Below are 72,089 nucleotides of genomic sequence, written 5' to 3' on the forward strand. Positions count from 1 at the left end.
CCTCATCTAGAATATTTTCTGAAGCTTACTGAAGATATATAGTAAATAAGGTGGACGCAAGGAGCTATGTTGTTTCTATACACATGCTTGAAGAATTTAATTCTCTAAAACAGTGGTGGGTTGCCCCCGGTTCAGACCGGTTCTATAGAACCAGTAGTAAAACCGGCAGGAGGCTCCTCCCACTGACCCTGACATCATCAGAAGCGATCTGCGCATGCACGATCCCATTGCTAACCGGTAGTAAAGGTAAGTAGAACCCACCCCTGCTCTAAAAGGGCTATTTATGATAATCCACAATGCATCACCACTATTTAGTGGCCAATTTCTATCATAAGCCATTCATTCATATACTGGGATTTTGCTTCATAGGAGAACATCTAAGAAAATCCCACTATATCAGAGTGATCCAAGCAAAGAGAAATTACACCTCAGAAAACAATGTGGTGACAGAAATAACAGATCAAGCAGAAAATGGAAAAAAGGCCCCATTTCCTTCTCAGTTGATTGGGCAGAAATGGGAAATTATCTAGAATTGTGTGAAAATATCAGCTGAATAATTACTCAAGGAGATATGTCCTGTTGCTCTTTGGATCCAGAACATTAATGGACTAAATTATTCCATTTTCTGGATTCCTTATCTGTAATCTTGTTAACAAACAAGAGGATTTCATAATCCAAAAGGTGTTTCAAGTATTGGATTGCTGGGCAGTTCAAAGAAGTTTGAATCTGTTTTGCAATGCCTTCATTTAAGGATAAGCACCACCCACACCATAAGAGAGCGAATGGTAAACAATCAATTATAAATCAAATTCCTAAGGAGGAGATAGAAAACCAAGGCAAGGTTGGAAGTGATTTAGCATAAGGGGCAGTCTGATGATTCAGTAGAAACACTAGCTGAGTTTCTGCTTAGTGCAATAGTTTGAATGTTTATATTATTTCAGTTTGCAGATTTCATTATAATTGTTACTGAAAACTGCTTCTGAAAGGAAATGGCTTGGATTGGACTTGTTTTATTATTATTATTACTATTCATTCTTACAGTTTTATTCCTTTTCAAAATGAGTAGTTCCCAGAATAACAGCTCCCAAAAGTTGCCACCTGGACCCAGGACAATACCCATTTTGGGAAATCTGCACATAATGGATTTCAAGAGGCCTTTTAAGACAATGATAAAGGTAAACCTGATGATTAACAACTATGAATGTTCTTTGCCAAAGTGTACTGATGTTGATATAAAAGTTTAGCAATTTATCAGGTTATCCAGTTAACTGGAAGAGATTGATATGCTCCCTGTTGGTTTTATGGAGTCTATGGAAATGTATAAAAATGACATTAACTTGGTGTTTGCATTTGTTTATATATGCTGCAAGGATTATACAAACAAAAATATTTGTTTATACGATTTTTTTAATTGTTTATCTGAAACTTGAAAGGGTGATTGAAATTGCCTATGACTATGTAGAGGAAGGAAAATGTAAAAATCTTACATTGGTATCTGTATTAATATAATAATCTGTAGGTTAACATATTTTAATAAGATATATTCTTAGTGAAATGCCCATTGTTCAAAAATTTTGGCTGTTATTTCCTGTTCCAGAGAACTTTTCCAAATCAGCTGAGTGAAAAACATACTTTTGAATCTTATTCACAGGTTTTTAATTCCAGCTTAAATATGACAAGGTTCAAAGAATTAAAGGTTTGGAAATATCTTCCCTCCCCCCACCAAGAATTTGCAGCCTGCTTTAAAATTTTGAAGATTTTACAAAGGTGTATCAAATATGTGGAAAAAAAATAATAACTGTCAGTATTTTTAAAATAATTACATGGGTTTTTGCACTAGATTTCTTTAAATTCTGATATATTATATTTAAAATAAATTCAAAGTGTTGCAGTTATATAGAAGGAGATGAGATTGTTGCTCTTATGCATATTAATCTATCACATGTCAGATAGATTACATGGTAAAATGAGAGAATATGTGATAAATGGTGTCATTACAGACTGCATTAAAAAAAATCCTTCGTCCATTGATAATATCAGTTCATTGCTGAACATGTGAGGTAGTTTAAAGTTCCCATTTCTACAGCATAAATGGAGACATTTGTAAACAGGATTATTGGGAAGGAATGAGTGGTAGACATAATGTTTCAAGACAGAAGCAAATATATTGATAAAGTACTCCACGTCATTTTTAAGCGAATCCCTGTTTTTGTTGTAAGTAGCTAATTCTTCCAAGCCATTTGGATTGGAAGACCGCTATCAGCTCTGTCTTGTCCTTTAGAATTAAACAGATATGCTAGCAACCTTCAGTAACAATGAAAGACAGTAGAGAGGGTTCTGCAGCAGCTGAGGAAAATAACATACCACATCAAGTCCAACATAAATGAATAATAACGTAATGAATATGTGGTACTTGAAGAACAACTCTGTAGCTTGGAAGTCAGACTTTCCCTGCTTTAGGAGGCGATGGTATCAGTCTCTTCCTATCACTTTAGGAAAGATTACAAAGCACCAGAAGTTTCCTGATTTAGACAAGGATGGATCTGGGAATAACTGCTGGCATTTTATTTTATAGGCATTTCTTAAAACTGTTTCATTTTCTTGAGGTGTTAGCGCTTATGCACAGCTGAGCAGTCAATGTGCCATGTTGTGTGCAGTGGATCAAGAATGGTGTTGCATGGAGGGATAGAAATTAATATATCAGAAATTGTTATTATTGAAAATGTTCCTCCTGCATAGCTAACTTCTTTAAAATTTCCAAAACGTGACCAAATTCTGTCATGAGTATCCAATGGACAATACTATTTGTATGCTTGTTTTTTTAAAAAAAAAACAGTATAATAACTTAAAACACAAAAGAAAGGAAGAAATACTTCAATCTCGGATTTGTGAGACATGACTTGTAACAGAATTTTCCTTATGTGAGACTAATTGTGGATCAGAACTGCCTCTCATTTTTCATCTGCTGAATTCCAGTTGTCAAAAGAATATGGTTCCGTTTTCCGTCTTCAAATGGGATGCCAGGAAATGGTGGTGCTGACTGGCTATGAGACGGTCAAAGAGGCTTTGGTGAACCAGGCAGAGGCATTTGCAGAGAGAGCTATTGTCCCCATTTTTGAGGACTATACAAAGGGTTTTGGTAAGTTGTTTATAACCACTCCAATGATGCCCTTGATGTGATGTCCCGCTGCCTGGAGGCCGTGCGGGTCTGGATGGGGAGAAATAGGCTCAAGCTCAACCATTCCAAGACTGAGTGGCTGTGACTCCCAGCATCCTGGTATAGTCAGCTGGTGCCATCGCTGAATATTGCTGAATATTGTATATTTATATTTTAATTCTGGCTGTACACCGCCCCAAGTCCTTCGGGAGAAGGGCGGTATATATATAATATTATTATTATTATTATTATTATTATTATTATTATTATTATTATTATTATTATTATTATTATTCTAGATTGCAGGTGATGCTCCTTGCAAAACTCTAGTCAATATTATGTACAACTCACTCAGAAATACGATGAAAATATGATGGTAATAAATGGTAGTAAACAGTATTAAAAAAGAACATTTTTCAACCAATGCATGCGCTTACACCCAAACTTCTTGCACCAAACTAAGAGTAATGCTGGTGTTGCTGCCCAAGAGAACTTTATCTAAAGGAGATTTATTTTATTTTATTTTATTATTTTATTTTATTTTATTTTATTTTATTTTATTTTATTTTATTTTATTTTATTTTATTATTTTATTATTTTATTTTATTTTATTTTATTTTATTTTATTTTATTTTATTTTATTTTATTTTATTTTATTTTATTTTATTTTATTTTATTTTATTTTATTTTATTTTTATACCGCCCTTCTCCTACTGGACTCAGGGCGGTGAACAGCCAAAAATAAAAACATTCACATACAAAATTTAAGATTATTTTTAAAAGAATTAAAAAAGTTTTGGCCTGATATAAACTTTAAAACACCCCAACTAAAATCAATTTATAAATTAAAAATATCTAAAAATATCTAAAGGAGGAGGGTGGTCAAGCTAGCCCAGCTTGATGAAATAAAAATGTTTTAAGGGCACGGCGAAAAGCACAGAGATCTGGGATCCTATGTATCTCCGGGGCAGGTTGTTCCAAAGGACAGGTGCTGCCACAGAGAAGGCCCTCCCCCTGGGGGTTGCCAGCCGACATTGCCTGGCCAACGGCACCTTGAGGAGTCCCTCTCTGTGGGAGCGTACTGGCCATGGGAGGCTATCTGTGGCAGAAGGCGGTCCCGTAAGTACCCAGGCCCTAAGCCATGGAGCTCTTTAAAGGTGGTAACCAACACCTTGAAGCGCACCCAGAAGACCACCGGGAGCCAATGCAGATGGCAGCAACCAGTATCTTTGCAGCTCTTCTTTCTCTCCCCCCTCCCTCTGTCACTCCCTGTGTGTCTCATGGTTTGTTTAGCAACCATGCCACATAGCAACCTTTTCCCCAGAACTATTTACAGTTGATAAACAAGGATTACATATAGAATGTTTAAGGTGACCAGACGTCCCGCTTTTGGCGGGACAGTCCCGCTTTTGAGCAATTTGTCCCGCGTCCCGCGGCGTTTTAAAAAAGTCCCGATTTTTCATTCTGCCTCCTGGTTCCCGGCTGCCTCCTGAATCCCCGCTGATGGCTAGAGGGAAAAAACCTGTTTAAACTCTTGCCCCGGGGCTTCAAAGGGCCGCCCTACGTTAATTAGCTCGGCTTCCCCCTCTCAGCTGATTTGCACAGGGCTCTGTTCTTGCTAAATTGCTCAGTTTTTTTTTCCTCTTTGTGCAAACCAAGCTCAAAACGAAAGTGAAAGTAAAACAGGCTGTTGGCTTTGCGGTTTGCTTGCAACGTTGGAAAATTAGGCAGCAGATTTATTTTCCTTTTCCTCACCAAAAAAGGTAAGTGCAAACAATGGAAAATTATTTAGGGCAAAAGAGGAGAGTTCAAGATTTTAAAACACAAAAGAAAAAAAAGCTCTTTTTAACTAGGGAATTGTAATAATTGAGATATTATTAATTGTATACTGTGTTGAAAGCAGATATGGTTAAGTTGTGGTTGGAGGAATATATGGGGGAAATTATTTGGTTTATTATTATTGGTAAGTATAATTAATTGATTTGTAAGAAATTGGATTGCATGGAAATAATTGGAATATTCATGTTCATATTGATTAATATACAAAAAAGATAGTTATATAACTAATTGATTTATATTAAAATGTTGAATTTGTATTAAACAACTGTATTACATAATTACATAATTAACCAATGTGAGGATGGATATAAAAATAGATGACAATGGGAAGGGGTATAAAATAGAATAGAAGGGAAAAATTGAATTTGATTAAGATTAGAGATGAGGATGAAGGGTAATATTGTTTTTTTAAAAAAATAGATGAGGAATAAATATGGCAAAAAGTAAATATAGAAATTGTAAATTTAATTGAAATGACTAAACACTGTTTAAATTTGTGAACCAGCCAAATATTCTGTTCAAAGAAAATACATTGTATGTATGTGTGTTTCTAATTATTGCTATTTATTCATATTTGTTCTCTTTTATTCTTTAAAGTTTAACAATTCATTCTTTATCTTAATATCTTTATATTTGTTTGGGGTTGGCTTTCTTCCCTTTCATCTTTTTTATTGTACAGCAATCTTTCTCCTCAAACCTACCACCTCTCTTTTCTTTCCTTCTTACTTTCTCTTCCCCCCCTCTTCTTCTCCTCCCTACTTCCTCTTCCTTTCTCCTTCTCCTCCTCTCTTCCTCCCTCTCTTAACCGTCACTCCTACTCTAATTTTCCTTCCCTTCCTTCATCCCTCTCAATTACTGTATCCTTTTATGCATATGGACTACTCAGAGGGCTGAAAAAGTTATTTTTGACTGGTCCTCGCACTTTTGACCAGTCCTCGAACTTACGACTGTCCTCACATTTTACGTTTCTTGCCCTATCTTATCACCATGGTGAAAAGAAGCAGTTGTGAAATGAGTGACATGGTTGTTAAGAATGCTGCACGGGCATAAATGTGAGGATGGTCATAAGTGTGAGGACCAGTCAAAAGTGCGAGGACCTGTCAGAAATGACTTTTTTCAGCCCTCTGGTTAGTCCTTTTGTGCATATGGACTACTCAGAGGGCTGAAAAAGTTATTTTTGACTGGTCCTCGCATTTTTGACCAGTCCTCGAACTTACGACTGTCCTCACATTTTACGTTTTTGCCCTATCTTGTCACCATGGTGAAGAGAAGCAGTTGTGAAATGAGTGACATGGTTGTTAAGAATGCTGCACGGGCATAAATGTGAGGATGGTCATAAGTGTGAGGACCAGTCAAAAGTGTGAGGACCTGTCAGAAATGACTTTCCAGCCCTCTGAGTAGTCCCTATACACATAGCCATGGCCACCCGGTCACATGACCAGCTAGCCACGCCCACCCAGTCACATGGCCTCCAAGCCACGCCCACACAATAAGCCACGCCCACAATGGTGTCCCTCTTACCAATGTTAAAATCTGTTCACCTTACCCTATACACATAGCCATGGCCACCCGGTCACATGACCAGCTAGCCACGCCCACAAAATAAGCCACGCCCACAATGTCCCTCTTTACCAATGTTAAAATCTGGTCACCTTAAGAATGTTTCCTCTGAAGTTTTCATAGAAGAGAATTTGGACAGCTTCTGGAAAGCACAACAGATTGATTTGACTTAATCCCTCAGTGCCAACAGACAGAGGCATCCAGAGAACAAAAGATATAGCAATTTTTTATTTATTAAATTTAATGCCCACCCATCTTACTACAGGATAACTCTGTAAGGAATAATTGTACTAACAGTAAGAATCCAATCCTTGAACATGTTTGTTTTACTTGTTTGCAAATTTGGGGTGCAGGAAACCCCAGTATCATGCATGCATTGTTCTTCATTTGCCCCAAATTATGCTACCTGAGAATTTGCACAGCCAAGTCAGTAGTAAATGTTGAAATGAGCTGGTCCACTGTCTAAGGAAGGAAGGGTGGGGTGTTCTCCCAGAGTTCAGTTTGGATTATCTCCTATTATTTCTCCTTGCAAGAGACACCAGGGGTATTTTTACATGCTGAACTGTAATCCTTACTTATCATAGGCAGCTTAAACTTTAAACTTCACACTTAAGTAACCACCTGATGAGATCATGAACACTGCATTTGCTATGCTAATAAATAGTAATAGTAAATAAATGCTTTCCATGCCCTTCAATTTTTATACTCTTCAGACAAATGCATTATAATGATGGAATTTTCCTGGTTCAAACTTATCTTCGATTTGAACTCTTATTTCTAATTTGACCTCTTATTTACCTCTCCAGGTATTATTTTTGCTCATGGTGAGAATTGGAGAAAGATGCGGCAGTTTTCAATATCTGCATTACAGGATTATGGAATGGGCAAGAGGATTGTTGAAGACAAAATCAGTGAAGAGTGCAGTGTCTTGATAAAAACATATGAGACATATGAAGGTGAGTTGGTATCCTGTCCTACAGAGTTACCAGTTATCTTTCAAGACAATCTATGTATAGAAGATCTAGAGGAACCTTTTCAGAAAAATATGCCAATAACTGTTATTTATGAGGAACTGTTATACTAAATTAGCTATTGAAGTTTACAGAAGGATAAATTGTTTCCAATATGAGCACTGCTGTTGTGTATGAAAAGGTGTTAGGAATTGGACTTACTTGTTCCTCCAGGCTTTGAATCAGTGATACTCATGTTATCCAATTAAGTAGAATAAGTTAAAAACCTAAGCACTAATCCAACACCATTCACCACAATTCTTGGCTCTACAAGTGATCCACTTTCCTGTGCCCTCTCATTCATTCCCACCCAGGCATTCTTGTCCTTTAACACTCTCCCTATCACCACAAGATCACATTGAGATTATTGCACAATTTCCTCTTAAATTCATGGCTCAGAATTCTATTATCTTCATTCCGTGGAACATAATATGCAACTATCACCAATATATAAACTCCTATTTTGATCCCACATGTCAGGCATACTAAATTTTGAAAGAATGAGGCATGAATATTGCTAATAAAAATTATCAACATCTTTCTCTGTATTTAATGAAATTATTATGGTAGCTTCCACCTTAATATTAATACTGCATTAAGAAAGAGTGACAAAATAGTGTCTGCAAAATCTTCTGAGAAATATTATTATTTATTATTATTTATTTATTTGTCAAGCATATATAAGATAACAGGTAAAAGTATAAACATAATTTGAATACAAGAAAAGAGTAAGAGTAAAAAAAATATTAGGACAGGTACAGTAGGCACGCTGGTGCACTTATGCACGCCCCTTACAGGCCTCTTAGGAATGGGGTGAGGTCAACAGTAGACAGTTTAAGGTTAAAGTTTTGGGGGTTTGGGGAAGAAACTACAGAGTCAGGTAGTGCACTCCAGGCATTGACCACTCTGTTATTGAAGTCATATTTTCTGCAATCGAGTTTGAAGTGGTTTACTTTGAGTTTGTATCTATTATTTGCTCATGTATTGTTGTGCTTGAAGCTGAAGTAGTCATTGACAGGTAAGACATTGTGGTAGATAATTTTATGTACTTAGGTCAGACTGAAGTCTGCGTAATTCTAAGTTGTATAAGCCCCAAATCTGAAGTCTGGTGGCATAAGGTATTTTATTGCGGGTAGAGGAATGGAGGACTCTTCTCGTAAAATATCAATTATATTTATGTCCAATATGCAATGCGGGTTCCAGACAGATGAGCCGTATTTGAGATTTGGTCTAGCAAATGTTTTTTATGCTCTAGTTAGTAATAAATATTACCAGAGAAGAAGTTACACAAGATTAGGTTAACAACTCTTAATGCCTTTTTGGCAATGTTGTTACAATGGGCTTTGGCACTTAGATCTTTAGAAATGAGTACTCCAAGGTCCTTGACAGAGTGAGGATCATCTATAAGGTCATGTGCATCTAATTTGTATTTTATGTTTTGATTTTTTTTTTTTTTGCCAATGTGCAAGACAGAGCATTTGTTGGTTGAGATTTGAAGTTGCCACTTGTTAGACCAATCTGACACATAGTCAAGGTGTTTTTGAAGGGTAGTTGCATTGTCGGTGGTGTTGAATAGTTTAACATCATCAGTGAGGAGAACACAGTTGCTTTTAATATGATCACAAAGGTCAATTATGTAAAGTATGAAGAGTGTTGGACCTAAAACAGTGCCTTGGGGAACACCACTATTAACAGGTACAGGATTTGATAGAGCACTTCCTGTTTTGACCACTTGTTGTCTATTTGACAGGAAGGCAGCTATCCATGTATGTAGGAGTCCAGAAATGCCATAGGATTTTAGTTTTAGAAATAATTTGTCATGTACCACTGAATCAAAACCTTTACAGACGTCTGTGTAAACTGTGTCTATTGCTTTGCTCTGATCGAGATGTGTAGTCCAAATGTTTTTGCAATGTAGTAATTGTAGATTACAGGATAATTTTTTTCTGAAACCAAATTGTTTGTTAGAAAGTAGGTTGTTTGTCTCTAGGGGTAGGGTAATAGATTGGTTAATGATTGATTCCATGACTTTGCAGGTGACGCAACATAAGGAGATTGGTCTGTAATTTTCAACTAGGCTAGGGTCTCCCTTTTTGAAGATAGGGATGACCTTGGCTTGTGACCATTAGTAGGGCAAGGTGCTGGTACTGAAATATTTTTCAAAAGTTATGCTTAGAAGTTCTGCAATTGCAGTGGAAAGCTTTTTTAAGAAGTATGCACATAGTCCATCAGGTCCAATAGATAAAGATGGTTTTAGATTGCGCAGTGCCTTTTCAACATTGTCTTCTGTAAAATCAATATGAATTAAATCACCATAATCCTTGTAATTGTCTGTAGTACGACTGGGAAATATTGGGTATGTGTTGTTGCTGTTTACAAAGACTGAGCCAAAGAACATGTTAAAGAGATTGGCTTTAACGGTTTCATCAATACAATCTTCATCATTTGGTCCTTTTAGGGGTGGGATGGATCTAGAGTCTTTAAGTTTGTTGTTTACAAAATTATAGAAGGTGCTTGTGGATTTTATGTGAAGAAGGTTTTCCTCTTGCTTGATGTGATTAAAGCTTTGTTAAAAGCTTTGATGTTACTCATTTTATTTTTCATGCTGCCAGCAACGTGGTCTATCTTTAGCTGTTCTTCCATTTCCACACTGAACACAAGGACTAGAATGCTGCTGCTCGATTTTAACTGTCATCAGAAATGTAATTGCTTCTCACTCCAAATGATGCATGTCTCTAGGACTACATTAATGTGTAATTACTTCTGGTTTTAAAAGGATGGGTTAAATTTTAGCTCATATATCTATGTTCTCTTGCTAACTTCTATGCAGAGTACAAACTAGCTTCTATGATAAATGCTATATATAAGTAATCTAAAGGTGACAAAGAGCAGGTTTAATTCTGGGATTCTTTCACAATTCTGTTTTAATTTATTGCTCATGACCAGGAAAGCCATTTGACCCAGCAACAATTCTGAAAGCTGCAGCCGCCAATATCATAGTTTCTTTTTTACTTGGCAAGAGATTTGAATATGACGATGCTACACTTCTAAGACTACTCAAGTTAATTGAAGAAAATTTACACCTTGTAGGAACCCCTTCTGTGTTGGTAATGTAATCTTTCATATGAAGAAAAATGTCATCCCTAGGGTTTATTAAGGTTTAATTTGTGAGATTTGGATCTTAATTAATTAATAAACTTGATTTATCATATCTTTAGCACCCACGTATTTCATATTTGATGATAATGATGCTGATTTTGGAGACTATGGAACAAACCTATTTGGATAAAAATGCTTTGATATGTCTATCAGAAAATATATTCATAGTATTCAGCTCTGTTAATTTGCTACTTCTCTTATTCTATCCTGTTTCAGGTGTATAATGTGTTTCCCAAGTTGGGATTCCTTTTGGATGCTCGTAAAAAAATAATGAATAACCGAAAAGAGTTCCATGAATTCATACAGGCCACTTTCCTTGAAAATCTCAAAGAGTTTGATGAAAATAATCAGAGGACTTTTATTGATGCATTTCTTGTTCGGCAGAAAAAGGTAATAAAGCATTTTAAGTATGCAAGGAATTGTAACTGATGTTTTTTCTTTCACACGTTTAAAAAATATTCTGCCTAGTGCCAGAATTCATGCAGCTGGAGAAAATCATTGCTTTAGAAATGTCCAAGAAAACAATTTCCTGGAGCGAAAGCAAGGAGTGAATATGTGAGTATAGTTTGGAATTTGTGTAATCTCATTCTCAGGTTCTGTGGGGATATAAACCTGAAACAAAAATAATAAAAATTAATAACCTCCACCAGCAAGGACACTATTAAACAGCCAAGGCTGATTAAAACAATGATCATGTTTAAAACTTTATGAAACAACATTCAAGAGGGGCTGTAGGCACCTCCAGGGTATGAGCTTTCCCATTATTTGGCAGCTCCGCATCTTCCTGAATTCCCGAGACGTGGCTCTCAGCAAGTCTTCGTGCGGCATCCTTGATGGCCAACAGATTCACTGTCCGTGTGAGGTCTTTATTCCTTGTGTACCTATTAAAGCTACTACAATGCTTGTATACCTCTAACTGGAAATTTTCCTTGTAAAAAGCAACACTGGTTTTTTGTAGCAGTTGAGTGAAGCAGCCACATGGGGGGTCTCGGTTAACAACCATTTTTCTCAATGTCCAATTGTGGTCATAAATTGAGGATTACCTGTAGTACCACTTCTATTGTCTCTCATGGAGGGATAATTCTAGTAGGGAGATGGGTCAGGTGGGCCCTTGGGAAGCAACCCTTTTATCTTTATTTATAAACATAGGGATATTAATTATTGTGATATGGGTTGGGATATGTGGTCCAGAAACTGATCAGTGCAGGAGAAGAGGAAAGCCATTCTCCCTTTCTTAGACATTGCAGTCTATGAATGAAATCCATGGAAAAGTGAAGGTGAGCTCTGAAACCGGAAGTCTTTCTTCTTCATGTGAGTTAAAATTAAATCACTCTTCATGAAAGAAAGCGTTGAGCTGGCATGTATTGAGAAGAACTGGCGGAGAGAAATGGGGGATGTTAATCACAATTTTTCTCCAAACTCATTCCTGGTTCTTCCATTGTCACCATTCACTGGAACATAATGTGCAACAGCCACTCGGCATATGCATTTCCCTACACAGCCACAGCAAAAGGATGTCCTGAGTTAATGTATCCTGACATTACATTTCTGCCGTAATTGATTCTAATTTTAATTCCCCTGCATACATTGATATATGCCAATCTACAAGATGAAGCTGTCTTCATTTAGATCAAGTTCCTTTTCCATTTTCTCTTAAATTTCAAAACAGGAAACATTTTTTTTTATTTCAATTTGTTCAGTAATTCATGGTCTTTACCATATGTTTCTCATTATCACAAGTTACAATCTTCTTTAGCCCTGGCCATAAACAGATGCACCCATAAACTCTAGTATCCATCAGCTTTTTGGTCAATCAAGACCTTGACATAATTCTTTGTGGCAGGATACAAGTCTTAGGGCTCCCTGCTAATCATAGAACACAAAACCCGCCACTTTGGGCACATTTTAACCAGCATGCCACAAACACAACCAAAGGTCAGTTTTGCTACATATAAGATCTAAAAATATCTACTTTGCAAGCCACTCTATTACTGTCTGCAACTCAATACAGATAATCCTTGAACTATGACAGCAATTCAGCCTGGAATTTCTGTTACTGAGCGATGGTTGTGAAGCATAACTGAATTGCTTAGTGATGGGAATCCCTGCATTTCCAACTGCCATTGTTAAGTCAACTGAAGTGGTTGTTAGACAAGGACTTCCTCACAACTTCCAATGGCTTCCCACAACCAAAGCCAGGGAAGAAGCCAACAGGAAGTTGCCCATCCCAGGAGGCTTCCAATCAGCCAGCAGGTTGGCAAATAGCTGCTGCCATGTGTGGGATGACATGCAGGGGTATGTAAGTGGCTGGAGCAGCACAGTGCAAGCAGAGAAGGGGCATTGGTCCTACCTGAGATGCACCTTCTCATTGGATGGAGACCGCAGCAGACAAGATGGGTTGTACTTGTCTGTTCAGATTGATGGACTGAGTCTGTCAAAGTTGTTAAGTCCCGCCCTTGTTGCTAGGTGCTTCCAGCTTTTGGTGAAGACGGAAAACAGACTTGATGTGTGGGAGAAAAGGAAAAGTTAGTGACCGAAACCAGACTGAGAAAAGGGTGGGGCTGGCTGCTGTCTCCACCCAACAAGAAGGTGCATCTCAGGTAGGACCAACGCTCTTCTCCATTGTGGGTGGAGATAGCAGCCAGGCCTGGGACATACCAAAGTTCACTGTTCCTAGGTACGGGCAGGCCCAGTCTGGTTTGAAGACTCCCCTTCTGTATGAACCTCTTGTAACACTCTCCACCCAAAGGCAGCTTCTGCTGAAGTGAACTTATCCAATTTGTAGTGTTGAATAAAAGGGAAAGGGGAAGTCCAGGTAGCAGCCCTGCAGATCTCCAGCAAAGAAGCTTGCGTGGCCCAAGCCACTGACTTCGCCGCTCTGCGAGTAGAATGCGCAGTCAAATTAGAAGGCCTGGGCAAAGATCGCAGTTCATATGCCTTGGCGATCGTCTGCCGGATCCACCGTCCGATGGTCAAAGAAGTCACTCTGCCACCTAAGGAGAGAGGGAGAAAGGACACAAACAAAGACTGTCTTGTGGAAACCAGCAGTTCTCTTGAGGTATATCCGGAGTGCCCTCCGGACATCCAACTTGTGCCACTGCCGTTCCAGTGGATGAGCAGGGCGAGGACAGAAATCAGGAAGTACAAGTTCCTGCAAACGGTAAAATGGTATGTTAATTTTTGGAACGAAGGAAGGGTCAAGCCGCAGGACTACACGATCAGCGTGGAACAGACATAAGTCACCTCTCACAGAGAGGGCAGCAATTTCCGAAATCCTCCTTGCAGATGTAACCGCCACTAAAAAGGAGACTTTATACAATAGAAGCCGAAGGCTGGTTGACCAAAGGGGTTTGTACGGTGCACCCATAAGTGAATTAAGAACTAGAGATAGGTCCCAGGTAGGATACCTGTGCAACACAGGAGTGCATAAGTTAGTGGCTCCCTTAAGGAACCTAAGTATCAGAGGATAGTATGACAAAGATGGAAAAAACCCATATACCAGGACCGTGGAAATAGCGGCCATCTGACGCCAAAGCGTATTTGGCGAAAGCCCCCTGTAGAAAAACCAAAACATCCACCACTGAAGCCTGAAGCAGAGAAACTCCTGCACGTTCACACCAAGCACAGAATGCCTGCCATGTGGCAGAATAAATATGTCTGTGGACGGCCTTCGTGATGCCATCGGAATGGTCCGAATCACAGAGGAGCAAATGTTGTCTCTCCTCAAAGAACCCTGCTCAATCTTAACCGAAGCCACTTGGGGTCTGGGTGGACCACCACCCCCTGGCTGAATGAGGCCATGCCTGGGGGACATTTCTATGGAGATACCACCGACAGAGATATGAGGTCTGCGAACCAACTCCTCCATGGCCAATGAGGGGCCAGGAAAATGACTTCTGCCCATTCTAACAGGATCTTGCGTATGACTTTTGGGATAAGTGGGGTTGGCAGAAAAGCCTAACCCTAACCCTAACCCTTGTCCGATCTGATCAACGGGCACCTGTTGAATAGCCAGAATCCATAAGGAGGTGTCTGATTCTATCCTTAGAAAGAGGACAGGAAATAAAGAACTGCAGAGGAGTGGAGAAGCCCGATTTAATAGTACTGAGGACCCATTGATCAGATGTAGTTATCTCCCAAAGGTTGGCAAAGAGAGCCAATCTGCCACCAATGGGGAGTCCCAAACTGCAGTTAACAACGGCGCTGGATAGAACAATCTCCTCCCCCATGAAAGGGCCGTTTACTTAGAAATGGTCTATCTCTCGAAGTCCTGTCCTGAAGTCCCCGGTGTTTGGGGTTGAAGGACCCTGTGAAACGGGAAGAACTAGCTCCCCCATCAGATCCACGAAACTGGGACCACTGGGAATAAGGCAGAAAATGGGTCTCCCCCCGACGGTGAGTGGTAGATAAAACTTTTCATTTGTCCTTGGTTTCAATTAGAAAGGGCTCCAAAGACTCCCCAAATAATTTGGATCCCATAAAGGGGACAGACGCTAGATGCCATTTGTGTCTAGCATGTGCCTGCCAATGACGGAGCCAGACTAAACAACGAGCTGCTACAGAAGAGGCCAGGGACTTAGCAACAAAACGAGCAGCATTGAGGGTGGCATCTGCAGAGAATTGGACCGCCACAATGACTTTGTTCAAATCCTGCCTGAGTCTTGTTACCTCTGGTGACAACTTTTCTTGCAATTGGCCTAACCAGAGCAAAGTTGTCCAGTTAAAAAATGAAGCAGTTGTTACTGAACGAATCATCCAGGCCAACCCTTGATCTGCATGCTGAAGAACCTGGTCCAAGCAATGCTTTTCTGGATGAAGACCTTCCTCCGGATCCCCCGGAATAGCAGCGTTAGGCAGAAGCGCAGCAACAGGGCCATCCACGTATGGCACTTGAAGAAGGGTCACCAAGTCTGGAGCCACGTTGAAATACTTGCGGTCAGTTGTGGAAGGCACCGGGGCAGAATCAGGTGAAGACCATTGCTTCCTGACTACTTCCAAGGAACTGGAACACAATCCACCGGCCTGGTGGGTTCAGCGAACATGGGATTTAGACTCCCTTGTGACAGTGTCGAACCCGACTCTGCTGGATTAGAACCAAGTTTGGTTTTAAACAGCCTTAAACAATAACAATTTGAAAAGAGCCAGAGGGAATAAACCTGTGAAGGCAGGTTGTTCTGGGGGAAGGCCCTCATCATCAGAAAGTCCAGATTCTTGGGAATCAACCTTCACCAGCATCGATGGGTGACTGTCGAGGGAGGTGGTCAGAGAACCAGGATCCTCTGCAAAAAACACTTCTTCTGGTAGTCTCTGTCCGGTGAGGCAGAGGCGAAAGAGCGGACCGAAGTGCCCCTGCGGGAGGAAAGGAGCCCCACCGATAACGACTGCTGAATTGCAGAATTAATCATTTGCTGTAACTGCTCAGACAACAGATGTTGATGGCATACCTGGCCTTGCGAAACTGCGACCTCCCTAGCCGCAGGTGCAGAAGATGTATGCGGGCAGGTACTAACATTAGCAACAACAGGGCCTACCTCTCTAGGTGCTAATTCTGCGGGCAAGACGGGTCCCCACAGGTCAATTGTCGGGATGGTTACAGGACAGTCCTGAAGTGACATTTGGTCTGGGGTCACTGCTGGGATCAGCTCCAGCGGGAGCTCCGGTCTCCTGAAAGGAGAAGCCCCTTCCTTAGCTCGAGAAGAGGAAGCAATATTACTGCTGGCTTTATCACAAAGCTTCTGCAGTGTCTTGTGCCTGCGCTTCTCATCCTTGGAAGTCAAGGACTGCTTGCAAGGTCTATGATGAGAACCAGATAACTGGCCACTGGTGCCTGAATGCTTGGTACCAACCTTCTGGGCCAGGTCAGAAGAGGATGCCTGACCATGAGAAGTACCAAGAAGTACCGAGAAGTACCGAGATTGTCTGTCCCGGCCTTTCGGCCATGCTTCGATTTAATTAATGCCTTAGGCATAATTAATCAGGCTGGCACAAAAATATTACACTCTGGTATTTACAAAGCAGCCACAAGACACGGTGTATATGGGTTTCCCCCAGCAACGTGACTAGTCCTGATGGTCACCTATGGCAACACAGTCGCAATTGCCGGAGATTCGCAGTGACAGGAGAATCAACCACCAAGTAATTCAAAGCATGATTTTGTTAAAGGAAATAATACAAATCTGGCATAGGCAGAAGCCTGGAGGCAAATCAATATGTCGCCTACCCTGAGGAGACGTCAAATGGCAAACAACTGAGGCACAGACTGAAGCCTGGAGGCCAATTGATAAGCCGATCTGTCTGAGGTGGCTTTGGGCAGCAAATAAAATGGCGGCTGCAAAGGCATCGTAACGGGAGCGTGAAGCTCCTCTGAATGGCCGCCAACTGCTAGACGAAATTGCAGGCTGGAGTGCGAAGCTTCCAAACCTGATAACAGCAAACCGGGGAGGAGAGTAAAAGTGGCGGCGCTGCCAAAGCAATTCCAATCCACACTTGATAGAGCACAAAGCTCTTCTGTCAAAACCAGTTGGGCGGTGGCTGTCAGATCACACAAAATGGCCGCCCGACCAACTCTTTGGGGAGCGCGAAGCTCCACATGAACTCCACTGAATGCCAAATCAGCTCTTTGAGGGAGCGCAAAGCTCTACAATGCCCCGGAAAGCTGTTCTATCAACAGGGCAATTCAGTCACAAACAGTAAATATAGCTGAAAAAACGATTCCCCCCGCAGCAGACCAGCGAAAGCCAGTCGCTGAGGAAAGACAATCCACAACAAGTTGAAATATGAAGAACTCACAATCCGAAGTCCAAGAAACAGTCCAATAACAGTCCAGGGTCAAAGTCCAATATCAATCCGTAGGAATAGAAAAAGGGAAAAAGGGATAATTGAGAAGTAGAAAGGCAATTAAGCCAGAGACACAATCCCACACCACTGTCCAATCTGACGGACTGAGTCAAAAGCTGGAAGCCTCTAGCAACAAGGGCGGGACTTAACAACTTTGACAGACTCAGTCCATCAATCTGAACAGATGAGTACAACCCAGGCCTGGCTATTATCTCCACCCACAATGGAGAATGACTTGGAATGATTGCTTCCAGATGGGGAGAGACTGAAGGTGTGCTGCTTCCAGATGGGGATTGCTTCCAGATGGGGAGAGACTGAGGGATTGTAGGTTGATCAAGGGTGCAAGGGAGGGGGAGTTAAGGCTTGGGAAGGAGTGTGGTGTTGTGCAGAGGGGCAAGTGGAGAGATTTACCCCAGAAAATCCCTGCTGGCTTCCCATTTTCTTTATGGAGGAAAAAGCAAGGAAGATCGCAAAAGGCAAGCACGTAATCACAGTCACTGAACTATATTAAGTGCTAGCTAGATCATGGTTGCCAAGCACCTAAAGCAGGATCATGTAACTGTGGGACTGCTCAGATGGTTGGAACTAAAAGAACTGGTTACAACCACCATTTGTTTACTATCATTTTAACTTGAAATGCTCCTGGAATGAATGGTCACAAGTTAAAGACTATGTCTAGGAGGTTCATACGTGACATATTCAGGATGCTTATATTTTGCTTTAGTTTGTTTAATAAGGCTTTATATAAGCAGAAATCTCGAGTCTAGATTTAATCATGCTCATAATCACTGTAACTATATTGATAGCCTTTCCCCCCATTATAAATAATAACCCTAAAATTTATTACAGATAAGCAACACACTGTCCTCCAGTTTTTGTGGAGAACAACTCTCACAATCTCCTGACACTGGAAATTTGGAGGCCACTGTAACATCTGTCCATGTATGTAGATTATAAACATACATTAAATGTCCTTGATATCTTTTCTTTATACTCTTCAGGAGAATAAGAAGTCAATAGATAGCTATTTCCATAATGATAACCTTATAGGTCTTGTGGATAACCTATTTATTGCTGGCATGGATACAACTTCAAACACTTTGTACTGGGCCTTACTCCTAATGATGAAGTATCCAGACGTTCAAAGTAAGCAGTTTTTATTTGACTGATTTTCAATAAAAGTATATAATTACCTGCCAAAATAACATGGGGATGGGTTAGGGTTAGGGTTAGGGGGCCATGCAGGGGGACATGTGCATGTGCCCATGGGGGGGTGCATGGGGGCAGGATGGGGGGGTGCAGGGGGTGCAGGGGGAGCATGTGCACATGCGTGTGGGGGCGGGCATGTGGGAACAGGGTGCATGCAGACATTGCATTTTGATGGTTTGGCGCACGCCCGTGAGTTTTCAGCACTCCATCCGAAAAAGGTTACCCATCACTGGATTATAAGATCTCACCATATGAAGGGTTTATACACTTACTTTCAGAGATTTCTGAAAGATGTACCAGTCACAGAATGTGTGTTATGCACCTATCACCTCTCATTACTGCTGAATATGAGCTAAAACTGAAATGAGTTTTCTGCTAAGAATTATATATTCCAAGCACAATACTCCCTTAATTGATTTCTTATATCTCACTAATCATTTCATAATGTCTATACATTAAAATAGAAATAATCTGTGATTAATCAACCTTTTTCTGCATGGGCATAATCATAGAATAATATATATGGTGAATAAAAGGGGGAAAAGTACCAAGAGAAAAATTACAAGCTAGATCAGAAATGATTATCTTCAGATCTGTACTATAAATGTACTTCAGAATTTTTGCATAAACTTCAATTTAAAGCAAAATTGAAATTATGGAATCATCATCTTGATGTGATTCTATTTTCTTAGGGAAAGTCCAAGAAGAAATTGCAAAAGAGGTTGGGGTTCGTCAGCCAAGGACAGAAGACCGATTCAAAATGCCTTACACCAATGCAGTAATTCATGAAATTCAAAGGTTTGCTGATATTGTTCCAACCAATTTGCCCCATGCAACCACGAAGGACATAACTTTCAAAGGCTTCTTCATTCCCAAGGTGATTGCTGTGAAATAATCCCATTGTTAATGTTCCAATCTTACTTTGTACAGTATAAACAATTTATGACCATAATTGAGCCCACAATTTTAATCCTAGATCATGATGGATATAAAGTGCACCATTTATGACCTTTTTTGTGGCACTCATTAAGCAAACATTGGGGTCATATAGTGAATGCTGTGGTCATTAAGTGGGCCCAGTATTCACTGAAAGTAAATGCCAGTTTCTTGCAAAAACATAAATTGTAGTCATACGATCATGGGAGGCTTCAAACAATCATAAATGTGATCTGGTTGCCAAGTACCCAAAATATGGCTACATGACCATACTGGGTAAGAAGCCCAGGACATTGGAACTTCTAATTATTGTTTTTCAGGGTCTGTTGTAAGTGCAACCAGTTGCTAACTGATCAGTAGTAAGTTGAGCATTCCCTGTAAGTTAAATGCAGTTTTAAATCCTGTTGAACCCTGAATGTAGCTGTTTGCTTCTTTTTTCCTTAAAGTTTTTTGAACTAGTATGTTTCTCCATGCATAGTATTTATCATACTATTAATACTATAGTATATTTAAGTATATAATACTATAGCATCATGTTTTCCCAAAAATAAGACCGGGTCTTTTGACACCCCCCCCCCCCACCAATGGCTAGGGTTTCTTTTCGGGGGTGTCTTAATTTTTTAAATATTTTTTTATAAAAAGTTTTTTATTTTTCAATTACAAAGACAAAGATTCCATCTTTCCTTATGCAGTGCGTCGGGTACAAACATCTCTGTGCAACATCGTTCCTCATTTGCCACATCTTTCACATTCACATTCACATTATTTCTCTAAACTTAATATTATGATATATTAAGGTGACCAGATTTTAACATTGGTAAAGAGGGACATTGTGGGCGTGACTTATTTTGTGGGCATGGCTAGCTGGTCATGTGACTGGGTGGGCGTGGCTAGCTGGTCATGTGACTGGGTGGGCGTGGCTAGCTGGTCATGTGACCGGGTGGCCATGGCTATGTGTATAGGGTAAGGTGAACAGATTTTAACATTGGTAAGAAGGACACCATTGTGGGCGTGACTTATTGTGTGGGCGTGGCTTGGAGGCCATGTGACTGGGTGGGCGTGGCTAGCTGGTCATGTGACCGGGTGGCCATGGCTATGTGTATAGGGACTACTCAGAAGGCTGAAAAGTCATTTCTGACAGGTCCTCACACTTTTGACTGGTCCTCACACTTATGACCATCCTCACATTTATGCCCGGGCAAAAACGTAAAATGTGAGGACAGTCGTAAGTTCGAGGACTGGTCAAAAGTGTGAGGACCAGTCAGAAATAACTTTTTCAGCCCTCTGAGTAGTCCATATGCACAAAAGGACTAACCAGAGGGCTGAAAAAAGTCATTTCTTCCGGTTGGTGAATCCCAGCGAAATGGCGCTGTGACAGCGATCGCTGCTTGCAGTGCCACTTTTTTGTTGCGTTTTGGGGTCCCTTCGAGGCATGGGAGCTTGGAGAGCTCCGCGGACGATAGCGGGGTGTCAGCAGGCAGAGCGGTGAGGAGCAAGCACTCTCTGCTGGACCGACTACCGCTGTCAAACTAACGCGGCGCGTCTGCTTTAAATGGCAGACTTGAAGCTGTGATAGCCAACAAAAGACAGGAAGCAAGAAGATTTCGGTGAAGTTGGTGCCTATGATCATTCGTACTACTCTCCCTTAAACATGCTCGGAGTGAGTTCAATTGGATTGTGCTGGCTGCGTCTGATAAGAAGGATCCTGGAAGGAATTGGCGGCGATTGTGAGGTTGGAGGAGATTGGTGGGAGATGAAATCGCAGACGTGCTGGTGAGACTGAGGATACTTTTAGAAAGGGAGACGGAGCCTTCAGTGGATTGGATTGATACTTTGTTTCGAGCAAACAAACTTTGGAAAGTTAAGAGTGTGGAATAGACTAATTGAATAAAGGAACTGGATTTTGGAAGTGCGGTAGCTGTCAGGACTAACAATAAGATTGTCTCGAGCTGAGAGACTGAGGAGCACTTGGGGAAGATAACGTGGCTGATGAAATCTGAATGACAATGCAAATGGAGAGTGATTGAACTTAAGAGCAACGCGAAGCAGATCATACAGCAAAGCGTGCCTGCTGCATCATTGTAAAAGAATTTTTTTATATTTTTTGGTTGCTTTTCCCTTCTGCTCTTTTATGACTGAGAGAAGTTATTGAGCAATTAATCAACTAATCAATTAATTAATCAACGAGTTGGGCAAATAACAACAACAAGAAAAAAAACATTAGAAAATTTATATATCTATAAGTATATATCTATATTAATATTATATATATTACATATTCCATTTTAGATAATCTAAATTAATTGTGAACTTATTTAAAATTTATTAAGTACTTTTTAGATTTTTTATTAAGGAATTTATATACGCTATAATCTTTTATATTCTATAATTGGATTTTTCCCTTTCTTCTCCTTTCTTCTTTCAATTATTGATTCTTAATTTTGATTAGCTTTTTATAACTTAAAATATTGAATATTGAGATTGCATAATTAATTATTTATATGTGTACTTAGATTGCTCAAGATATATTAGAAAGTCATCAGTGCTTAAGTGTTAAATAAGAGTAGGTAAAGATAATTTGCTTAAGTAGTGGTAGCAGGTAAGAGGGTTATCTTAGTTCAAATTAGTTTAACTATTAATTGATCAATAAGTGACTTATTACAAGATAGGTTTGTGCAATAGATAAAAATTTGAATTATTGATTTATTGTATTACTAAACAATATTGAATAGTGGAACGGAAGGGAACGATTTAATATAAATTCATTTGATAGAGGCAGTTAAATATTGGTGGATGACAATTTGGAAAAACATTGAAAATATAACAAGAAAACAGAAAAAGGTATTAAAAGAGATGATGAGCTTCTCATCCACGGTGACAAAAACAGGAAAGAAAACATCCTCAAATCCCACGATCACAACGACATCACCTGCTACACAGAAATTGACTGAAGGTTTCTCTAAAATGGAGAAATCAGGAATGCTACCCACAATGCAAGCAATGCAATCAACATTGACAGCAATACAGGACACGATGATTATGTTACAAGAAAAAATGTCTAGTAATCATACTGAATTGAAGACAGATATTAGGGCATTAGATCAAAAAATGATTGGTATACAGGAATCGATACAAACTAATACACAGAAGATTAAAAAGATGGAAGTTAAAATGGAACAACAGGAAAAAAATTTAGATACGGTTGAACAAAAACTGATGGAACAGAACAGGGAATTGGCAGACTCAATTACCCAATTGGAAATGGATCGAGCCTCCTTCTATCTCCGTTTCCAAAACATTGCGGAAGATAAGGAAGAAGATCTGTGCCAGGTGATGGCAGAATTAATTGCTGGGGTGTTGCAACAAGATAAATTGGATATTATAAAGGAAATTGACGAGGCGTACAGGGTCCAGACAAATTATGCACGAAGAAATAAATTGCCGAGGGAGGTGCATATAAGATTCGCAAGGAAGAAGGTAAAGGATATCCTCTATAGTATGGCAAGAGATGAGCCAATCATGTATAAGGGAAAGGAGGTGATCATACTGAAACAAATCCCAAGGAGGGTAAGGGAGATAAGGAGAGATTATAGGTTTTTGGCTACTCAATTAAACAAAAGGAATATTCTCTTCAGGTGGATCTTACCAGAAGGCATGTGGATCACATGGCAAGGGAATAAAGTTAAGATAGATAGCTTAGTAGCAGCTCAAGAGTTCCTGGATCAATTACGAGCGTCTGAAGAGGATCAAAGTAGTAAAGAGGAGTTAGAGGCGGAAACATCGAAAGAAGAAGTAACCCAGCAGATAAGAGAGAAAGAAGGGATATCGAAGGAAAAGGAGGAGGAAGATAAGGATAGTAAGGAGACAAAGAAAGACCAAAGTCCACAAAGAGTCACACGTGCCAAGAAGTATTAGGATAGTATACAAAAATTAAGAGATGGATGATTGGAAATTGATATCGGTTAACGTAAATGGCCTAAACGATAACAAAAAGAGGAAAAAATTTTTTACAAAATTAGCTAAACAAAATATGGATATAGTGTGCCTTCAAGAGGTCCATATTAAAAAGGAAAATCAAAAATATTTGGAATATAAGAAATTGGGGAATCTTTATGCATCCCTAGCTGATAAAAAGAAAAGGGGAGTAGCATTGTACATCAAGAAGGAAATAAAAGCCGAACTAAAATATGCAGACCCGAAGGGAAGGGTATTAATGGTGGAAGTTAAAAGAGGCAACTGTCCAATCTTATTAACAGCAATTTATGCCCCGAATGAAAACCTAGGAGACTTTTATAAAAAATTAGGAGAGAGATTAAGCATGATGGATAAGAGCAAGATTTGCATAATTGGCGATTTTAATGGGGTAATAGATTCAAATAGAGATTATAAGGGGACCAAAGGTAAAAAGAAAAAGAGGAAAAATTTACCAAAACCATTCTTTGATATGGTAGAAGAATTCAATCTAGTGGATATTTGGCGGGTTCTGCACCCATATCAGAGGCAGTATACATATTATTCTAATCCTAAGAAATCTTGGTCTAGGATTGATATGATGTGGATAAGCAGAGATATAGGGTTAGATATTAAGTCAACAGAAATCATGCCCAACATTTGGGCAGACCATAATCCATTAGAGGTTAAATGGGAATGTACGCACAAGAGAAGAAATACAAGATGGAGATTAAATAATCAATTTCTAAAGGACAAGCAAAATGTTGAGAAAGTAAAAAAAGAATTAAATTTATTTTTTGAAGTAAATGAAAAGGAGGCAACATCTCGAGGTATTATATGGGATACAATGAAAGCGTACGTAAGAGGACTAGCAATATCGTATAGTGCACACAGGAATAAGGAAAGAAGAGAGAGGCAGAAGGCACTGATAGAAGAATTAGGGAAAGCCGAGAGGGAACTACAACATAAACCAGATAATAAGGATGTTAAAGAAAATTGGATGGTTATACGGCACAAATTAAACGTAATAGATCAAGAGGAATTGGCGTACAAAATGAAACGAACCAAACAATATTACTTTGAAAATGCAAACAAACCGGGCAGGTGGCTGTCCTATAGGTTAAAAAAAGAAAAAGAGAAAGGCATAATTCATCAATTGGAAGACCCGGAAGGCCACCTCAACAATAAACAGGAAGATAAATTGGAGATTGCCCAAGAGTATTATGCGGCTCTGTATGCGGAAGAACAAATTCCTAATGAAAAGGTGGTCCAATACTTGTCAAAAGAAAGTCTTCCAAAAATCGGGGAAGAGGATAAAGAAATACTTAATAAAGAAATAACGATGACAGAATTAAGAATGGTAATATCAAAACTTAAAAAGAACAAATCCCCAGGCCCAGATGGACTTCCAGGGGAATTTTATAAAAATTCGGATTTGGGAGAAATTTTGTTACCAAAGTTGTTAGAAATTTATAATGAGGCCCTAACAGAATCCAAAATTCCAGAATCATGGAGAGAGGCGTATATTACTCTCCTCCAAAAAGAAGGAGAAGACCCAAAATTAATTAAAAATTACAGACCGATATCCCTCCTGAATACGGACTACAAAATCTATATGGGTATTTTAGCAGGAAGGCTAAAAATAATTTTGAATAAATTAATACACAGTGACCAAAATGGATTCCTCCCTGGGAGGCAAATCAGGAATAATACAAGGATGATAATAGACATATTGGAATACTATGAGGAACACCCAAACAAAGAAATGGCATTGGTCTTTGTCGACGCCCAAAAGGCATTTGACAATCTTAATTGGCAATTTATGAAACAACAAATTATCCAAATGGAATTCGGATCAAATTTTGTCAATACGATATCCACAATCTATCAAAAACAAAAGGCTAATATATTACTGAATGGAGAACTAACTAAGGCTTTTCAAATTAGAAAAGGGGTCCGACAAGGGTGCCCTCTATCCCCACTTCTATTTATCTTAGCACTAGAAGTATTCTTGAGAAAGATTAGGAACAATAATGAAATAAAGGGTCTGACAATCAGAAAAGAGATATATAAGACACAGGCATTTGCAGATGATGTGGTATTAATCATGGAAGAACCATTAGAATCAGGCACTAAAATTCTGGAAGAATTGGGCAATTACGGGGAGGTAGCAGGCCTTAAATTAAATAAATCCAAAACTAAATTATTAACAAAAAATATGACGGAGGCAAGGAAAAAAGTACTGGAAGAATCAATGGAGATCCAAATCGCCAAGAAGGTAAAATACCTGGGGGTCTGGATTTCATCAAGGTGCTCGGCCCTCAGAGAGGATAATTATTTACCATTGATTAGAAATATTAAACAGGATCTGGAAAAGTGGGGAAGACTACAGATATCATTATTAGGCAGAATCGCGGCAATAAAAATGAGCATATTACCCAAGTTATTGTATCTATTCCGAACGGTCCCTGTTAAATTAGATAAAAAATTCTTTCTGGAGCTCAATAGCATCATCAGGAAATTTATTTGGGAGGGAAAGAAACCAAGGATAGCATTTAGGAATTTACAGGACAAGAAGGAAAGAGGGGGTTTCGGATTACCTAAATGGGAGTTATATCAAAAAGCTGCAAACCTAGTATGGCTGAAAGAATGGGCAACCCTAAGAAATAAAAGACTGTTAACTCTAGAAGGGTATGATCTCCAGAAGGGTTGGCATGCATATCTCTGGGATACTGGGAAGAAGATAAAAACTTACTTCCATAGACATAAAATAAGGGAGATCTTGATACAAATATGGGGAGAGATGAGACAGAAGCACTATAGGAAAATTCCGAGATGGCTTTCCACCATGGAGGCTATAATATATCCAAATGTATTAGAAATGGGTAAAACGTTCAGATACAATGAATTATTAGATGGGGGAGGGAACCTTAAAACAAGGGAAGAATTGATGGAACAAGGTATTTCTATAGACTGGTGGCCATATAACCAAATTAAATCCAGATATAAAAAAGATAAGGAGGAATTTGGCATTGAAATGAGCATAAATGGATTTGATAAGATATGGATGGGTACGGACGACAAAATTTTAGCTAAATTATATAATTACTTATTGGAGTACGATATGGCAGAGGAAGTAGTTAAAGAACCGATGTTAGCATGGGCCAAAAATATAGGACAGAATATAAATTTGAACGAATGGGATTCAATATGGAATAATAACCTTAAAATGACAAAGGCGACGGCTTATAAGGAAAACCAATACAAGCTGTTTTATAGATGGCATATGGCCCCAGCCAGGATAGCGAAGATCTACCCCAATTCGAGCCCTAAATGTTGGAAATGTGACCATCAGCAGGGTACTTTTTATCATTGCTGGTGGACATGTAATCAGGCACAAAAATTCTGGAGGATGATATGGGTGTGGATTAGAGAAATAATAAAAGAAAATTTTGATTTTGACCCAAAAGCTTTTCTCCTGGGAATTTTGAAAACTGAATATGCAAAAAAGAAAAAGTATTTAATTATACATATTCTGACAGCCGCTAGAATTTCCTTTGCCCAGTATTGGAAAGAAAAACAAATACCACCTCAAGAACATGTTATTGGAAAAATATTGGAGTGCGCCGAAATGAACAAATTGACTTCAGAAATTAATGACAGAGAAGATTCAGAATTTTATAGCGTGTGGGACATGTGGTACGAATGGATGGGGGAAAGAAATAAAGAAGATAATAGAGATTAAATTTTAACTAATTAACAAAATCTATATGAATAGTATTAGATTTAGTCTTAGGGAGTTGAGCACTATTATTTTTAAGTGTTTGAAATTAAATCTAGCTTCAAGAAACAATATCAACAAAAGACAAGCAATAATGTATGTAGATGTATATATGTATATAACTGCACCAATGAACCGAAAATGTACCGATTGTATCACTATATGTTATAATAAAATCAAATTTAAAAAAAAAAAAAAGTCATTTCTGACAGGTCCTCGCACTTTTGACTGGTCCTCACACTTATGACCATCCTCATATTTATGCCCGTGCAGCATTCTTAACAACCATGTCACTCATTTCACAACTGCTTCTCTTCACCATGATGACAAGATAGGGCAAAAATGTAAAATGTGAGGACAGTCGTAAGTTCGAGGACTGGTCAAAAGTGTGAGGACCAGTCAAAAATAACTTTTTCAGCCCTCTGAGTAGTCCATATGTACAAAAGGACTAACCAGAGGGCTGAAAAAAGTCATTTCTGACAGGTCCTCGCACTTTTGACTGGTCCTCACACTTATGACCATCCTCATATTTATGCCCGTGCAGCATTCTTAACAACCATGTCACTCATTTCACAACTGCTTCTCTTCACCATGATGACAAGATAGGGCAAAAATGTAAAATGTGAGGACAGTCGTAAGTTCGAGGACTGGTCAAAAGTGTGAGGACCAGTCAAAAATAACTTTTTCAGCCCTCTGAGTAGTCCATATGCACAAAAGGACTAACCAGAGGGCTGAGAAAAGTCATTTCTGACAGGTCCTCTCACTTTTGACTGGTCCTCACACTTATGACCATCCTCATATTTATGCCCATGCAGCATTCTTAACAACCATGTCACTCATTTCACAACTGCTTCTCTTCACCATGATGACAAGATAGGGCAAAAATGTAAAATGTGAGGACAGTCGTAAGTTCGAGGACTGGTCAAAAGTGTGAGGACCAGTCAAAAATAACTTTTTCAGCCCTCTGAGTAGTCCATATGCATAAAAGGATACAGTAATTGAGAGGGATGAAGGAAGGGAAGGGAAATTAGAGTAGGAGTGACGGTTAAGAGAGGGAGGAAGAGAGGAGGAGAAGGAGAAAGGAAGAGGAAGTAGGGAGGAGAAGAAGAGGGGGGGAAGAGAAAGTAAGAAGGAAAGAAAAGAGAGGTGGTAGGTTTGAGGAGAAAGATTGCTGTACAATAAAAAAGATGAAAGGGAAGAAAGCCAACCCCAAACAAATATAAAGATATTAAGATAAAGAATGAATTGTTAAACTTTAAAGAATAAAAGAGAACAAATATGAATAAATAGCAATAATTAGAAACACACATACATACAATGTATTTTCTTTGAACAGAATATTTGGCTGGTTCACAAATTTAAACAGTGTTTAGTCATTTCAATTAAATTTACAATTTCTATATTTACTTTTTGCCATATTTATTCCTCATCTATTTTTTTAAAAAAACAATATTACCCTTCATCCTCATCTCTAATCTTAATCAAATTCAATTTTTCCCTTCTATTCTATTTTATACCCCTTCCCATTGTCATCTATTTTTATATCCATCCTCACATTGGTTAATTATGTAATTATGTAATACAGTTGTTTAATACAAATTCAACATTTTAATATAAATCAATTAGTTATATAACTATCTTTTTTGTATATTAATCAATATGAACATGAATATTCCAATTATTTCCATGCAATCCAATTTCTTACAAATCAATTAATTATATTTACCAATAATAATAAACCAAATAATTTCCCCCATATATTCCTCCAAACCACAACTTAACCATTTCTGCTTTCAACACAATATACAATTATTAATAGTATCTCAATTATTACAATTCCCTAGTTAAATAGAGCTTTTTTTCTTTTGTGTTTTAAAATCTTGAACTCTCCTCTTTTGCCCAAAATTTCCCATTGTTTGCAGTTTTGTACCTACCTTTTTTGGTGAGGAAAAAGAAAAAGAAAAAGAAAGAAATCTCTCTCTGCCTCATTTTGTCACGTTGCAGCTTTACTTTCGCTTTCGCCTTTGTTTTCAGCATAGCTAGGGGGAAAAAAATCTGCTCCAGGAACTTTTTGCAGCTTTTTGCAGCCTTTTGCAGCTAATTAACCTAGCGGAAGCTGTTAACAGGGGCTGTTTTTTTTTTTTTTTGCAGGCATGGATCTACTCATTTTTTTTTAACACTGATCAGCTGTAGGTCGGCCCTTTGAAGCCCCGCGGCAAGAGTTTAAAGAGTTTTTTTTCCCTCTAGCCATCAGCGGGGATTCAGGAGGCAGCCGGGACTCAGGAGGCAGAATGAAAAATCGGGACTTTTTTAAAACGCCGTGGGACGCGGGACAAATTGCTCAAAAGCGGGACTGTCCCGCCAAAAGCGGGACGTCTGGTCACCTTATGATATATTAAACAATTGAACATTGTAAAACTCTCCATTTTCTTCTTAATATCTTCTAGTAATAATACCATATTAACATTAAACATCATTATTCACATCATAGATATTCTAACAATTTTCATCTTATTTATATCTCTATCTTAATATATTTTCTACTTATTCTTTGGTCTTCTTCATTTCCAAACTCCTTTTTTATTCTTCAACCATTGATAAAATACTTCCCATATCACATAATATTCAGTTTGCTCTTTCTCCTTAATTGCTAATATTAATCTGTTCATTTCTGCACATTCTAATATTTTCCTTATTACCTTCTCATCAATGGGAATCTCTCCACTTTTCCAATATTGTGCAAATACAATTCTAGCTGCGGTTAATACCTGAATAATTAAATATACATTCTCTTTACTATAAATTTCAGGTAAAGTTCCTAGCAGAAATATTTCTGGTTTCAACTCAATACACTGTTGTATCATCTCTTCCAACCATATCTTAATTTTTGTCCAATACTTCTTTGCTTCTGAACATATCCACCACATATGATAGTAAGATCCAGGTATTTGGTCGCACTTCCAACATTTAGCTGATTTATCTTCAAACATCTTTGCCAACTTCACCGGCGATAAATGCTATCTGTAAAACATCTTATACAAATTCTCTTTATATGCAGTTGATATCGTTAATTTATAATTCCTATCCCACAATTTCTGCCATTTATCTAGTTCTATCGCATAACCAAAGTTTTTCACCCATACTTTCATTGTCTCTTTTACTTGTTCCTTTCCAATTTTATACCCAATAAGTAATTATAAAGTTTCTTTATTAACCTTTCTTCTGTTCCTTTTAAGATTTTATCTAACTCTGTTAATTCTTTGTAAAAACCCTGTAATTTAGCATCTTTCTTGTATCTAGATAGCATCTGCACATGTGGATACCACATTATAGCGATCCCTTGCTCACTCATTTCTTCTTTCATTTTAAGTCCCCTTTCTTCATTCAAGATATCTTTATATCTGACAATATTTCCCATATTAATAATATTTGAGTGAATCAATGCTTCCATTGTTGAAAGCCAAACTGGTATCCTCAAATAATGTTGTTCTTTAATTTTCTCTCCCTCCAATAATAATGCATTCCTTACATAATGTCTCTGAAAATATCCATATAACTTATTTTTCCCATAGTATAATAATGCATGCCACCCCAGTTGTAAATCGTGTCCTTCCAAAATCAATAACCTTATATTCCTCAATACAATCCATACTAGTACTGCAGCCTGATAGTACAATTCCCAGTTTGGTAATCCAAAGCCTCCTCTACTTCTTATATTTTGCATCATTTTAAAACCAATTCTTGCTTTTTTCCCTTGCCAAATATACTTATGTATTGTTTTATTAAGTTCCACAAAATATTTATTTTCCAGTTTTATCAGAATTGTCTGGAATAAATACAATAATCTTGGCAATATATTCATTTTGATTGTTACTACTCTTCCTACCAGAGATAATTGCAGATTCTTCCACTTCCACAAAACAATTGCTAGCAACCTGCCTTCCATTGAGGACCTGTATACTGCACGAGTCAAAAAGTGGGCTGTGAAAATATTTACAGACCCCTCACATCCTGAACATAAACTGTTTCAACTCCTATCCTCAAAACATTGCACACCAGAACAACTAGACACAAGAACAGTTTTTTTCCTGAATGGCATCACTCTGCTAAATAAATAATTCCCTCAACACTGTCAAACTATCTCCTATCCTATCCCCTTCTCTCCCTCAGCCTTGCCCCACAGAAGCCTCCCCTATCCCCTTCTGTCCATCAAGCTTGCCCCCACAGAATCCTCCTCTATCCTATCCCCTTCTCTCCCTCAGCCTTGCCCCACAGAAACCTCTCCTATCCTATCCCCTTCTCTCCCTCAGCCTTGCCCCACAGAATCCTCCTCTATCCTATCCCCTTCTCTTCCTCAACCTTGCCCCACAGAAGCCTCTCCTATCCTATCCCCTTCTCTCCCTCAGCCTTGCCTCACAGAAGCCTCTCCTATCCTATCCCCTTCTCTCCCTCAGCCTTGCCCCACAGAATCCTCCTCTATCCTATCCCCTTCTCTTCCTCAACCTTGCCCCACAGAAGCCTCTCCTATCCTATCCCCTTCTCTCCCTCAGCCTTGCCTCACAGAAGCCTCCTCTATTCCCTTCTGTTCCTCAGGCTTGCCTCACAGAAGCCTCCCCTATTCCCTTCTTTCCCTCAAGCTTGCCCCACAGAAGCCTCCCCTATCCTATCTCCTTCTCTCCCTCAGCCTTGCTCCACAGAAACGTCTCCTATCCTATCCCCTTCTCTCTCTCAGGCTTTCTAGCCCCTTCTTTCCCTCAGGGTTGCCCAACAGAAGCCTGTCCTATGCTATCCCATTCTCTCCAGTTATTTTCAAGTTTGGAGGGGGAGTAGGATATCTAACTAATTAGCATCAGAGCGTGTTATAATAATATAGGAAATACTAATGCTCTGATAGTCATTTCAAAAAATCCTTTCTTAGTGAGCACCTAGAAGCCAAGAGGAACCTAACTGGCAAATTTCAAGTTGTAGGCTTCATGGTTCTGGAGATTTTGTGATTACAGCATGAATGGTTTTTGCTTTTATATATATATATATATAGATTTATGTTTTGAAGATCAGTTTTTATTGCCATTAACGATTTTGATGAATTTGCCTTATTACCAAAGGAAGAACAAGATTTAACTTCAGATCTTACAGTATTTTATTCATGATGATAAATGTGGATTTCTACATAGAGGACAACTTAGGGACAATATGAGAATTGTTTTGGATATAATGGAGTATGTCTAATACCAAATAAGAAACCAGTAGCTCTGATCTTTTCAGATGCTGAGAAAGCCTTCAAAAATTTGAACTGGGATTTTATGTTCAGAGTTGTGGAAGATATGGCCTTTCGGGATAATTCTCTTGGAGGAATTAAATCTATTTATACATCCCAGAAAGCACAAGTTACTAGTTTTGATACTACAGGAACCCCAGAATGGTATAGAACCATGATGGCAAACCTATGGCACACGTGCCACAGGTGGCACGTGGAGCCGTATCTGTGGTCACATGAGCGTTACCCTAGCTTAGCTCCAGCACGCATGCACACGCCGGCCACCTGATTTTTGGCCCTTCCGGGCCCACTGGAAGTCAGGAAACGGGCTGTTTCCAGCCTCCGGAGGGCCTCCTTGGGGGTGGAGAAGGCAGCTTTCTCCTAGAAAGCCTCTGGAGCCTGGGGAGGGCAAAAAACGAGTCTTCCAGGCCCACTGTGCCATCACATGCCAAAAGTGGGGGGAACATAGGGGGTTACACACGCATGTGCTGGGTGCATTGAATTATGGGTGTGGGCACGCACGTACATAAACCCCCCGCACTCCCCCCACTTTTGGCACACGATGGCAAAAAGGTTAGCCATCACTGGTATAGAACATCTAATAAAGAAACTGAAGCATTTGGGCATATTAGCTGGTTTTAAAATTAATCAAAAGAAGAGAAAGATGTTCACAATAAAATAATAAAAAAAAAGAATTAAAAAATAGAGAAGGGGTCACACTGACTAATAGGAATTGCATGTTGTTTTAGAAAATAGGTTAAAATATGGAATGATGTTACAAAAGACTTAGTGAGATGGAGCAAATTACTGTCGTTATTGGGTAGACTTTTTGTTATTAAAATGAATGTCTTATTCAGGATATTATTTTTATTTCAAACTATACTGATGTTGTCAATTGTTTTACCATTAAAACATAAAATTTCATTATAATAATTTCTACAACAATGTGTTAAATGGAAAATACTCTTCTTTATATAATTTCATTGTTTAGGGTATGCAAATTATTCCTTTGCTATCATCAGTGCTCCATGATGAATCCCAGTGGGAGAAACCTCATGAATTCTACCCTGAGCATTTTCTTGACTCTGAAGGAAAATTTGTGAAGAGGGATGCATTCATGCCTTTCTCTGCAGGTAATATCACTCTGTATATGTGAAAAGCTATCCTGGAAAGAGTTTCAGTGCAACAGGATAGTTAGGAAGATTCATTATTTCCTTTAAGATTATAATTATTCCTTTGAGACAATGTGACTATGGAAAGCCATGTAAAATAGTTTAAGAAGCCAAAAAACCCACCTTTTTTGCCATCTATGTTTTCTTCCAGGTCAGAGAGTATGTGCTGGGGAGACCCTTGCCAAAATGGAGCTCTTCCTTTTCTTTACCAACCTCCTCCAGAGATTTACCTTCCAGCCACCTTCAGGAACATCTAAAGATGATCTGGACCTGACTCCTGCTCTTGGACTTACCACCCCTCCCATGCCTTACAAGACCTGTGCTGTCTTATCTTGATCTGACAGGAAAAAAAACTCATAATAAGCTGTTTTCTCACCTTTTTAAATAGCTTTATTTTGACAGAGAGGCAAAATCTGACAATCCGATTCCATATTACATTATATTCATTATATTTATTTTATTTGAATTCCACCTTTATTATTTTTACAAATAACTCAAGGAGGAGAACATATCCAATACACTATCCTACCCTTATTTTCCCAAAGCTCTTTGGGCTAAGAGGAGAGACTGGCCCAGAGTCACCCCAGCTAGAACGCACAGTTTCCTGGTTATTAACCCAAAGTCACCCAGCTGGATTTCATTGCTAAAGTGGGACCTGAACTCACAATCTCCTTCTTTTCTAGGCTGGTGTCTCAACCACTAGACCAAACTATCTATTCTATAAGTTTCATGTGTTGCCTAAAAGATGAATAGCAGTAATCTATAGAAACATAAAATATAGTTTCTGATAGGGAAGAATAGTCAGAAATCATGAAAAGCAAAGTGCTTTGTATCATATTACTTAATTTTTCTTTTGGGGCCATTTGTTTCCTTTGGCTTTTACTATTTTTTCTCCTTTCTGTTTCTGGTTAGAAATCTTTGTTTCTTTTACTTTGAGTATTTTAATTAGTTTTTTAAAAAGAAGTCTCATAATTATTTTTTTTTTTTTTGCAATAGCTCTAATTGTAAATTCATATATTTGCTTTATAAACCTAGTTATCATTTCTATTATTTCTTCAAAAACCAATAAAATAATATTTTACATCAGGAAATTCCATGGGGCCTCCAGCAACAAATCAGGGGTGGGGGGTGGGGGGCTCTTGCCAAAACCAATGACACAGAGCTGAATGCAGCATGACCTAACATCTCTTTGCCCAACACCTCCAGAGGAAATCCCACAAGGCAAGCATCATTAAATGGAGTCAGTGTCATCCATTCTGAACAAGACCCCCCCCCCCAGTGATGCAGGACTTATATTAAACAAACCACCCTTTAGAGGAGGCTATAATTGCTGCTGCTGATCTCACAGCCCAACATAATAGCAATAGCACTTAGACTTATATACCACTTCATAGTGCTTTTACAGCCGTGTCTAAGCGGTTTACAGAGTCAGCATATTGCCCCCAACAATCTGGGTCCTCATTTTACCCACCTCGGAAGGATGGAAGGCTGAGTCAACCTTGAGCCTGTTGAGATAATAACCTCGCAGCTTCCTCTTGTCAAAACCATACCTCCTGAAGGGCCTCAAACGACTCTCCTCTTTCATTTCTAACCTGGAAAATTGACAGCTGGTCATCCCATCAAAAGCTGGTCATTTTTTTTAAAGCTATATATCACAATTTGTTGTCCTCTTCCTACAAGGAAGTTGGGTTCCTTCAGAGGTGAAGCTAGATGGTTACTGGGTTAACTCTATCTCCGCTTTCCTGAGCAAAGCAGGTGGGTTATCTAAATGTATTATGACTCTAGTTAGCACAATCTTGCAATTCAGATGTCTTCTTTACAGCCATGGGATGTGGCTACCTATTCCTTATCCAACCATAGGAAATTTTGCTTTTTAACATTTATGTTCCTTCTCTTAATAAGAACAATCTGGTCAACAATATCTTGGAGCACATAAAAAAAAATTATCCTTAGTTGTTTAGACAAACATCCCACAGCTGCAATAATAATAGGTGGAGATTTATATACTAGGATGGGACCAAATGATCCTACATTATTTCACCAATTTAAGATCCATTATGAGGAGAGTGTATTACAGGAGCCCTTGTATTTTAGAGAATTTAAAGTCCTAAAAGCTAACTGAACATGTCTATATGCAAGACAGGTGACTGCACATCTGAACCCATATATCCTTAAAGGTTCCATAAGTGCAGACCACCCAAGAGAAAACACCTATCAGGGGGAGGGGGACTGGGAAGAAAATCTTATAGTTAATTATTGGATAGTATCATGTGTACTTTTGAATTTTTTGTAAAAGAGAGAGGTAGATTCACAACTGGAAAGTCGCCACTATTCAATAATTCTAACTCTGACACTCCACTGGAAATGTTTAAGAGCTACCCATCAAGGTTTAATAGTTATGATACCCAGATAAAAATTTAAATTAAATGAAAAAAATCGCGGAAGCATTGCAGCGAGAACAGCTGGAAAAATAGCAGGCTCCGGCGAGCTCCATGAAAATCCAGCCGGACAAACTCTGTCAGGGGGTCTTCGGAACCATTCTGTAGGGACAGTAAAGAAGGAGAGGTGCCTCAGATGACCAAGAGGAACAGGCAAGTTCCTCTAAAGGTCGAGGCTGCTCTTCGAACAGCAGCAGGGGTGGCGGCCATTAAAAAATGACCGCTCTGAAGCTGGGGCAACAGGAATAAGATTTTTGAGCAGGAGCAGTGTTTGAATGGAGTGCTGGTACCTGGTGAGTGATTGGCCAACTCACAGGTAGATGTATGAGGAATTAATTGAGATGTTTAAAAACATGCGTGAATCATTAATGGGGAACAAAAAGTCAGAAATTTTGCTAGAACACACAAAACAGGAAAAAGAGAATATGAATGAGAAGCATGAAAATAATGTTGAAGGAAAAGGAATTGACTGTAAAAAGTTAGATGATTACACTGGGATTTACACTGGCAAAAAAAGAGTGGATGGGGGGAATATCCCCTCAAAAAGAAGTGATCAAAGGGAAGACAAGGAAATGGAAAAAGATTAGGAAAAAGCTTAGGGAGAATTATGTGAGTAAAAGTTAGAAAAAGGATTCAGGAGAAAAGATACAATAAATATAAAAAAAGAAAGAAGTTAAGAGAAAGGGAAGAAAGGAGAAAACTATTAAAAAGTGGAGAGACCAAGAGAAAATGGTTGAAAGAGGAAGAATTGTGGAAAGGAGGAAGAGAAATAAGGTATATATTAGTCGATCTAAGGGAACTGTATTAATATTATTAAATGTGAATGTAAGAAGTGAATATGATTATGTATATTGTTTGTTGTAAAAAAAAGAACAGATGAAATATGAAGTGGCAATTAGGTTTAATTATGAAAATAACTGAAATCAGAGACAAAACTGAAACGTTAAAAAGTTTGATGGGGATTTTAAAAAAAATATGTTGTAAATGATGAAATGAAATAATTGATGCTATAGTAAGAAATCAGGAATTAAGGGTGAATAGTGATATTGCTTATCATGTACTAAGAAGAGATTAAGATAAGATGTGGAAGGTCAATTAAGGTAAGGGTTTCAATGTAAGAATTGAATATGATGAAGTACATTGTTCAGAGCCAAAAAGTGTGATGGGGATTCTGAGAAATATATTTTATAAATGGAGAAATAAGATAATTAATTGATGTTATGCTAAGAAATTAGGAACTGAAGGGGTGATGGGGATACTGTTTATATATTATGTATTAAGAAGAGATTAAGATAAGATAAAGAAGTAGGGGAAAAGAATATTATGGCTGAAATTGAGATATTTAAATTGTACTTTGAAAAAACAAAAAGGAAGATTGGAATAGATTATAAAAATCAATATATAACTATGTTATAAGAAGTATAAGATGTGACCCGATCAACACTTTGTTCATAAAATATGTATGTGAATTTTTTAAAAATAAAACTTGTTTTAAAAAAATTAAATTAAATGGATGGAGAAAAATGCAACTGAAGCCACTAAATGGATGCTAACCTCAGAAATTCTAGAATCTTGTGCACATCTCCTAGAAAGGAAACCTCAAAGATAATATTTAGACAGGTTTGAAACTTCAGTTCCCAACCTGAAAATAGTTCTCATTAATGGAATACTGCCTCATCCATAAATCAGGCTATAAAGAATAAAAATGGTTTCATCAGTATTGTGTACAAGGAAAGACGGCATATAATGAGGAGTACAGAAAAAGTAAAAACTCTTCTTTTGAGGATCAAACTCACTGTCTAAGATGTTTGGAGGCCCTTTTAAAAGAAAAAAAAGTGCAGCAATGAAGAAGTCCTGGAACAAATTAATTCAATCAGTTAGGATGAAAGACACATTCCTTTTTTGGCATATCACTAGAGAAGTGGGAAAATCGCTCCCTCCCGCGACTAACCAAATACCAACTCATGCCTTGGAGGAATACTTTAGAGAGTTGTAGATGGACTGTCAGGTCCACCATCGTGTCCTGCCATCCTTTTTTTATATATATAAAAAGGTTTTTTTATTTTAATTTTTAAACTAACAATTCATTGTTAAGCAATCAGTGTGTCATCTGAGTACAATTTTTTTTGTGTCATCATATTCAACATTTACTATCATTTTCTTAATACATATATATATTTGCTCTTATATTTTAATTTAATTTATTACAACATGTTCTTTCCAAATTTCTTAATTTTATACTGCTTTTTATCTATATTCAGTCTCTATCCACTGATAAAATTGCCCCCATATATTGTAAGACTCCAATTCTTCCTTCCCTTTAAGTGCCAATGTTAATCTATTCATTTCTGCACATTCTAATATTTTCTTAATCACCTCTCCCTTTGTAGGAATTTTTTCTGCTTTCCAATTTTGTGCAAATACAATTCTCACTGCAGTTATTACATGTATGATCAAATATACGTTTTCTTTACTAAATTTCTCTGATAAGATACCCAACAGGAACAGCTCTGGTTTTAAATCAATATGTTACTGTGTCATTTTCTCTAACCATGTTTGAATTTTTGCCCAATAATTTCTCACTTCTGGACATGTCCACCACATATGATAATACAATCCCGGTGTCTGGTGGCATTTCTAACATTTAGTTGATTTATCTTTAAACATTTTTGCCAAACTTTCCGGTGACATGTGCCATCTATAAAACATGGTGATCATGTGACTGTGTGTGGGGGGCTTGGTAGTCATATGACTGGGTGGGCATGGATTGGTGGTCATGTGATGGGGAAAACTAACTATCACATTTTACACATAAATAACACTAAAGCTACACAACTGACTCACACACAATGCAAAAGGAGCTGGACTTCACAAAAAATGGCACCTGCAACAAGCAGGAACCTCACAGAGTCACTGAGAGCTCAAAAGCAAACTATCACACTTTACACAAAAATACCGGTTCAGGCAATAAGTAATAAAAAAAAAATACTTAAAAAAAAGAAGTTCCGAGGATCGCATGGCACAGATGATTGTCAGAACTTTTTTTTACTTTTTTAAAGCATTTTTTTTTACTACCTATTCACCTGAACCAGTAGGGGAAAAATGCTTTAATAAGTAAAGAAAATGTTCAGACGATCAGCTGTGCCACACGATCGTCGGAACTTTTTTTTTTTACTTTTTAAAGCATTTTTTTACTACCGGTTCAGGCAAAACAGTAGCATTTTCACTACCAGTTCAGGTGAACTGCCCCAAACTGGTAGCATTTCACCCCTGAAATAGTGTAATGGGAGGAAAAAAAAGAAAAAGGGACAGATTTCCTACTCTCTTTAGCACAGTAGAAGGTAACAACATTACAACCAAAACTTTTTGCTTCTACATACCATTATGTACAAGCCATTTCTATAGCAAGAAACCTGTCTAGTTTACAAAAACAAAATCAAAATTTCATTTCTTCCCCATTGTAAGCACAAAATCCCGAAGCAATTTCAAAATAGACAAAATTAAATATATTCTCATCCTTGGATGAAAAGAATCAGTTTAACCTTCTCTGCTTCTCTTTGCTATGGGAGATAATAATATATCATTCATTCTCATATTTTCAAATCTAGTCAATAATATTTTACAAACTTTGGAATACTAGTCAGCATTAGTTAAAAAATCTGAGAACATATGTTTACATACATACTCATTTTATACTTATAAAACTATCAAAGTTTTCTATCAGTACATATATCAGATTTTTAAAAGTTCATCTTAATTAATTGAAACATTAAATTTAGATCACTCCTCTGGCTTATCTTCATAGAATAAAGTCTTTTTCATCTCAGGAGAGTCTATCAGATCTCTTTTCTTGAAAAAAATTCTCAGCTGAAAAAAAGTCCCAAAAGTCCCAGTTGTTCTGTTAGACGACGTAAATTACTCTGAAGGAAATCTTTCCAGATGAAAATTTCCTTCACTGAGATGGCTATCTTATTTTTTTTTTCCTCAAAGAATTCTCAACCTTGTTAGTATCCATAAAGCAATAGCCCCAGGCTTGACCTCTTGGGAATTGTGAATTTAGTTGATACTCTTGTTTCAGTTACACTGGGAAGGTTGTACTCGCACCATCATCATAAGAAGAGCTGATGTCAGATTTATCTTCTGAAGTTACAGTTAGGTTATTTGCATTATCCAGTATTTGTAAAGTTGACATCGTAGGTTGATAATTTTCTACACCTAATTGTGTCTCTTGTTCTGTTTTAATATCCTCTGTGTAATTAGTATTTTTTTACTTACTCATGAAATGACAAATCTTCTCTAATGATTGGTCAAGAATCTCTTTAATAACAGGTATCAGCTCAGAATTAGGCATCCTCCTAGCTCCGGCTGGATCTCTCCGAATGGGAGAGATCCCATTCTCCCATGCTCTCCCTGGGAGCCTGGGAGACTCATCCAGACTCAGGTGGTCCATTGAAGCCAGGAAGAACCATTGGAGCCAGGAAGAAGAAAGAATGGGAAGGAAGAACCAAAGGGTTGACCCTCACCCAACGCAGCCATGGTAGCCAATGATGGGAGAGGCAACCAGAGCTGGAAGAGCTTGAGGAAAAGGAGAAGGTAAGTGGAGAATATGACATGCTGACCTGCTAATGAAGCAAACCATCTGGTTCATGATGAATGCCTTCCAAACCTTGAAGGCATGTGAACTGCATGCCATGGCTGCTGTCTGCAAGTCCTGGCAGACCCAAGAGGAGGAAAATGGAGGATGGGTGTCAGCGCTGGACACCATGGTGGGACAGTCACCAACTCCAGCTGTTGCCACTATGGCTATGGGCGTGTCACCGAGGGGGGCTGCAAGAATTGCTGCCCTGGTGGGGGCTGGCCAGGCAAAAGCAAAATGATAGAAGACCCCACCTCTCAACATGAAGTTTAATGGAGACCCCCAACAGTTGGGATTTTTCATGGCCCACATTCTGACCTACATGAAAGGGTTTGGGCCAGAAATTCCTTCTGAAGGCACCAAGGTGAGGAGTGTCACCCTGGCGCTGGGAGGGGCCATGGCCCTCTGCATGATGACACTTCATAACACAAATATACTCAAACTGAGAAACTTCGATCACTTCATGATGACATTTTGTCAGCAGTTTGAGGACCCCCTAGTTGACTGCAAAGCAAGGGACTGCATCAAGACAATGCATCAAGGCCATAGAGTGGTAGCAGAGTACACTACACTGAGAAATTTCTTGACCTGGCATGCCAACTCAATGACTGGCTGCAGGATGTCCTCATCAACTGTTTCAAGGATGGATTGAATAACAATTTGTACAATGCTTGTATCTCGAGAGGAGCCTCCACAACCCTCTATGACCTGGCTGAAGAGGTAGAGATCGACCAGGCATATAACAAGTTCCAACCGACTTGGCCATGGAAAAAATCACCCCCAGAGAAGAGAGAGGTGACAAAAACCACAAAACCCACAGCCACACTCCACTGCTTGCTTCAAATACAGCCAGGAAGGACACTGGGTGGCAGAGTGCAGGACCAGCCACCTGACTAAGCAAACCACTTCTGATCCTGCAGGGAAGGCCACCAAGGTGCAGGCTAGGTAGACAACACTGAAGGAAGTAGAAGTCGTCGAGTTCACCCTGTCACCCAAGCAGGACAATGGAACTCTGACCCCACCAACCAATGGCCAGGGGATAACCAATAATGATGATTCTCTAGTAAGGAAGTGGCCCGATCACACCAGTAACAATCCCCATAGAGCTAAGTTTCCAGGCTTTGGGGTTGAAATCTAATTTACAGGCCCTATTAGACTCAGGCTCCACCAGGTGCCTGATTAACCCAGCACTTGTCAAAAAGTTGGGGGTCCTCTTGAGACGGCTGAAAGTCCCAATCACTTTTTGCCAACTAGATGGATGAGTAGCAGAAGGCATTCTGGCGACTTTTGTCAGAGCCCATAGAAATGCCAATGGGAGCCCATGTAGAGATTCTAAACTTTATAGTGGCACCTGGGATGGAATGTACCCTGGTGCTAGGGCTAGCTTGGCTAAAGAAGTGGAACCCTTATGTGAACTGGAGAAGGAGGCTGTTAAAAATCTGAATGAATCACCCTCTCCAAGAAAAAGAGGAAGTCCAGAAGGCAATATCCCTATGGCAGGAATCAGGAGCAGCATTCCAGGGGCAGGGGAAGGACCTTGCTGCTAACCTCAAGGAGTATTAGAAACGAAGAGAGATGCTCAGTGAAAAGGGGTCGGATGAGCTTCCCCTGTACCAGCCGATGGACTGCACCATAGAAATTCTGTCGAGAGCTAAACTGCTCAAACCAAGCTATATTCGATGACCCCAAGGGAGCTGGAGGAAATGTGGTTGTTTATTGACAAGAACCTTACTGGCGTGTTCATCCAGCCAGCACAACCTCGGGTAGCATCCCCCATTCTATTCTGAGAAAAGAAAGATGGGACACTTTGTTTATGCATTGATTATAGAGAGACAGGCTTTCCTAAACCTACTTGTGACTGACCAGGGGCTTAGCTCAAGTCACTAGCCCCAAATGAGTGGAAGGTGTGAACATAAGAATTCAGTATTGGAATAGTACCTCAGATGCTATATTAATTATCAACAAGATAACTGCACTGATTTATTGCCTTTTGCAGAAGTTGCGTATAACAATTTTGTGCAGAGTAGCATGAGGTTCATCCCTTTCAGAGTAGCTACAGGACAAGAGTTTAATCCAATGCCCAAACTACCCCTCAATGACCCTCCAGTTTCCTCATTTTTTTTTAATTGAAAAGTTTTTATTTTATAAACAAGCATACATACAATATATAATCAATCAATCAGTGTATTATCTGAATACATCTTTTTTCCTCTTACTCCTCCAGTATTTATCATATCTTGATATTATCATTTCATTTGTTGTAACATTTTCCCCACATTTACTTTTATATTTGTACCTTTATCTATTCAACAATTTATCCCAACCCAACCCTCCCCTCCCTCGCCACCCCCACCCCGACTTCCCAGAGCAAAAAGAGGGTATAACATTTAACAAGCAAAAGCTAAAATATACTAACCTACTACAAAGTTTAAAACTCCCTCACACTCTTTAACTCCTCTTTTGCAAATTCATCAACCTCCCTTTTGTAAATTCTCAAAATCAGTTGGGTTAAATTCTTTCTTCCTGAATAGAAAAGCCTTTTTCTTGGTATGTAATCCAATAACTTTAACAATATTACAAGCATTAACAAACACTGATAAGTTTCATTTTCATACCTCAAACACCTTTCTTTTTCAACATTGCTCCCTAATAAGATTCTAAATTAAACATTTATCCTCTTTATTCCTTCATAAACCAATTATCAATTTCTAACTATTCAGCATTAAAAATTCTAAATTAAACATTTTAAAACTTTAAACATTTTATCACCAATACCTTTTAAAATAGTATAATCTTATATTAAACATTTTAAAAACCTCTTAATGCATCAATAAGACCTTCTTAATTCATTTCTCAAAATATAAATTTCAAAACCATTTCTATATTTTTTCCAGTCCTTCTTCCTCAATCAACATTGCTCCTAATAAAGTTCTAAATTAGACATTTATCCTCTTTAATCCTTCATAAAATTAAACATTTTAAAACTTTAAACATTTTATCTCATATACCTTCTTAAAATAGTATAATCTTATATTAAACATTTTAAAAATCTCTTAATACATCAATAAGACATTAAAACATTTCTCAAAATATAAATTTCAAGCCCTTCAGAAAAGTATCCCTCAAATTTTTAATTAGCCATTTTGATACCTCGATAACTCTTAAAAAGCTCTCATTTTTACCTCGATAACTCTTAAAAAGCTATCATTTTTATATCCAAAACCAATTGTAATAACACACTTCCTTTATATTATTATCTTAGAATAAACTTTAAAAATACAAATTTAATTAAACTTCTCAACCTATTGCCAAAATCCTCCCCAAAAAAGATTAATCTTCAGTTCTTCCCTTCTTTCTGTATTTTTTCCAGTCCTTTTTCTTCGATAATTCTTTCTTCTTCAGCATTGCTCCTCCTCCTGCTTTTATTTTCGAGAATTTTAAAATTTGGATTTGAGGTTGATGTCTCTTTGAAAGTTTTTGTCTTCTTAAAGTTATTTCATTTAGTTTGAAACCCCCATAAATCTCTCTCAAATCCTCCTGATTAAACTCTTCCAGATTCCTTTGCTTTCCCCTCTTGGTCTGGAAAGCATCCTTTTTATCCAAAATCACATTAAACTGGATTTCTGTCCCATCTTCTTCCAACAGCTCACTACTGTCTAACAAGCCTTGAAATGATACTATATTCTCCTTTGTCTCCATGTTTTGAGTCAAAACAGTTTCCTCTTCCTGAGACCTTTCATCAAAAAAACCTTTAAGACTTTCCAGTAAAGCAGTGGTTTGTGACTCAAAAATTTCATGTATTATAACTCTTATTTGTGTATTTGCTGGTGTGTGTAATAATAGTCTTTCAACACTTTCAAAGGTACCAGCCATTTTCTTTTTTTCAAAGTCCAATTATTCACACAATTTAAAAATGTAAATTAGTTGAAATCAATTCCATAGTCTTTTGCTTTCCGCTTCCACTTTAAATCTTTTTCTTAATGTGTAATCCGGTAGTTGTTAACAATGTTGCAAACATTAAAGCACTTTCACTGGTAAGTTTTGTTTTTACGCCTTGAGGGCTTCATGCCCTCAAGCACCATTTTCCCCTTTTTTAAAATGGAGTTAAAGCTCAATACTTGCTTTTTGACGTCCTCCTGATTTTGCTCTGCCAGCATCCAAAGTCATGATGTCTTGTAAAACTTAAAATTGCATTGCTGGTGTGGTCGCTATGCCTCGGTCTGCAAAAGGCAGACTCAACCCGGATCTGGAGCTAACGAAGGGCTTTCAGGGAGCTCTCACCCTGCAAACCCCAGGCTTAAAAAAAAAACCTGGGGGTCTAGGGGAGCTCTACCCAGACCCTTCTGCTCTTCTCTCCCCCTTTTTCCCAGGGGGAGATTTTTTAGCCACTAGACAGCTGATTTTCGCTGTTCTAGCGGCTATACAGATCGCGGGACTGGAACTCCTACAGGAGCATCCGTTCGGTGTTCGCAGAGCCACCGGGAAGTCCAGTTTCTTCATTAAAGGAGTGGGTTTCTCAGATATGAAATACATGGACTATGATGAGAAAATCCCTAGCAGATGCCCAGGGATTTACAAAAAACAGCCCACAAGAAGTGAGCAGAACTCAAGTTGTTCCATATTGGTGATCGAGTTTTTGTCTCCACTGATTATCTACAGTCACTACAACCGGTGAAGAAACTAGGAGCCAAGAAGTAATTTCTGAAATAAATTAAAAAGTACCACTATTGGTAGATGCCTCCTGTATATCATGCAAAAATTATATTCCAACTCTACTTTAAAAGTGAGGTGTAACTCTCAAGGGACTTTATCTGGCTCTGTAACGTACAAAAGGAATATACCAGGGATGTATCTTGGCCAGTGGTGGGATTCAGCCGCTTCACACCAGTTTTTTTGCATAGTTCAGCGAACCGGTTGTTCCCACCACTGGCTGCTCCCCCCGCCCCTCCCCAGGATTGCCATTCAGGGTGGGGAGGCTGCAAGGGCATGACTGGGAGCCGTGCTGATCACTGGGAGGCAAATGGACCAGCCGCACCGATCAGCTGGGAGGCTAATCTGTCAGTTCAGTCAGACCTTCCAACTTTGTGAGATCCTTTTTCCCCAAGAAGTTGGAAGGTCTGACTGAACTTTTTTTAAACTGGTAATCACATGGTTTTCTTTTGTTGCCCTGCATGCAGGAGAATGGAGCTGGAAAGCAGGTTAGTGAGGGAATGGTGGTTATTCTGGAATGGGGTGGAAGTGAGGATTTTGCATTATCTTTGCTCTGGGATGGGGTGGAAGTGAGAATTTTGCTTTATCATTGTTTTGGGATGGGATGGAAGTGAAGATTTTGCATTAACTTTGCTCTGGGATGGGGTGGAAGTGAAGATTTTGCATTATGATTGCAAAAGTAAGTAAGTAACTAAGAACCACTAAAAGAGGAATGAAAAAATCCCTATTTGCAGATGAATGTTTTTCAGTCTTGGCAAGTTTAAGATAGACGAACTTCATGCTGCTTTAAGAATTCTGGGAATTGAAGTCCATGCACCTTAAAGTTGCCAAAGTTGAGGAGCATGGGTCTACACTAGAGTTTAGGATTTTCCATTCCTATTTTATTTAGAGTTTGGTGCAATTAAATAAATCAGTTGTGGTTTCTTTAATGAATAGTGATTAAAGCGATATGAACCATTACTGGACTTTTTGTGAGAAACTGAAATTAAAAGTTGATATAGGTTTTGATGATTGGATATGAGATTATGGAAATAATGTAGACAAATGTTAATCTTAGAGTAAGAGTTTGATAAATTCTTTACTTATATCTATACCAAAGAAAGTTTGAAGTCATTCTTTTTCAGTTTTTCTTCTTTTTCTCTTTCTTACACTTTCACTCTTTTTCTGTCCTGAGCCTTTTCTTTTTTCAAATCTGTTTTTTATTTATTTATCCCTTAGGTTTGTATTTTTTTGATGTATGAAGGATAAAATAATCAGCCATTATCATTCTACATTCCTTATTTACAGAAATCATATAAAAAATTAGAATGAAATCCACTGGGAGCCATCTCATATAAGCAGGCTCTGAGTCCCTCTAACCAAAAAGTGTTTATCAATAGAAGAGGATATTTGTAGCTCAGGGTTGAACTGTGGGGTCCTTGGTGCTCTCTGAGCGTGATGGTTTTCTGGCAGATGTTTCATTACCAAACTAGGTAATATCATCAATATTAGAAGGGTATGGAGTTTGCTTTTATTTTCATATACTAGTGGCTTACCCTGTCAGTGTTGATCAGTTGCTTCACAAACAGTGATTGGATTGGTGCCAGGTCTCTACAGCCTCAGGCAGAGAAGGGCTATTCTGCACCCCTCCCTCAAATGTTCTTTAAAATACAGAGTTTCCCAGCATTCCTTTAGGAACCTCCAACATGCAAACTGTAGTTACTCATCCTAAATGGAATCCTCTTTACCTGGAGCTTCAAAATTTGCTGTTTGCTGGGAAGATGTGTAGCTAAAAGTCAGTCTACATTTAGTGTACATCTGACTTTGGGGATATTTCTTCATAACCAAACAAAAGTGTACTTTCTGTGCAGTTCACACCCCTTGCTCGCTGGATCTTGATGTCACACAGCAAAGCCTAAATTCTGTAATTAACCCCCGCACCCTATTTTGATTGGCAGAGTGCTGTAGGAGGCTGAGTGCTGTCACATCCCTTGGCACGCCCACCCAGACATAATGTTTAGTTAGTTTAGTTTAGTTTATTTGATTTGTATACCGCCCTACTCCCGAAGGACTCAGGGCGGTGAACAGCCAAACAATAAAATACATAGATACAAAAAATTTAAAAACCAGATAAAATCAAATTAAATCATTTTGGCCCAGACAGATTAAAACACCCCGATAATTTAAAAACAGATTAAAATTTACATATTTAAAAAAGGGAAGAGATTAGGCCAAGCCCGCCTGATGGAATAAAAAGGTCTTCACAGAGCGGCGGAAGGTGCGCAGATCCGGGATCCTCCGTATCTCCGGGGGGAGCTCATTCCAGACGGTAGGTGCCCCCACAGAGAAGGCTCTCCCCCTAGGGGCCGCCTAATGTTAGGTGTGCCTCCATTCAAAACTCAAGAAAGAAAAGCCCCACCTCCATGTTTGTAGAGAAAGGTACTTTTACTGAGTATGAACTGAATGCAGTGAAAGAAAAGCAAAGTCTGAGGTAATAGGTGCGAAAATTACATATTGAAAGCATCCCCAAATCCCTCCCCCCCAAGGACCCAAGTTGAGTGTCCAATCCACAGCTCCCCAAGATGTCATGTGGGGTACTTCTTCAGATGGCCTCATCTGGAGGCATGGCCACCACCCGATGGCACAACACTTTTCTCAGATGCTCCCGAGAAAACGTTGATATCGAAGTCGTTTGGGGTCTTTATTGACCAAAAACTGTCTTGGAGGGACAGTGAGCAAGAAGGGCACAGACTGGCTAACGCAGGGAAATCGCAATTCCCTGGTTAGTGAGAAGCAGCCCTTCAACCAGACGATTTAGAAAGTGGCCATTGAATGAGCCACAACAAAGCCAGGGCAGTCACAGTGGGACCGGAGAGGCAACGGATGTGGATTCATCTGGGTGAGAAAGCCAACTTCTCTTTTTGTTTTTTGATTTGAAGTTTTCTTTGCATAAACCCCAGGAAACAACTTGAAGGAAAGTGAAGGGGGCAAAGAGAAGAGAGGAGAGTGGGGCATGTGTCAGCTCTCTACCATCAGCTGTTTAGCGGTGAAGAAAGTGGATTGACCCAAGCGGAAGAAATGAATTGAATGAAGTAACAAAATTACTTTGGGGAGCAAGAAAATAAGAACAGGAAGCCTGATTGAATACTTGTAAATTTTGGATTTGTGGATTTATGCAAAATTAATGAGACTGGGTGGAAAGAACTAGTTATAAAACTTTTCCTATTTTTTTTCTTTTTTTCCACTTTTCTTCTGAGTGAAAGTGGTTTGCAGCACCATATAGAGAGACAAATAAAAAGACTTTATTTTAAATAAACTGATTGAGAGGACTGGCCTTGAGATTGTAGGCTTGGACTGATAAGAAACAGCTGTATCTGACAAGGACTGCATATTGAGATAGATAGCCTTAATAGAAGTTGAAATAGTATGCCTTGTGAAAATTTTGAAACAGAAACTAAAACAAGACAACTGAGGCAATATAAACAGCCCTGTTTGGAAATCTTTTTCTTTTTTCTTTTTCTTGTGACTATGCTCTTTTACTTCTTTTTATTATTATTTTTTCCTTTTATACTCCTCTTTTTTGGTTTAGAATTTGACCATTTACAGAGATTTCTCTTTTTTCTTTTCTTGAATTATTTTCACTGACTGGATTGAGTTTTGTATCTTTTTTCCTTTCCATGTTTTTTTTCCTCCTCTTTTTTGGGGGGGGGCTGGTTGGTTTTTTGAGTGTTTGAATTTTGATGATAAATACAAAATTGGATTAAGGTAAGAAGAACCTGAAGAATCAGAAATTTTTGGTTTTTTACTTCTTCATTTTTTCCCCTTCTTCTTCTTTTTTTAAATTTATTTTTGACCTTTTGCTATGTGTTTCTGGGAGTGATGGAGCTTTTTGATTTCTATTTTTAACCAATCCATTCAATGGGGTGGATTAGGTATTTGGATTATAAATTTAAATTTTATTTGGATTATAAATTCAGTGGATTATAATAGACAAGACAAGATAAGATGAAGAAGACAACAACGCAGTTACCTTCCACAACACCATCTTCAAGCCCTGCAGTACAGAGGACAGTAGATACCATGGCCATGCAATTGGAACTAAAAAATATGATACAGGTTTTTCATGAAGACTTCAAAGAAAGAATGGAGAAGGTGGAAGGAGAACTTAAAGAAGTGAAGGCAATGATGGGAAAGAATGAAGAAAGAATACAGAAAGTGGAGGAAAAGGCAGATTTAACAGGAAAAAAAGTGGAGGAAATGGATGACAGACTCACAATGGCTGACAAAAACTAGGAAAAAAATTATTTCTCTCGAAATGGACAGAGCAGAATACTATTTAAGATTTCAAAATATAGAAGAAGAGAAAGGCGAGAACTTGACAGAAGTGATGGCGGAGATACTGGCAGAAGTGGTGGAGGAACTCAAGGAAAAGATATTAAATGGGATTGATGTGATATACAGAGTGCATACTCAATATGCAATGAGAAATAAACTGCCAAGAGAGGTGCATATAAGATTTACCAGGAAAGCAATAAAAACAGAAATATTACAGGTAGCAAGAAATACTCCAATAAAAAGAGATTGTGGTGCTGAAACAGATACCCAGAAGTGTGCGAGATCTGAGGAGAGAATATCAATTTCTGACAAAACTCTTAATCCAAAAAGGAGTAAATTTCAGATGGTTAATATCAGAAGGAATATTGGTTTATTGGCAAGTGCAAAGACATAGACTGGACTCGAGAGAGAAAGCGGAATTATTTTATGACCAATATTTGGGGCCCCAAGAAGAACAAAGATTGAGAGAGGAAAAAGAAACTAAAGTCCAAGATGAAGCGGTGAAAGAAAAAGAAGATCAAAAAAAGAGAGATGACAAAAAAAACAACAAGAAAAGGCAATAAGAGAGGGGGCAAGGTCAAAAGAGTTCAAGGATCAAAGAGAAATAAGAACGACAAGATCAACCAAAATTAGTAACAAGTAAAATATGGAAGAAGAAACTAAAGCAATATCAATAAATATTAATGGTTTGAATTCAGTGATAAAAAGGAAAAGAACTTTTAATAAATTGGGGAAATTAAAAATGGACATTGTATGCCTACAAGAAGTTCATATTAGAAAGCAATACAAAAAAATATTGGCATATCTAAAATTGGGTGATTTGTTTACTGCATTGACACATCAAAGCAAAAGAGGTGTAGTATTATATATTAAAAAGAGACTAGAACCTAAACAAATATATGCTGATGAAGAAGGAAGGATTTTAATGGTGGAAGTAACAATGAACTATAAGCAAATATTGTTGACGGCGATTTTTGCACCAAATGATAAACAAGAAGAATTCTATGGAAAATTGCACAGGAAAATAATAGAATTTGAATTTGACAATATTTGCATAATGGGAGACTTTAACGCGATAAGGGAAGTAGATTGGGACTATAAGATGACAAAAGTTAATAAGAAACCTAGAAAAACGCTCCCAAAGTCCTTTCTCACAATGGTAGATGAAATAGGCATTAAAGATGACTCTTGTCTGTGGGAGAACTTTTTCAATCTACGGCCCCGTGGGGTTCTGCCGTGAGAGGGCGGGCCGGAGGTCGCCCCCATTGGAGGAGATAATTTAGGACCCTCCTGCTGTTGTGGGAGGACAGTTGAGATACCAACAGCACATCGATGAACAATTGGCTGTGTTACATCTTTTGTGAAGTCCCCTGTCTGAGCTTTGGGCCTTCATCGCTGCATTTTGGAGATGTATACGACTGCAGATCTTCTTGCGCTGCGAGATTCCCCCTTCTCGCAGATGTGGCCCTCCTCACTATCGAGGGCCCACCTCAAGGAAGGGTTTTGGGACCCAGAGAGGTGGCATGTGAAAACGAGGGGATTGAGGGGATTTCTAACAAAATTTTTAGTCAAATTTTTAAGGGGTCCCAGGGAGGGGGAGGGTCAGATTGGAATTCGGGCTGTGGGTATGGGGGATAACCCACAAGGGGGAGGGTCGGGTCTGGCAGTGAAGTGTGGCGTGGGGGATGGGGGACCCGGGATCGAGGGGGGGTTAGAGCTTGTCCGGGTAGTTTTTTGAACATCAGTACTGTAGGTGGGAGGGGTAGATATGGCAGGAGCAGGGGGCCATATCGTGTTAGGGGAGTGCGCACTCACTGTCTACGAGCGGTGGCGTGCTCCGGCCCCCAAGGCTCTACTCGCTCTTCAGGTTGCATAGACCCTCAGGACCCAGGCCTTCGGCTGATACTGTGCAATGCCAGGTCCATAGTAAATAAAGCCCCCCTCATCTGTTATCTAGTTCAGGAGGGGGGTGCGGACCTGGCAGGTATTACGGAGACCTGGTTGGGCCAGGAGGGGGGGTCCCCCTCGTTGAAATGTGCCCGCCAGGTTTCCAAGCATTCCATCAGCCGAGGTCACAGGGGAGGGGCGGGGGGGTAGCGGTTATCATTAAAGAAGGTCTGAGACCGAGGGAGGCCACTGTTCCTCAGACGGCCGGCTGTGAATCCCTTTTTGTGAAATGGGGTCATGGGGATCAGATGAGTTTGCTGATCACGTACCTGGCTCCCTGCCACATGGCAACAGCCCTGCCTGAGCTACTCAACGTCATCGCCGCGGTGGCGGTTGATACCCCTAAGCTTATGGTCATGGGGGATTTCAACCTGCCGTCCGTGGGTGAGACGTCAGAGATGGCTCGGGAGTTCATGGCTTCCATGACAGCTATGGACCTGACCCAGTTAATTCATGGCCCTACCCACACAGGGGGAAACACGCTGGATCTGGTTTTTGTCTCTGGACAGTGGTTGAGGGATCTTGATATAGGGGATATAGTTACTGAACCCTTGTCATGGTCAGATCACTCTCTCCTTCATCTCGACTTTCGAACCACTGCACCCCGCCGCAGGGAGGCGGAGCCGGTAAGATGGTTCCACCCCAGGTGCCTGATGGAACCTGACAGATTCCAGACGGAGCTTGGGCCATTTCCTGAGGTTCTGGCACACGCCTCGACTGGAGACCTGGTGGCCGCCTGGGATAGGGCAGCTGCTGGTGCTCTGGATCGGGTCGTGCCTTTGCGGCCTCTGACCCGGCGCCGATCTCAATTGGCTCCTTGGTTTACCGAGGAGCTGAGGGAGTTGAAGTGCCGGAAAAGACGCCTAGAGAGTAGTTGGAGGGCCAGTCTTCTTGAATCTGACCGGACACTAGTAAGATCCCACATTAGGAATTACTTAGTGGCGATAAAAGCAGCGAAATGTAGTTATTTTGCTGCTCTTATTGCGTCATCAGATAATCGCCCGGCCGCCCTCTTTAGGGTGACCCGCTCCCTGCTCCACCAGGAAGCGCGGGAGGACCCCTTGGAGGGTAGAGCCGAGGATTTTGTTCAGTATCTGTATGACAAAATCACTCAGATTCGGGAAGATTTGGACTCCGACTGGGTAGTCTCAGGGGGAGAGACAGGGGCAGGTCTTGAGAATGTTATCTGGGATGAGTTTGATCCTGTGACCCCTGAGGACGTGGACAGGATTCTGGGTAGACTGAACGCGACCACTTGTTTATTGGACCCGTGTCCTTCCTGGTTAGTACTGGCTTCCCGGGAAGTGACACGAGGCTGGCTCCAGGGGATTATAAACGCTTCACTGAGTGAGGGTGACTTTCCCGCCGCCTTGAAAGAGGCGGTGGTGAGGCCTCTCCTCAAGAAGCCTTCCCTGGACCCGGCAATGTTGGTAAATTATCGTCCGGTCTCCAATCTTCGCTTTGTTGCGAAGGTTGTTGAGAGTGTGGTCATGCAACAGCTCCCCCAGCACCTGGATGAAACGACATATCTGGATCCATTCCAGTCGGGCTTCAGGCCCGGGAACAGCATGGAAACGGCATTGGTCACGTTGGTTGATGATCTCTGGAGGGCTCGGGACAGGGGGTGCTCCTCTGTCCTGGTCCTGTTAGATCTCTCAGCGGCTTTTGATACCATCAACCATGGTATCATGCTGCACCGGTTGGAAGAGTTGGGGGTGGGAGGCACTGTGTTGCGGTGGTTCTCCTCCTTTCTCTCTGACCGGTTGCAGTCTGTGTTGACAGGGGGACAGAGGTCGACCCCGAGGCCCCTCATATGTGGGGTGCCGCAAGGGTCGGTCCTCTCGCCTCTCCTGTTCAACATTTATGTGAAGCTGCTGGGCGAGATCATCCGTGGTTTCGGGGTGGAGTACCATCAGTACGCTGACGACACCCAGCTGTACATCTCCACCCCGGATCACCCCAAAGATGTCCTTGAAGTGATGTCCCGGTGCCTGGAGGCTGTACGGATCTGGATGGGGAGGAACAGGCTCAGGCTCAACCCATCCAAGACTGAGTGGCTGTGGTTTCTGACGTCCTGATATAGTCAGTTGACGCCATCACTGACTATTGGGGGCGAATCATTGGCCCCCACAGAGAGGGCTCGCAACTTGGGCGTCCTCCTGGATTCACGGCTGTCTTTAGAAGAGCACTTGACGGCCGTGACCGGGAGGATTTTTCATCAGGTTCGCCTGATTCGCCAGTTGCGTCCCTTTCTGGATCGGGACTCTTTACGCACGGTCACTCATGCCCTTGTCACCTCCCGCCTGGACTATTGCAACGCTCTCTACATGGGGCTCCCCTTGAGGAGCACCCGGAGGCTCCAACTGGCGCAGAGTGCGGCCGCGCGGGTGGTAATGGGAGCGACATGGCGTTCCCATGTAACACCTCTCCTGCGCGAGCTGCACTGGCTCCCGGTGGTCTTCCGGGTGCGCTTCAAGGTTTTGGTTACCACCTTTAAAGCGCTCCATGGCTTAGGACCCGGGTACTTGCGGGACCGCCTACTACCACCAATAGCCTCCCACCGGCCGGTACGCTCCCATAGAGAGGGGCTCCTCCGGGTGCCGTCAGCCAAACAATGCTGACTGGCGGCCCCCAGGGGGAGAGCCTTCTCTGTGGGGGCACCTACTATCTGGAACGAGCTCCCCACAGAGATACGGAGGATCCCGGATCTGTGCACCTTCCGCCGTGCCTTAAAGACCTTACTATTTCACCAGGCCGGCCTGGCCTAATTTTCCCCCTCTTTTATAAAAGATTTTTAAAATTTTAAATATCTTTTAGTATTTATATATTCAATTTTAAATTGGTTTTAAAAGTGTGGGGTTTTAAATTTGTCGGGGCCAAAATTATTTAATTTGATTTTATTCTATTTTTTAAATTTTGTATTGTATGTGTTTTTATTGTTTGGCTGTGCACCGCCCTGAGTCCTTCGGGAGTAGGGCGGTATCGAAATCTAATAAATAAATAAATAAATAAATAAAAATGTTTGGAGAGAAAGATGTTTGAAAGAAAAGCAATATACTTTTTATTCAAACAGGCACAAGTCATGGCCCAGAATAGATATGATGTGGATGTCAACCAATTTATTAGCGAATGTACAAGACATAAGCATTGAAGCAAGTATCTGGGCGGACCATAATCCGATTACAATTATATGGAAGGGACAAAGAAAGAGATTAAGATGGACATTGAATCAAACAATATTAAATGAAAAAGAGTTTCAACAATCTGTAGAGAAAGAATTAGGTTTCTTTTTTAAGGAAAATAGAAAGGAAGACACCTCATTGCAAAATGTGTGGGATACAGTTAAAGCATATATTCGAGGGTTAGCAATGACCTATTTGGGAAAAAGAAATAAAAAGAAAAGACAAACACAGAAAAAATTGGAAGAAGAATACAAAGAACTGGAGATGGAATTACAAAAAAATATGCAAAGCAAGAGGTCTAAAACCAAATAGATTTGAAAAAAACATGACTTTTTAATTGAAAAAGAAGACTTGGCTTATCAAATAAAGATGTCTAAACAAAACTTTTTTGAAAATGCTAATAAGCCAGGTAGATGGCTGGCATATAAAATGAGAAAGGAAAAGGAGAAAAAACTAATTAATCAACTAATAGATGTGAGAGGACAGATATGTTACCAAAATGAAGGGGGGGGAGTGATACAGAAATATTATAAGAGACTTTATGAACAAGAGACAGTATCAGAAGAGAAGATTATACAATATTTAGAAGAGTCTAATTTACCAAAAATACCAGAAGAATATAAAGAGGCTCTAGAGGGAAGAATAACGATGATGGTAGTGATAGAAAGCATTAAAAGACAGCAGAATGGCAAAACACCAGGTCCAGATGGATTACCAGCAGAATTGTATAAAACTTTCCAGGATGTGCTTAGTAATATGATGCTGGAAGTGTTTAATGACCTTTTAGTAAATGCAAAAATACCTGACTCGTGGATGGAGGCGTATATTACTCTTATACCGAAGGAGGATGCAGATTTACAACAAACTAAAAACTATAGACCAATCTCTTTGCTAAATGCGGATTATAAAATATTTGCATCAATAATGGCTAATAGACTGAAGAAGTTGTTAAATGATTTTGTACACATAGATCAAAATGGCTTTTTACCAAAAAGACAAATTAGAGATAACATGAGAATGATTCTGAATATTTTAGAATACTGTGAAGCATACCCAGAAAAACAAATGGCATTGGTGTTTTTAGATGCGCAAAAAGCTTTTGATAATGTGAATTGGAAATTTATGACAAAACAATTACAGATTATGGAATTTGGGGGGAGATTTATAAAGATGATTGAGACAATCTATAACAAACAATTTGCAAAAATAATAATAAATGGAGATATGACGGAGAAAGTAAATATTATGAAAGGAACAAGGCAAGGATGTCCTCTATCACCATTGTTCTTTGTGCTGGCGTTAGAGGTGTTAAATAGAAATATAAGACAACCCTACTGATTCAACACAAAATAATGTTCCGCTGGCTGGTACCAGAGGGAATCTTAATATCCTGGGACGACAAAAAATATAAAATCGATACGATAGAGAAGGCACAAGAATTCTTTGATACTCACTTTATAACAGAAGAGGAACAGGAAACTAGACGTGATTCAGATAATGTAAACCAGGAATACCCCACGGGGAAACAAAAAAGGGAAGGAAGAGAAGGAGCCTAGGGAAAGGGAGAAGATGGAGAGAGAAGGGGCTAGGGAGAAAACGCATATGGTAACAAGAAACACAAGTAAACTTAAACTAATAAAGAAAAACTAAAGGAAATGGGACGAGAGTTGAAATTAATCTCAATTAATATAAACGGCCTTAATCTACCAACCAAAAGAACACACACTTTCAGAAAACTTCAAAAATTAGACATAGATATTATCAACCTACAAGAAGTACATATCAAAAAACAACATCAACAGTTACTAGAAAACAGAAAACTTGGAACACTATTCACCTCACTATCAGATCAAAAAAAAAGAGGTATCGCAGTATACATTAAAAGCCACATCCAGGCAAAACAAATCTACACAGATGAAGATGGCAGGATACTAATGATAGATATTAAGATGGAGACCCGAAATATGTTATTGATATCAATATATGCCCCGAATGGGAGCCAAAAAGAATACTTTAAAAAGATACACGATAAAATTAAAGAATTAGACTACAAACATCTATGTATAATAGGGGACTATAATGCAATCGTTGATATGGAATATGACTACCAAAGTAATAAAAAAAATAACTCTAGGAAAAAGACACTACCTGATTCTTTTAAGGACATGACTCAAGAGTTACAATTGAAAGATGCCTGGAGAGAACTGAATAAAACTAAAAAACAGTATACTTATTATTCAAATCCCCATCAGTCCTGGTCCAGACTAGACATGGCCTGGATGACCGCAGAATTAAGAGAAAATATAAAAGAAATTGAAATCACACCGAATATATGGGCGGACCATAGTCCTATAACAATAGTCTGGAAAGGCCAACCAAAAAGGGGACGATGGATGATGGATAGAGAGATCATTAAAGATAAAGAATACATAGAGATGATAAAGAAAGAGATGGAGATATTTTTCCAAATAAATAACAGGGAACAAACATCATTGCAAGTCCTATGGGACACTACAAAGGCATATATAAGAGGATTAACAATCTCATTTAAGGCGAAGAAAAACAGAGAGAAACAGCAAAGAAGAAACGATTTATTGACGGAGCTCAGAAAACAGGAAGCAGAATTACAGAACAGACCTGACAAGAAAGAGATCAAGGGGAAAATAAATCTCATCAAACATGAAATAAATTTAATAACAACAACAGAAATAGCTAGGAAAATCAAAATGGCAAAACAAAACCAATTTGAATTCGCAAATAAAACAGGACGTTGGTTGGCTTATAAACTAAAGAAAGAAAAGGAAAAAAAAATAATACACCAACTACAAGACGAACAAGGGCAATTACAGCACATGGACGAAGAAAAAAAGCAAATCGTAAGAAATTTTTATCAGGAACTATATGCACAGGAAGAAATTCAATTGGAAAAAGTGAAAGAATATATAAATAAATCAAACATTCAAGAAATAAAGGAAACTCAAAGAGAACTCTTGAACAAACCAATATCGATGTCAGAATTAATGGAAGCAAAGAAGAAGCTGAACAACAATAAAACACCAGGTCCAGACGGCATCCCAACGGAATTTTACAAAATTGAATACCAGCCAATAGATGATATTTTATTACAAGTCCTAAATGAAGCAATCTTAGAAGCCAAAATTCCCAAATCATGGATTGAAACAATCATCACTCTGATACCCAAAGAAGACTCAGATCTCACCCAAACCAAAAACTACAGACCTATATCACTTCTAAACGTAGACTATAAACTATTTACATCAATCATGGCCCAGAGAATGAAGAAAATTATCGTGAATTACATCCATCCTGATCAAAATGGATTCATTCCAAACAGGCAAATTAATAAGAACACAAGAACAATAATAAATATACTGGAATATTATGAGCAAAAATCGAATGAAAAGATGGCTCTACTCTTCCTTGACGCACAAAAGGCGTTCGACAATCTTAACTGGGGATTCTTAATACTACAATTAGAAAAAATGGGAACCGGCGACAAATTTTTAAATATGATTAAAACAATATACTCAGACCAAATTGCAAAAATATGGATAAACGGAGAGACAACAGACCAATTTAAAATATCTAAGGGAGTGAGACAAGGATGTCCCCTCTCTCCTATATTATATATATTAGCATTGGAACCACTGTTGAATGAAATCAGGAACGACAATGAAATAAAAGGATTAAGAACAAAAAACCAGGAGTATAAATTACAAGCATTCGCAGACGATGTAGTATTCATTTTAGAACGACCAAAACAATCAGGACTGAATTTACTAAGGAAGATAGATCAATATGGCGAAGTGGCAGGATTGAGAATTAATAGGCAAAAAACAAAACTACTAACCAAAAATTTGACAAAAACCCAGGAGAAAGAATTGGAAGAGACATTAGGAATACAAACAACAACCAAAATAAAATATCTAGGAATCTGGCTCACCAATAAGATATCATCCCTCAAAGAAGACAATTACATCAAATTGGCCAAACAAATCCAGAAGGACTTAGAGGTATGGAGTAAGTTGAAATTATCACTACTAGGCAAAATTGCTTCAATTAAAATGACAATTCTACCAAAAATACTATATCTATTTAGAACAATACCGATAAACCCAGGAAAATCATACTTCAAAGACCTTGACAAAATGATATTAAAGTATTTATGGCATGGAAAAAGAGCCAGGATTAAACTGAAACACTTGCAGGACACTAAAGAAAGGGGTGGTCTGGGACTACCAGATTGGCAAACCTATTACATTGCAACAGCTTTAACTTGGATTAAGGATTGGATGACACTTAAAGATAAAAGAACACTAGCACTAGAAGGATTTGACCTGTCAAAAGGTTGGCACGCATTTCTATGGGAAGAAAAGCCCAGACAACATGAACACTTCAGGAGACATTATATCAGAGGAGCACTGGCAAAAATTTGGACTGAAATAAGGAGAAAACACTACGACAAAATCCCAAGATGGCTATCAACCATGGAGGCCCAAATCTACCCGAACACAATGGACACAGACAGGATGAAAACCTATGACGAATTGTTGAACACAGAGGGAGATATGAAAACAAGAGAGGAACTGAGACAACAAGGCACGGATATTGATTGGTGGCCGTATTTACAGATAAAATCAAGATATAAAAGTGATATGGAAAAATTTGGAATCCAAAAAGAAAGAAATGAATTAGATAAAATTATAATGCAATCAGATGACAAATTAATAACTAAAATATATAACTATCTATTAAAATACAAATTGGAAGAAGAAGTGGTGAAGGAAAATATGATTATTTGGGCCAAAAATTTTGGATATAATATTAACCTAGAGAATTGGGAAAAAATATGGAAAGTAAATACTAAGCTGACAATGTCCGTGCCCTACAAAGAAAATACGTACAAGATGTTTTATAGGTGGCATCTCCCCCCTGCACGGTTGGCAAGGATGTTTCCCAATACTAATCAGAACTGTTGGAAGTGTAAAATACAGAAGGGGACCTACTACCACATGTGGTGGTCATGCCCCAAAGTCAAAAAATTTTGGAAAACAATTCAAAGTCAGCTGGAAGAAATTACCGCCCAAAAAGTACCCCTCAGACCAGAAACTTATCTATTAGGTATACTGACAAAGGACTATAAAAAAGAGACACAATATTTGATAATACATATCCTAACTGCAGCTAGAATTGTCTTCGCACAAATGTGGAAATTGGAAAACACGCCACCAGAAGAAAAAATAATACAAAAAATTATGGAATGTGCAGAAATGGATAAATTGACCAAAGAAATACAAGGAAAAGAAGATACAGACTTTTACTTAATTTGGCAAGAATGGTACAAATGGTTAGATAAAAAAGACACGAAATAAGAGATTACCACCCAATACTACAAAAATAAGTAAATAACAGGAAATATCGTTATATAAACATTGATACAAGATGAAAGATAATATATATAGATATATTGATATATAATTACCGAAGTAGCTCTACTTTCAAAGTTCAAGTCATGCGACTTGATTTCATTGTATAGTTAGTTTATGTCTAGTTTGTTTTAATGTTTATGTCTATATGTGTATGTTTGTTTACAATAAAAAATTTAAAAAAAAGAAAAGAAAAGAAATATAAGACAAAATGAGGAGATAAAAGGGACAAAAATTAAAAAAGAAGAGTATAAATTACAAGCATTTGCGGATGATTTAGTGTTTATTCTAGAGGAGCCGTTAGAAGTAGGACCCAAACTGATAGAACAAATAGAGGAATATGGAGAAGTGGCAGGATTGAAAATTAATAAAGATAAAACAAAGATATTAGTGAAAAACATCACAGAGAAACAGAAAAGAAAATTAATGGAGAAATTAGACATTCAGATTACTAAAAAAGTAAGATATTTGGGAATACAATTAACAGCAAAATGTGCAATGATCAAAGAAGATAATTATTATAAGTTGAAAGGCCAAATCGAAACAGATTTGGGAAAATGGGAAAAATTGCAACTTTCATTAATGGGAAGAATAGCAGTAGTTAAGATAAACATATTACCTAGACTGCTGTTCTTATTTCAGACAATACCAATGAAATTGGAAAATAAATATTTTGAAAATTTGAATAAAATGATATTGAAATTTATATGGCAGGCGAAAAAAGCAAGAATTAATATGAAAAATTGCATTACGAGATGCAAGACTAAGAGGAGGATTTGGATTACCAAACTGGGAATTATATTATCAAGCAGCAGTATTATCTTGGATAAAAGAATGGATTGTGTTGAGAAATACAAAACTATTAACTTTAGAAGGGCATGATCTACAACTAGGTTGGCACGCTTTTTTATGGTATGGGAAGAACAAGATGCATAGCTATTTTCAAAGGCACTATGTAAGAAATGCATTATTACTAATATGGGAAAAAATTAGAGAGAAACATTATTTGAAAATACCAATGTGGCTTTCAACAATGGAAGCATTTGTACATCCAAATCTTATTAAGATGAGAAATATTATAAGATATAAAGACATGTTATCAGCAACAAGGGAATTGAAAACGAAACAAGAATTAGATGAACAAGGGATTGAAATGGAGTGGTATACTCAGCTGCAAATACAATCGAGATATGAAAAATATGTAAAGCTATATGGTTTTTACTTGGAAATGACAGTATTGGATGAGATACTCACAGGAATTGAGGAAAAAATGATTAGGAAATTGTATAGTTATTTACTTGAAGTGAAGTTAGAAGAAGAACAAGTCAAAGAAACAATGATAGCATGGGCAAAAAATTTTGGATATACGATTGAGTTAGATAAATGGCAGCAATTATGGGAAAGAAATTATAAATTAACAATGGCCACAGCATATAAAGAGAACCTATATAAAATGTTTTATAGATGGCACATGCCACCAGAAAGATTGGCAAAAATGTTTAAAGATAAATCAGCTAAATGTTGGAAATGTCATCAGATGCCAGGATCTTAGGATATGTGGTGGACATGTCCAGAAGCAAGAAACTATTGGGCAAAGATTAGAATATGGCTAGAGAAAATGACACAGAAACATATTGACTTAAAATCAGAATTGTTCCTGTTGGGTATTCTTTCAGAGAAGTATAGTAAAGAACACACATATTTGATAATACATATAATAATGGCAGCGAGAATTGTATTTGCACAAAATTGGAAAGCAGAAAAAATTCCTACAAAGGGAGATGTAATTAAGAAAATATTGGAATGTGCAGAAATGAATAGGTTGACATTGGCAATTAAAGGGCAAGAAGAGTCGGAGTATTATAACATATGGGGAAAATTTTATCAATGGATAGAAAATGAGTATAGACAATAAACATGGTAAAGATAAGAACTTTGGGATGATTAAGTTGTAGTATATTAAAATTAAATGAAAAAGGAAAGACAAATGTATGTATTAAGAAATGATGATAAATTATGAAGAATGAGGGCACAAAAATGTTATACCCAGATGATACATGGATTGATTAATAATGTACAGGAATGTAAGAAGAGATATAATTATAAAGTAAAAAAGGAATTTGAAATGAAGATGTATGTGAATAGAAATCGGGGCTGCTCGAATACTATCTCAGATTGAATTGAAAAAGGAAACAACAAGGAAGTGGAAAAGGGGAGAGGAGTATGCCTCTCTGGTATGCCGGAATAGTTGACCTTGACAGCTATCAGCTCTCTCTGCAGCTGCTATGAAGACAGCGAGAATTTTCCTCCCTTTTTCGAGACATCTCCACCAGCTCACTTCCCCCACCCCCAAATACCAGCAATGCCTCCCCCCTCCCATTACAATGGCAGCCAAAAACAAGCAAGCATCATAGAGGCTGACACATGCCCATCCAGCCGGTCATTAGGGCAGTTGTTAAATTATTTGAATCCCACCACTGACCCTTCCTTTTTCAATCTTTATATTACCGTATTTTTTTTACCTTTTGCAATCCAAACTTGCATCCTCCTAATTTAGCACAATGCAAAATCCCAATACTTCTTTATGCTGACACTATCATTTCACCAATTGGACTGAAGGGAGCTATGCCAGCAATATTAAAATATTGTAGACAAAATAATCTGGTCCTCAATTTTGATAAATCAAAAATCCTAATTTTTGCCAAAAGAGCTATTCAATACTCCTGGAGAGTATTGAAGGGCATAACCTAGAATAGGTCAATCTATTTAAATACCATGGGGTGGTTTTCCATATCAAAGGTACTTGGAAATCACACCTGGACCACCCAATGAAATAAGCCTTTTGGTCCTCAAATGCCATAATTTTTTATTTTATTTTTTTATATGCAGGCCGAGGACAATTAATTCCCGCAACCTTAAATTTTTTTGAAACTAAAACATTGACACAAATTCTTTATGGGACAAAAACAGGAATTAGTTATTTATTTATTTTGAAGAAAGAATCTCTGGAAACCATACAAACAAAATCCCTGCAATCAATTTTAGCTTTATCCACTTGAGTATTTTAGCAATGCCCAGTTGAGAATTGAGACAGGAATGCCTCAAATTCAGGTTAGGGCCTAGAAGATGATGATAACTTACTGGTAGAAAATTCAGTTCTTTCCATAGTGACTTGATACCTTTAGTAAGGTGACCAGACGTCCCGCTTTTGGCGGGACAGTCCCGCTTTTGAGCAATTTGTCCCGCGTCCCGCGGCGTTTCAAAAAAGTCCCGATTTTTCTTGAGCCCCAGCTGATGGCTAGAAGAAAAAAAAAACTGTTTAAACTCTTGCCCGGGGCTTCAAAGGGCCGCCCTACAGGCAATCAGTGTAAAGCAGTTTTTTTTTCCCCTAGCTAAGCTTCAGAAACGAAACCGAAACCAGGGTGTTTGGTGCAGCGTGACAAAATGAGGCAGAGAGAGATTTATTTTTATTTTTATTTTTCCTCCCCAAAAAAGGTAGGTGAAAAACTGCAAACAATGGGAAATTTAGGAGGAGAGTTCAAGATTTTAAAACACAAAGGAAAAAAAGCTGTATTTAACTAGGGAATTGTAATAATTGAGATACTATTAATTGTATATTGTGTTGAAAGCAGAAATGGTTAAGTTGTGGTTCGGAGGAATATATGGGAGAAATTATTTGGTTTATTATTATTGGTAAATATAATTAATTGATTTGTAAGAAATTGGATTGCATGGAAATAATTGGAATATTCATGTTCATATTGATTAATATACAAAAAAGGTAGTTATATAACTAATTGATTTATATTAAAATGTTGAATTTGTATTAAACAACTGTATTACATAATTACATAATTAAACAATGTGAGGATGGATATAAAAATAGATGACAATGGGAAGGGGTATAATATAGAATAGAAGGGAAAAATTGAATTTGATTAAGATTAGAGATGAGGATGAAGGGTAATATTGGTTTTTTTAAAAAATAGATGAGGAATAAATATGGCAAAAAGGAAATATAGAAATTGTAAATTTAATTGAAATGACTAAACGCTGTTTAAATTTGTGAACCAGCCAAATATTCTTTTCAAAGAAAATACATTGTATGTTTGTATGTGTGTTTCTAATTATTGCTATTTATTCATATTTGTTCTCTTTTATTCTTTAAAGTTTAACAATTCATTCTTTATCTTAATATCTTTATATTTGCTTGGGGTTGGCTTTCTTCCCTTTCATCTTTTTTATTGTACAGCAATCTTTCTCCTCAAACCTACCACCTCTCTCTTTTCTTTCCTTCTTACTTTCTCTTCCCCCCACCCTCTTTTTCTCCTCCCTACTTCCTCTTTCTTTCTCCTTCTCCTCCTCTCTTCCTCCCTCTCTTACCCTCACTCCTACTCTAATTTCCATTCCTTCATCCCTCTCTATTGCTGTAATCCTTTAATGCATATGGACTACTCAGAGGGCTGAAAAAGTTATTTTTGACTGGTCCTCACACTTTTGACCAGTCCTCGAACTTATGACTGTCCTCACATTTTACATTTTTGCCCTATCTTGTCATCATGGTGAAGAGAAGCAGTTGTGAAATGAGTGACATGGTTGTTAAGAATGCTGCATGGGCATAAATGTGAGGATGGTCATAAGTGTGAGGACCAGTCAAAAGTGCGAGGACCTGTCAGAAATGACTTTTTTCAGCTCTCTGGTTAGTCCTTTTGTGCATATGGACTACTCAGAGGGCTGAAAAAGTTATTTTTGACTTGTCCTCACACTTTTGACCAGTCCTCGAACTTACGACTGTCCTCACATTTTACATTTTTGCCCTATCTTGTCACCATGTTGAAGAGAAGCAGTTGTGAAATGAGTGACATGGTTGTTAAGAATGCTGCACGGGCATAAATGTGAGGATGGTCATAAGTGTGAGGACCAGTCAAAAGTGCGAGGACCTGTCAGAAATGACTTTTTTCAGCCCTCTGGTTAGTCCTTTTGTGCATATGGACTACTCAGAGGGCTGAAAAAGTTATTTTTGACTGGTCCTCACACTTTTGACCAGTCCTCGAACTTACGACTGTCCTCACATTTTACATTTTTGCCCTATCTTGTCACCTTGTTGAAGAGAAGCAGTTGTGAAATGAGTGACATGGTTGTTAAGAATGCTGCACGGGCATAAATGTGAGGATGGTCATAAGTGTGAGGACCAGTCAAAAGTGTGAGGACCTGTCAGAAATGACTTTTCAGCCCTCTGAGTAGTCCCTATACACATAGCCATGGCCACCCGGTCACATGACCAGGTAGCCACGCCCACCCAGTCACATGGCCTCCAAGCCACGCCCACACAATAAGCCACGCCCACAATTGTGTCCTTCTTACCAATGTTAAAATCTGTTCACCTTACCCTATAGACATAGCCATGGCCACCCGGTCACATGACCAGCTAGCCACGCCCACCCAGTCACATGACCAGCTAGCCACGCCCACAAAATAAGCCACGCCCACAATGTCCCTCTTTACCAATGTTAAAATCTGGTCACCTTAACCTTTAGTCCTAATAGACTGGCCTTCTATTTCCCCACTGTTCTTAATCTTACTAGCACTGATGATGTTACCTAGTTTGGATAATTAAATATCTGCAATAAAACAATTAAACTTAGAAAGGACAAAGGACCCCTTATTGTTCTTAATCTCTCTAAAACAGACATGTCAAACTCAAGGCCCGCAGTCCAGATTCAGCCCATGATGTGTTTTGATCTGACCTGCAGAGTTGCCCTGGAGATGGCAAAGGGCAGGCTCCTGCTGTCTTGGCCCTGACCCACCCCACCCCAGCCAGGTGCTCCCCTAGGCCTCTGCGCCCTGCCCCTTCCTCAACAACCCTCTCTCCCAAATAAGAAGTCAACCCCAGCTTGGAACCCCAACTTCTTTCCCCCTGACAGCTGGCCTGGCTCCTCTCCTGCTGTCACCTCCATCTACTTAGAATTCAGTAAGGCATTTGACAAAGTAGACCACAACCAACTTTTTGGTAAGCTAGAAAAATGTGGCATAGATGGATTTGTAACTGGGTGACAAATTGTATTCAATGTGCAGTCCTTAAAAGAACTACACTCACATGGAGGGAGGTGGGCAGTGGTTACCAGTAACTGTAAGAGGGATCTTGGAATCCTAATACACAATCACTTAAGTATGAGCCACCAGATGCAGCAGCAGCCAAAAAAGCCAATGCAACCCTGGACCGCATTAATAGAGGGATAGCATCAAGATCATGTGAAGTATTAGTACCACTTTACAAAGCCTTAGTGAGATCTCACTTTGAATACTGCATCCTATTCTGGTCAGCACAATATAGAAAAGATGTTGAGACACTGGAAAGGTGAAGAGAAGAACAACAAGGATGATTAAGGGGCTTAATCATCTTTAATTCTTGCAACCATTCTTCAGTGAAGAACAGCAGTGTTCCAAGATTTGAGGGACTTCCACAAAAATGATGAGGTCAACCTATTTTCCAAAGCACCAGAAGGCAAGACAAGAAACAATGGATGAAAACTAATAAAGGAGAAAAGCAACCTGGAACTAAGGAGAAATTTTCTAATGGTGAGAGCAATCAACCATTGGGATGTCTTGCCTTCAGAGGTTTGTGGGGGCTCCATCACTGGAAGCTTTTAAGAAGAGACTGGACAGCCAGTTGTCTGAAATGGTACAGGATCTCCTGCTCAAGCAGGGGCTGGACCAGAAGGCCTCCAAGGTTCCTTCCAACTTTGTTATTCTATGTTCTATGTTTATTCCATCTTCCCTTATTTTTCCCTTTGTCTTAGCAAGTTAATAGCAAATAAAACCAAGAGAAAAGTTGCCCTTCATATCTTACTTTGAGACAAGGATATAGTGGCTTTCTGTTAAAAATAATGTATTTCAATTGGATCAGACCTTGACACATCTCTCTGAGGTCCAATTTACATTTCATTAAAAATGTAAACTGAGAGTCAATATTTAGTGCTTCTCTTCTCTAAATGGAAATATTCTTAAAAGAAGAGGAAAGTGCTAACACAGGAAATCACAGTTTTCCATGATTTTAAGAGATTATGTAATTATTGTATATCGGTCTTAAAAAGCTGGGTTATTATGAAGTACAAATACATGAAAATGGTTTGGTAAGCTTTTGATGATTTCACTATTTGTGTAACACATGTTGGGACAGATCAAATAATTCCTATTAGAAAAAAACAAGGGCAAAGTTCAAAAGTCCTTTATTGAACAGAGCAGTCTGAGGATTCAGTAGAAAGAGTAGCTGGGCTCTGCCTATTGCATTGCTTTGAAATACATGCTGGAATCATTTCAGGTTTCAAAATTGTAATTTTTATTGAAGACTGCTTACTGAAAGGAAATGGAATGGACCGGAGCAATTTTAACTTTATTCCTATTTATTTTTGCAATTATGTTCCTTTTGAAAAAGAACAGTTCCAGGAATAACAGCTCCCACAATCTCCCTCCGGGACCCAGAACTATACCTATTTTGGGAAACCTGCACATGATGGATCTGAAGAGGCCTTACGGAACATTGATAGAGGTAAAGCCTGATAATTAACAAGTTTCTTTACTGTTATTTGCCAAAACTTGTTGGGATGGGACAAAAACCTTATAACTTGGTCAGGTAAGTCTGATGTGCTCCTTGATGGTGTTTACTATATATGGAAATGTTCAAAAAGTGGAGATTTAGCTGATATCTGAATACATTTAAATATTCTGGAAGGATTATTTCAAGAAAATCTTTTTGTTAATCAATGTAAAATGTTCTAATTGAATAAATAATTTTCTGATTATTTAGATTTGCAGAAATGTTCAAATCCTAAGGAGCCTTTGGGGAAATATAAATGCTCTTAAGCTTGAATGACTGGAGATGTACTTAAAGGAACTCCCATGTTTGCACATTTTAAGCAGAATTATAAGTTATTAAATCAATTTCTGCAGTGGCCAGTACACAACCAAAATTAAGGGCAGAACAAGAAGTAATGGGTGGAAACTTGTTAAAGAGAGATACAACCTAGAAGTTAGGACATATTTTCTGACAGTGAGAACAATTAATCAATGGAATAACCTGCTTCTTGGAGTTGTGGGTGCTCCACCACTGAAGGCTTTCAAAAATATACTGGACAACAATTTGACTGGGATGGTATAAGGCTCCTGCCTTGAGTAGAGGGTTGGAATAGAAGACCTCCAAGGTCCCTTCTAGGCCTATGATTCTATGATTCACAGTACGTCCTGCACAGATGATGTGGTTCCAACATATTAGAACCCTTTTCTCAACTTGATAAGCATTTCTATTGTGAGGATCTTTTATTATATAAGCATTTTTAAATGATAAATATAGAACGTATGAAAATTTAAAAAATATAAATAAATGGTAAATATACCATCACAATTCTCAATAGAATAGAAAAAGGAAATAACATTATATGTGCCTCTGAATTTTGACATGTAGTTTCGTAAACATCTTCTATATATGTGATTCCAATCATTGATTAAAATTGTCTCTTTGATTCCCTTCTGCTGAATTCCAGTGGTCAAAAGAATATGGTCCCTTTTTCCGTATCAAACTGGGATTGCAGGAGATGGTGGTGCTGACAGGCTATGAGACGGTCAAAGAGGCTCTAGTGAACCAGGCAGAGGCATTTGCAGAGAGGCCCTTTGTTCCCATTTTGGAAGAGGCAACAAAAGGGTTTGGTGAGTTATTTCATTTTGGATTGGAGTTGACAAACCTTTCAGATGTGTGATCAGTATAGATTTTTTTCATTTGAGGTTTGCATCAGAAGAATCTCAGATGAGTGAAATAGCTTCTGAAAATCCAACCAGGATGAAAATCCAACTAAAACCTTTCTTGTGCCACTGTGAATTTGTCTCTCAGTGCCAATGGAGGTAACTTCAGAATAAAAAGCTGTGTCAATATCGTATCAAGCCCCTGAGCCTCACATGCTCCTCACCACCCTGTTTCATTCTGCATATTGGCAAATTTGGGGGTGGGGGATGGGTGTTTGAGGAATTGCATAGGAAGGATTTCTGCCTGCCTCTCTCCTCATATACATGGTTATACAAACCTTTTCTTTGTACAATGTTTTTGCCAGTGTCTCTCAAAGATTAAGACCCTTTCGACCAGCTAGGACTCACTGGTGAATTTCTACATCCTTAAAAGATACTGTAAATTTGCTTTTAAGTTTTTAAAATGTATGATGTTTGGACTAGGCAGAAAAAAAGTGTTTGGTATATGATATTTTTGAAAAATAATAATGTATTAAGATGCCAGATGATTTGGAATTATAGTTTTGAATCATTTATAAGATATTTGCATATGGAAAAATGATGATTGCTTTCATTTTTCTTTTGTTTTGTTTGTTTTGTTTTGATAAGGAGATGCTGAAGGCTGGATATCAAACGCAGAGGATCAAGGAAACAGAGCAGAACTCTTTGACACAAACTTTGAAATACCTTTCAGCCTACTTCCTGGACAGACTGGATGAAACACTTGATCAAATTGATAGAACATGTTTTAATGAAGTCGTAAAACAAGAATGAGCAAAGGATGATAAAATTATATTTCACTATCTTACCCATTTTCTCTTCAGGTCTTACTTTTGCTCATGGTGAGCACTGGAAAGTGATACGACGGTTTACATTATCCACATTACGGGATTATGGAATGGGCAAGAGGACCATTGAGGACAAAATCACAGAAGAGTGCAGTGTCTTAACAAAGACAATGGAGACTTATGCAGGTGGGTCTGTATACTGTAATGGAGCATCTTCTGGGATAAATCCAGAACAGGTAGAACAGGAAATAATTTCTGCAGATTATATCAAGTGACCAAGGTACCTTCTCTAAAACAATTCTTAAACCAGTGTTGCATTGCTCCCGGTTCACACTGGTTTGCAAGAACCGGTAGTAAAAAAATTTAGTAGTTCGGAGAAACGGTAATAACATTGGCTGGCCATGCCCCCGAACCGGTCCCCGGCCCAGTCGCCACTCACTTACCCCGCCCACCTCATCAGAGGCTTTTTTTTTTTTACTTAAAAGCATTTTTTCTACAACCTCTTTGACTGAAAAAATGCTTTTAAAAGATTTTTAAAAAGCCTCTGCTGATCGTGTGACTCAGCTGGGTTCTCAGAAGCTTCTAAAAGCATTTTTTTCTGCAACCTCTTCAGCCGAAGAGGTTGTAGGGAAAAAATGCCTTTAAAAGCCTCTGGCGATCCAAGCTGACTTGCCTGATCATCAGAAGCTTCTAAAACAGTGGTTCTCAACCCTTTGAGGGTCGAACGACCCTTTCACAGGGGTCGCCTAAGAGACCATCGGAAAACACATATTTTCGATGGTCTTAGAAACCAAGACACAGCCCCTCTATCTGTCTCAGATCAGCTGGCCTTAACGTCTTAGTGCGCATGCACAACAGCCATGCCATCATTGCCCACATGCAGCCCCGGGACTCTGCCCTTTTCCAGCCAGGAGCGCTGCTGCCAATCGCTCCCCTATACCCGGCTGCCTACCTGCCTCGTCACCGCCACTATGAAGAAAGGTCCTAAAGTTACGCTGCCTGGGATCCACATGGGCTGATGCAAGGAGTGGCCAGGTATGACTGGCTGGACGTTGCCTGGAGCTGGGCTCAAGGCTGGCAGGAGGAGGAACATTGCCTCTTAGCTGGCTTGAACTGTCTGCTGCTGCAGCCTCCAGAGGGAGAGAGGGAGGGAAGCCCTGGGCTGCTGCTCCTGCCGCCGCCACCCTCTTGCCCCCAGCAAGAGCGGTTCTCATGGTGCCGCTTCTCTGGCAGCACCAGGAGCAACTGCCGGGGCAGAGAGAAATGCATGAGCCAGGAAGCGGTCATGCTCCCTGGCAGGAGAGGGTTGCACGTTCACTCCAGCAAAGGTTTGTGCAACCCTCTCTGGTCAGGAAGCACGACTGCTTCCTAGCCAGCGCACCTCTTACCAGGCCCATTTCCCCACTGGTAGATCTCCATGAGTGAGAAGCTGTGCTCTCCTCCAGTCCTCCTGGGGTGGCTTGCCTCCCCACTGGCAGCTTCTCCTTCTCCTGGCTGCTCCAGGAGCAGCCTGAGACTCTGCTTTCCTTGGCAAAGTGCTTCATCATTGCAGCTCAAGGGACACACACCGCGCGGGGGATCTGTACAGCTACTATCCCACCCCTCCTCAGCCTCGGCCATGCCGCGAGATTCCAACTCAAGTAGTAGAAGATGGAGGAACGGTGGGGGGGGGGAAGTCCAAACTGCAGCTACCTCAAGCAAGCCACAGCACTATTATACAGGGCTCTGAGTGGTTGGAGAAGTGGCAGAAACAGCAGCCAGGGCTGCACTTTCAACGGGTAAGCAATGCTGCCTCTGCCACAAGGAACTTTGGAGAGAGAGGACGGGGGCAGGCTGTGGCCGTTCTCTCCAGCTAAGATTCAGGCTTCTCCCACAAGTAAAAAGAAAAAAAAAAGAAAAAAAAGTTGGCCACACCCACCCAGTCACATTACCCCCCCCACAAGCCACACCCACAAAATAAGCCACGCCCACAGAACTGGTAGTA

General features: G+C 39.0%; 2 protein-coding genes across 5 annotated transcripts in view; both read left to right on the plus strand.

The window, feature by feature from the left end:
• Positions 1 to 1,124: 1,124 nt before the first annotated feature.
• LOC139309043 (cytochrome P450 2K1-like) lies at positions 1,125 to 34,435 on the plus strand. Its single transcript, XM_070933107.1, has 9 exons — positions 1,125 to 1,175; positions 2,977 to 3,139; positions 7,363 to 7,512; positions 10,513 to 10,673; positions 10,942 to 11,115; positions 18,567 to 18,708; positions 19,464 to 19,648; positions 33,688 to 33,829; positions 34,020 to 34,435. The coding sequence occupies exons 1-9, from the start codon at positions 1,140 to 1,142 to the stop codon at positions 34,202 to 34,204; spliced, it is 1,338 nt and encodes a 445-aa protein (XP_070789208.1). The 5' UTR covers positions 1,125 to 1,139; the 3' UTR covers positions 34,205 to 34,435.
• A 33,372-nt stretch (positions 34,436 to 67,807) lies between these two features.
• The window catches only part of LOC139309044 (cytochrome P450 2K6-like), a 15,895-nt gene continuing 11,613 nt past the window's right edge, over positions 67,808 to 72,089 (plus strand). For all 4 annotated transcript variants that reach the window (XM_070933111.1, XM_070933110.1, XM_070933108.1 and 1 more), the window contains exons 1-3: positions 67,808 to 68,091; positions 69,083 to 69,245; positions 70,142 to 70,291. In XM_070933111.1, coding sequence (XP_070789212.1) covers positions 67,909 to 68,091; positions 69,083 to 69,245; positions 70,142 to 70,291 — 496 coding nt within the window. In that variant the 5' untranslated portion in view covers positions 67,808 to 67,908. The remainder of the gene's footprint in view (positions 68,092 to 69,082; positions 69,246 to 70,141; positions 70,292 to 72,089) is intronic.

The sequence above is a fragment of the Pituophis catenifer genome, unplaced genomic scaffold, assembly GCF_029215685.1.
Source record: "Pituophis catenifer annectens isolate HBS135680 unplaced genomic scaffold, rPitCat1.0.hap2 SCAF_1, whole genome shotgun sequence".
Taxonomy (NCBI): Eukaryota; Metazoa; Chordata; class Lepidosauria; order Squamata; family Colubridae; genus Pituophis; species Pituophis catenifer.

Coding starts and splice junctions, on each gene's coding strand:
- LOC139309043 (XM_070933107.1), top strand. CDS start 1,140: ATGGATTTCAAGAGGCCTTTTAAGACAATGATAAAG. Junction 1,176..2,976: donor CTTTTAAGACAATGATAAAG/GTAAACCTGATG, acceptor GCTGAATTCCAG/TTGTCAAAAGAATATGGTTC. Junction 33,830..34,019: donor ATTCATGCCTTTCTCTGCAG/GTAATATCACTC, acceptor GTTTTCTTCCAG/GTCAGAGAGTATGTGCTGGG.